The sequence below is a fragment of the Lontra canadensis genome, unplaced genomic scaffold (genome assembly GCF_010015895.1).
Source record: "Lontra canadensis isolate GAN:19392208 unplaced genomic scaffold, GSC_riverotter_1.0 scaffold132, whole genome shotgun sequence".
Lineage (NCBI taxonomy): Eukaryota > Metazoa > Chordata > Mammalia > Carnivora > Mustelidae > Lontra > Lontra canadensis.
Genome location: NW_022631126.1, coordinates 853705 through 921062, shown reverse-complemented (window position 1 = coordinate 921062; position 67358 = coordinate 853705). Strand labels below are relative to the sequence as shown.

The 67358-nt window shown below is 49.2% G+C and overlaps 2 protein-coding genes and 2 long non-coding RNA genes across 7 annotated transcripts in view; 3 read left to right on the top strand and 1 right to left on the bottom strand.

Annotated features, from left to right (window-relative positions):
• RNF40 (ring finger protein 40) overlaps positions 1 to 7443 on the top strand; it is an 11841-nt gene extending 4398 nt beyond the window's left edge. For both annotated transcript variants that reach the window (XM_032842548.1, XM_032842549.1), the window contains exons 10-20: positions 1 to 153; positions 347 to 482; positions 1359 to 1480; positions 1564 to 1991; positions 2078 to 2195; positions 2312 to 2461; positions 2629 to 2841; positions 2921 to 3046; positions 4068 to 4208; positions 4319 to 4420; positions 6166 to 7443. The exon at positions 1 to 153 is cut by the window's left edge and continues 27 nt beyond it. In XM_032842548.1, the coding sequence (XP_032698439.1) occupies positions 1 to 153; positions 347 to 482; positions 1359 to 1480; positions 1564 to 1991; positions 2078 to 2195; positions 2312 to 2461; positions 2629 to 2841; positions 2921 to 3046; positions 4068 to 4208; positions 4319 to 4420; positions 6166 to 6342 (1866 nt within the window). In that variant the 3' untranslated portion in view covers positions 6343 to 7443. The remainder of the gene's footprint in view (positions 154 to 346; positions 483 to 1358; positions 1481 to 1563; positions 1992 to 2077; positions 2196 to 2311; positions 2462 to 2628; positions 2842 to 2920; positions 3047 to 4067; positions 4209 to 4318; positions 4421 to 6165) is intronic.
• Positions 7444 to 12950: 5507 nt separating this feature from the next.
• On the bottom strand, positions 12951 to 19489 carry ZNF629 (zinc finger protein 629). Of its 2 annotated transcripts, none has more exons than XM_032842550.1 (3): positions 19304 to 19489; positions 16650 to 16757; positions 12951 to 16494 (listed from the first exon to the last, which is right to left on the bottom strand). In XM_032842550.1, exons 2-3 carry the CDS (start codon positions 16720 to 16722, stop codon positions 13961 to 13963), a joined length of 2607 nt encoding a protein of 868 aa, XP_032698441.1. In that variant the 5' UTR covers positions 16723 to 16757; positions 19304 to 19489; the 3' UTR covers positions 12951 to 13960. The 2 variants fall into 2 exon arrangements, with proteins under 2 accessions (XP_032698441.1, XP_032698442.1); XM_032842551.1 differs by having other exon boundaries at positions 12951 to 16513; positions 19304 to 19318.
• Positions 18003 to 24032, top strand: LOC116858021. Of its 2 annotated transcripts, none has more exons than XR_004380853.1 (3): positions 18003 to 18101; positions 18482 to 18589; positions 20218 to 20535. It is a non-coding gene; the product is annotated as an uncharacterized LOC116858021 (long non-coding RNA). The 2 variants fall into 2 exon arrangements; XR_004380854.1 differs by lacking the exon at positions 18003 to 18101 and adding an exon at positions 23940 to 24032 and having other exon boundaries at positions 18436 to 18589; positions 20218 to 20397.
• A 15811-nt stretch (positions 24033 to 39843) lies between these two features.
• LOC116858022 lies at positions 39844 to 51823 on the top strand. The gene is made up of 3 exons (XR_004380855.1): positions 39844 to 39939; positions 40644 to 40714; positions 51794 to 51823. It is a non-coding gene; the product is annotated as an uncharacterized LOC116858022 (long non-coding RNA).
• Positions 51824 to 67358: the final 15535 nt, after the last annotated feature.

Here is a 67358-nt window from a genome sequence, read left to right as displayed (position 1 = left end):
GTGGTGCGGGAAACGGGGGAGTACCGAATGCTGCAGGCCCAGTTCTCGCTGCTCTACAACGAGTCTCTGCAAGTGAAGACGCAGCTTGATGAGGCCCGGGGGCTGCTGCTGGCTACCAAGAATTCCCACCTGAGACATATTGAGCACATGGAGGTAGGGCCTTGGAGCAGACCTCAGGGTCAAGGTGTCGCTGGCCTTTGCAGCCACTGTGTGCTGCCAGGGGTCCCTTGGGAATAAGTTCGCCCCAAGCCACAGAGGCCTGAGGTGAGGGGTGGGGGGGGATGTGAGGAGAGGAGTTTGCTAGGGGGCGAAGGGTCGTGTGGGTCCTTAACGCTTCAACCTACAGAGCGATGAGCTGGGGCTGCAGAAGAAGCTGCGCACGGAGGTCATCCAGCTGGAGGACACGCTGGCCCAGGTACGCAAGGAGTATGAGATGCTGCGCATCGAGTTCGAACAGAACCTGGCGGCCAACGAGCAGGCGGGTATGTGGTGAGAACAGGGTGGCGGGGGGACCTTATCTGGGATTGCTCGTCCCTGGTGTGGGGTTGCCGCTTATCCAGATGCAAGGGGGTTAAACCCCTTCCTTTCGCAGAGCCTCCTCTCCCTGGCCAAAACGGGGCTCCTGCCACCTGACTCAAAGGCACGGTGAGGGTCACAACCAGGTGAGGTGGCTGACAGAGCAGGCACAGCCAGAACATGAGCTCTTGGCCCCGCCTGTGGTTCTCTGGCCTTACGGTGTCTCTCTCTCTCAGAGGTATTCGTTCATTTTATGAAGATTTCTGAACACGAGCTATGAGCCGGGCTCTTTTCCATGCTTTGGGATTATGTCCATGAACAAAACACAGACGATCCCTGGTACTGTGGAATAGTATTGTAGTGAAGGAAGACAACAAAGTAAAAAATAGACCTGCCTAACCAGATCTTAGATAGTGGCAAATATGTCCAGAAAAAGAAAGCAGGGAAGAAAGAAATTGTGGGGAGAAAGGGGTTGTGGTCTTGGATCTGGAGGCTAGAGAAGTGAAACTCACAAGGTGACATTTGTTTAAAAATACAAAGAAAGTGGACTAATTTACTTTGGTGAATATTAGTCGTATGTTCCTTTAAAGGAAATTTGGAAATACTAAAAAAAATCTACATTAACAGAAATAACCCAAGTAGGCAGTCTCATGTTAGTTTCGGGTGAGTTTCCTTTGAGGCTGGGTTATCACTTTGAGGTGATCATGCTCTATGTATAAGGCCTCAGTTTCCGTGTCGTCCGCAATGGGAGTGATGCCTGCGGCTCCTCTTCTTCCCCACTGAGGGCTTGGGCCCTTTGTGCAGAGGCCAGTCGAACTACTTCCTTCCCAACCCTCTCCTAGGGCCCATCAACCGGGAGATGCGCCACCTGATCAGCAGCCTCCAAAACCACAACCACCAGCTGAAGGGGGATGCCCAGCGGTACAAGCGGAAGCTGCGGGAAGTGCAGGCGGAGATTGGCAAGGTGAGAGGGGGCTGCCTGGGAAAACCCTTGGCTGGACCCGGGTGAGCACTGTCTCACCTCAGCCCTGTTCTCTGTCTTTGCAGCTCCGGGCCCAGGCCAGCGGCTCAACCCACTCCATCCCTAGCCTGGGCCACCCAGAGGACTCTAGCCTCAGTGCCCCAGCCCCAGGGAAAGAAGAGGGTGGGCCAGGCCCTGTCACTGCCCCCGACGGCAGAAAGGAGATGGCTTCAGTGCCTGGTGCCACCACCACTGCCTCCTCAGTGAAGAAGGAGGAGCTGGTCCCCTCTGAGGAGGATGCCCAGGCCCTAACTCCTGGGTCCCAGGGCTCCTCCTCTCGGGGCCGAGAACCTGAGCCCAGGCCCAAGCGGGAGCTTCGGGAGCGGGAAGGGCCTGGCCTGGGACCCCCATCTGTAGCCTCGGCTCTCTCAAGGGCTGATCGGGAGAAGGCCAAGGTGGAAGAGGCCAAGAGGAAGGAGTCAGAGCTCCTCAAAGGTCTCCGAGCAGAGCTCAAGTGAGCCCCTATTCTTGTTTCCCTCCCACCCCTATCAAAGTGGCCTCCAGCCCCAGTCACCAAGCCTTCCTCCTGTGGCTCCCCAGGAAGGCCCAAGAAAGCCAGAAGGAAATGAAGCTGCTGCTGGACATGTACAAGTCAGCACCCAAGGAACAGCGGGATAAGGTGCAGCTCATGGCAGCTGAACGCAAGGCCAAGGCTGAGGTGAGGACAGGTAGGGCTTGCGGGGCCTGCATAGAGGCTGCCCTGGGGAGTTCTGACCAGAGCAGAGCCCTAGGTCAGCAGCAGGCTATGGCCAGCGCTCACTCTGGTGGCTATAGGTTGATGAACTGCGGAACCGTATTCGGGAACTGGAGGAGAGGGACAGGCGGGAGAGCAAAAAAATCGCGGATGAGGACGCCCTGCGGCGCATTCGGCAGGCGGAGGAGCAGATCGAGCACCTGCAGCGCAAGCTGGGTGCTACCAAGCAGGTGAGAGCCCCTTGTGGTCCCCTTGCTTCTGAATGTTGGGATTCCCTTAACTCCTTGTTGAGTGCTTCCAGCAGATGGTCCGGGCCCACGCTGTTCAGCCCCGTTCTGCCATGGTTTCCTTGCGATCATCGCCCGTGTTCGGTGTCATCTTTGCCCGTTGGCCGCAGGAAGAGGAGGCTCTGCTGTCCGAGATGGATGTGACCGGCCAGGCTTTTGAAGACATGCAGGAGCAGAATGGGCGGCTGCTGCAGCAGCTTCGAGAGAAGGATGACGCCAACTTCAAGCTGATGTCGGAGCGGATCAAGGCCAACCAGATTCACAAGCTGCTGCGGGAGGAGAAGGACGAGCTGGGCGAGCAAGTTCTGGGGCTGAAGTCCCAGGTGAGGCTGCTTGGGGCTTGCAGGCTGGAGCCGAAGGGCCAGCGGCTCCCCAGCACTGAGCCAGCACCCCTGACCTCAGGTGGATGCCCAGCTGCTGACCGTGCAGAAGCTGGAGGAGAAAGAGCGGGCCTTGCAGGGCAGCCTTGGGGGCGTGGAGAAGGAGCTGACGCTGCGCAGCCAGGCCCTGGAGCTCAACAAGAGGAAGGTGAGGCTAGGCCCGAGGGGAGAAAGCAGCCTAAGATGGTGGCTCACAGCTGAAGCCTTGCTGTGCGTCCGCTCCCAGCCCAGCTCACGTCTTGACTGCTTACGGTGTTCCCATCCCTGTGCTGAGCCTTATCTCTGCCCAGTTGCGCTTTGGTCTCATAACAGTCGTGAGATGGTGTTTGTTATTATTTGCTTTTCTCAGCGAGGAAACTGAGGCTTAGGGCGGGCAGCTGACTTGCTCAAGAAAGAGTGGACCTGGAATTGGGCCCTGGATCTCCTTGGCTCCATAACCCACGTTTGAGCACTGCGTTGGTTAGCTGTAAAGTAGGCATGCTGGTCCTTGTCACAGAGTTGTATGAAACCTCAGGAGCATCTAGGTCATGGCAGAGGCTTAAGGTCAATACTGGTTTTCATTTTCTTTCCCTCACTGGGCTTTTTCTTCCCCATTTCATTCATTCATTAAAGCAGTCGTACTCACGCCCTTGCTATGAGCCCACGGCACTGAGTGCTGGGGAGAACCTGGAACCAGAGGGCCCTACCAGAGGTGGGAACCTCCGGTCTTGAGGGGCAGATAACCAGCCAATAATCCCACAGGTAAAATAGGCTATCGCTGATCCCAGTAAGTCTTGTGAAGGAAACTAAGGTGCTGTGAAAGAAAAATAGGGGCGCCTGACTCGGGAGCTGAATGTAAGCTGGGGCTTGAGGGGGCCACTTGGAAGAAGGATGTGTGCTGTGAGAGTTGAGGGGAGCAGAGAGAAGAGCCCCATGGAGGTTGAAGGATGGGCGTGCGTATTATGCAGGTGTGGAAGTGAGTGTGTCAGGAGCTGTGGAGAACAGGAGGAGGTGAAAGTGGGGAGGTCAGGAGGCAGGACTAATTCTAGTGAAGATACTGGACTTGATCCCAAAAGCAAGAGTCACTGGAACATTGGACACAGGCATCTGGAGCATGGCTCCACACACCTGACTCCCCAGGCTCAGGTGATCGGTGCCCCCCCCCCCCCCCCCCATTCCACCTCTCTCAGGCTGTGGAAGCAGCCCAGCTGGCCGAGGATTTGAAGGTGCAGCTGGAACACGTGCAGACACGGCTGCGAGAAATCCAGCCTTGCCTGGCGGAGAGCCGGGCTGCTCGTGAGAAGGAGAGCTTCAATCTCAAGAGGGCTCAGGTGTGTGCATGGGGCAGGGGCAGTGTGGCTCAGGGTCACTGATATGGCCTGGGGCTGGGTGGTTCAAGAGGAGAACCCTTGCACTTAAGCTAGTCCTCCTCCTGCTCCAGGAGGACATCTCACGGCTTCGGCGCAAGCTGGAGAAGCAGCGGAAGGTGGAGGTGTATGCGGACGCGGATGAAATCCTCCAGGAGGAAATCAAGGAGTACAAGGTACGGCTATGGGGCTGAGTTATGCCCCATCAACCCAGGAAATCGTAGATGGGAAGTTGGTGAGCGCTGTAGTGGATAGTCTGGGGGCCCCAGAAATAAGTAGCAAAAAGTGGGCAGCACCTTGGTTGTGGAGACTCGAACAACTGACCAGGTACTGTGTGTGCTTGTGCCAGGCACGGTGCACGGCTAGGCGTGGGAGGGCTGGGAGCTAGCCTTAGTGCCAGACCTCTTGAAACTGACCAAGAGGCGGCGGCCGAGTATTCTGAGTGATGAGCACTGTGATGGCAGAGGCCAGGGCGCATGGCAGGTCCGGGGGTTAGTAGGCTTCCTGGAATGAATGTCATCCAAGGAAAACCTGAGGTGTCAGATCCTGGAGGGTGTGGTGAGTCAGGCTGAGATGCTTGGCTTATCCTATAGGCCACATGGAGACATCAAAGGGTTTTAAGCCAGAGAGTGATGTGGTCTGATGTGCTGTTAGATTCAGCAGAGAGAAGGTGAAGACTAGAGGCAGAGAAGTCTGTTAAGCTGTTGGAGTCACTGAGGCAAAAAATGGACAGGGAGCTAGCCCGGGTGTTAGAGACAAGTAGAGGAGATCAGGAGGCAGAAGGGCTTGGACTCCGCGATGGATTGATGCACGGAGTGAGGAAGGGGGAGATACTGAGAGTGCTTGCATTCCTGATTTGAGAAACGAGGTGGGTGACAAGTGGCACATGATGGGATTAGGAAGACTGTGGAGAAGCAGGTTTTGGTGGACAGTGTGTCTCCAGGATGTTGAAAATGAGGTGCCTGTCGGAAGCTGCCTGGGAAGGCACTTGAAGCAGAAGGACTGTCTGGACGACAGGGGCTTGGGGGATCGTGAGTAGAGGCAGCGGTGGGAACTCCATCAACTGTGGTCCCCCAGGAAGGGTCTGTGGCAGGCTAAGAGACAGGCCATTCTTTGCCCTTAGGAGCTTCAAAGCTTCAGTGATAGAGGAAGAGAAGCCTCTGGTTTGGCCCTGAAGAAGCAGAGGCAGCTGGGGGACAGCCATGGGGAGGGAGAGGAAGGTTTCTCCAGATGAGAGGGCTTGCATGGGTGTGGTTTGAGAGCTAGGGAAGATGTGATGCTGGGGCAGTAGGCTGGGCTGGGATTTCAAGCAGGGTGAGCGGAGGAAGAATGTTGGGGAATGCTGAGTTGACGGAATTCCTGGACTTAGAGGTGAGATCTGGTGGTCGGTGGGAGGTTTCAGGATAGGAGAGGAGATTTGTAAAACCTTCGTAGAGAAGAGTGAGTCCGGGGACCCAGCCAGATCTCTGGATGGCACCAGGCGTGCGCTCAGTTAAGGGTAGAGACAGCAGATTTCTAGTGGCACTGCTCTGCTCAGCTGTGACTTAGCAGGTACAGATGAGGAGAAGGTAGACAGAAAGCTTCAGCTAAGACTGGGGTTTTGCCAGAGAAGGCCACAGGAGTGAGAGGTCCAGCCCCAGGGCAGAGGAGCCCAGGCTGAGCCTGTAGATTGTCAGCCTTGGGAGGGGACATGTTGTTCATGGGTACCAGTGAGCAGGGTAGAATCCAGACTCTGCTTTTGTCAAGTTTTGAGAGCTTGCTCAGTCCTTATCCAGAGAGCGCTCTGCCCCACCTCTTGGTTCTGGGGAGAGTTAGACGGAATCTGTATGTGGTGGGTGTGGCCTGGACCACCTCCTGCCCTCAGCTCGGGGTCTGGGTGCCATCAGGACTGGGCCCGAGCTGCTGCCTTTGCCCGGCCTAGGCGCGGCTGACCTGCCCCTGTTGTAACACCCGCAAGAAGGACGCGGTCCTTACCAAGTGCTTCCACGTCTTCTGCTTCGAGTGTGTGCGGGGCCGCTATGAGGCCCGCCAGAGGAAGTGCCCCAAGTGCAACGCAGCCTTCGGTGCCCATGACTTCCACCGCGTCTACATCAGCTGAACCCGCAACTCAGGGGACTTCGGAACACCCACGGACCCGGGGGCTGTGCCTCCAGTCCCTCCCTACCCCACGTTCAGTGGCCCCTACGCTCCATTCCAGACCCTGTGGGCCCAGCCCCTCTCCACCTCATTGGTTTGGGGGTCCCAGTGCATGCTGGTGGGAGTAAGATCTGTCACGTTTCGTTCTGTCTTCTCCCCCACAGTCAGAGATGTAGCCTGGGGCGCAGCTGCCCTGCAGGAGGGTCTGCTGTGAGCAGCTTGCGGAGCCTGGAGCACTCACCTGAGCTTCCTGGAAGCTGGCCCTAGCCCTTCTCCACAGGCTGACTCCTCGTCCGCTGTCTGCACGGGCGCATCCTAGTCCAAAGGGTGCGATCCCCCAGGCTGTGACCTCCTACCCAAGAGAATGTTCATTCACTACCTGCTTACCCACAAGTGAGGACCAAGGGTGGGCCACTTTCCCCAGCCCCTAAACTCTAGGGCCCAGGGAGACTTTCCACGCTTGGGTGGGCCTTCTCTCCTGTGGAGTCCCCTGGGCTTTTTGGTCTGGTTCTTATGCTAAGGGCCTAAGGAGGTACCCCCTGGGTGGGGGGCACTGTCCTCTTTTTTGGGGGAATTTTGGCTGCTGCGGTCACCTTGCCCTCATCTCAGGAGTGCTGAACCAAGATCATCAGTTTCTATTCTAATCAGCCTCCCCCACACCATCTCGGTTTCTTTTCCAAACCCACTTACCTGCCCCCATCCCATGCTTTCCAAGACTCCACTGGGTCCCCAGCCTGACCCTGCTTTCATCTTGATGGCCTTAACTGCAGTGGAGGCGGAATTTCCCAGGAGGGGAAGGGACAGACTAGTGGCTGGGCCAACTTCCAATCATTCCAGGTAGAGGAGCTTCATCTAACACCCTGTGACTGAGCCTGTCCCCATGATGCTCCCTGTGCTGCCTGCCCAAGCAAATGCCCATGGGATGTGAAGGCGGCAGGCAGGGGCCTGGAAGGTGGAGCTGCTGACCGGTGCAAGGGTCCATTCAGACCCGCAGGCCCTGCTCTAGAGATGTCTTGTACAGGCTGTTAATTGTTATGAATAAACGTCCAACCCTCAGCCTACACTCCGAGTAGCCAGGCTTCCTGCCCTAAATGTGGTCCCAGGTTTTAGCTGCTACACTTCTCCCATCGCTGCCCTGGCTGGCACGTGAACCCCCAAGGGCCTCCATAGAGACTTCACCCTTCCCACCCAGCATCTAGTTACATTTGGACCTAACTGCCGCCTCGGATCCCAGACTGTGCTCGCAGGAAGAGCATGTCTGCAGAGAGAAAGCGTCCATTCGTCCGGCCAGCCGGCTACTCCGATTCCCACCCTGTGGTGTTGACACTCCGCGAGGATCCTGGCGACCCTGCCGGAACCCCTCCGCACGAGCTCACCACGCCGCTCGCAGTCATTGGCTGCAGGGATGCTGGGAGCCTCGTGTTGGATCCCGGGAAATGTAGTCCTTTGTTAGCACATGGCAACAAGGCTTCTCCGTGGGGTGAGCTGGTTCCCGGGTTGTGCCTGCCGGGCCTGGACCCAGTCTGCGAGCTGTCCCTTCCCGCCGGCTTCACCACCCCCCTCCCTCGCGAGCGGACAGATTAGAGCAGCGCAGCGGGTGACTTCCTTCATTGCAATTTGTGCCGGCCGCTGTCCGCGTTCTCGGGAACCGCGTGTGGATGGGTGTTTGTGGGTTCAGCTATCTGTCGGGTCCGCGGGTGGATCCTTCACTGCAGCCGTCTGGGGGCTCATGCCAGGGCCGGTACTGACGGAGCTAGGGGCCGGAGTCGGGCGCATGGTTGTGGTGGCTGCCGCTGGCTTGGCAGCAGTGGCGCCTTCGCGCGGCCCCGCGGCCCTTTCGGCGGTCGCTCCTTTGCGGGGGCCCGCGGCCTTGTCCGCCTTCGGGCTCCACCTGGCGTCCGGGATTTCGGCGGGGTTGCGGCGGCTGGACCAGGTCGGAGTAGAGGCGGAGACGCGGGCTACGGTGACTTCCGGCGCTGGGCTGGCCGCGGTGGGCATGCTCACCGAGACCCGGGCCGCGGCCGGGGATGGCATCGGGCCGTTGAGGAAGTGTCCACCGCCCAAGCGCAGCACACGTCAGGCTGGGGAAAACGCGGCATATTGCATCATAGAGACGCGGGCCGGCTCTGAGAGGAGGGCTGCGCCCCCCCCCCCCAGCGGGTCAGGGTCAGCCAGCCCCCCGTGAGCACTATCTTTCTCGGGAGTCTTCTCCACACGTGCTCTTGCAGTAAATATTAGTAACTGCACATCACCTCCCCAAATATCTGTTAGGTGTCCGGATTCAGAGAAGTAAAAACTCATGTCTAGTCTGGTAGGCATCAAACCACTTTCTCAAGCTGAAGGGCAGAGAATAAAGATGCCAGAATTTCTGGGAGGCTCTGCCTTAGGGGCTGATCAGGTCCCTTCACTCAGGAGGTCAGATCCCTGATAACCTCCAGTAACCCCAAGTGGCCTCAGTGGCTGTGTGATACCCTGGGCCCCTAGGATGGGCAGGCCAAAGTTCCACCTTAGCAAGCCTCATGGTGAATGTACCTGTTTTAGCTAGAACTAGAGCTACTACTGTATGATTGGCTGCACAATCCAGTGGAGTATCTGACATTGCCCACTCTCTTTGAAACTTCCTTGGACCGTGGTGCTACACTCTCCTGATTGTTCTCATACTATCTTCTGCTGGCCCTGCTCCTCCAACCCTAAGCTACACCCTCTCCTTTTTTTTTTTTTTTTTTTCACTACTTTCCCTGTGTCTTTATCCATGGCTTTGGCTACAGCTAAGCTGCTAAGATCCAGTTCTCCCTAGATGGGAGAACCAGTTCTCCTTCCTGAGTTCCAGACCTACAAAACCACCACCATGGTGGGGAGGGCGGAGGGCAAGGTCGTCACTCTCCTCCAGATGGTGCCCTACCACCAAGTTCCTCAGACAAGATGCACCACACTCTGGCTTCTGTTCTCTGCCTTACCTCAGTCTCTACTGGTCTATGTGCTACCGCCTAGCTAGTGTAATGTTCTGTACTTTCTATCCCCAACCCCACCCCTGGCCCTTGCCCTTTGCCTCAGGTCACTTCCTCCAGCCAGTTTCCTGACCCTCTGCTGTGGCAGGCACCATGTCTGGGTCCACAGCCTTTTCTGCTAAGTCTCTGAACCAATCACTGTGCTCCAATGCCTGTTGTTTCCCTGAAGTCCCCTCACTTGACTGAAGATTCCTGCGCTGGGACCAGGATGGCGAACACAGAATGCAGGATAACCTTCCCTGCTCACCTCCCTGTGAAAGGCAAGTCCCTTCTCCCTTACTTACTACCCCACTTCCTGCTTTCCCGATAGGGAAGGGGAAGGAGAGACAGCAAGACTGCTCTGGAGGTCTAGGTCAGAGAGGTGCAGAGAAAGTGGAGAGAAAGCTTCCTGGCTGGGGCATGAGGCTCCCTGCAGGCTGGGGCAGAGGTGGGCTACAGGTTAAAGCAAGTGTGGATCTCAGGTGGCTGTTCAGGGGCCATGGCCCGGCCTAGGCCCAGGAGATGGCAGCTGAGGCAAGCCTGGCATTGAGGATTCAGCGAGAGCAGCCCCTCCTGGCCAGACAGTGTGGAGCCCAGGCCAGGCCCAGGCAGGTCCCATGCTGGGGGAGGACAGGTTTGGCTGGGTACGGAGCCTGCTCCCGGCCGTTCTGGTTTCCCTTACTGCCTTCCTGTGGATCTTGGGCAAGTGGTGCCCTTCTCTGAGCCTCTCCACACAGTGAGGGCTTGTGGGCTACCTCCTGGGGGGAGATCTCCACCAGTGCCTCCTCAGGGTCTAGGAGGCTCTGTTCCAGAGGTAGGCTGACTGGGCCCCAGACGGACCAGGGGAGGTGCCACCGGCTTTTGGAACTAGATCTTTGGAGCTTTTCCTTGTGACGGGAGAGGCCTCCCTGGGGCCGCATGGCTGGACCAGAGCCAGTTAGTGCCCGAATCACCAGGCAGCCGCCCAACGGTCATTTTGCTGGTGGCAAAAGCCAGGCACCAACAAGAGCTGCTTGGCTCTGCCACCATCTCAGCGTGTTTCTCTCTAGGACGGGGATTTTAATGATCCATAAAGCCTCTGGCTTCTACCTGTGAGCAATGTTTGGGAATTTGAGGGCATCTGCAAGAATGGGCCCAGCTGAGCTTTTGAGCAGACACACAGACCCTGGCTCTGGGAGAGGATAAAGCTCCTTCAGCTTGCTCCAGGCTTGAAAGACAAGACAGAAAACACCTGGGAAATCTTATTCCCTTTATTCTCTTCAACTAATCAACATGACCACCGGTGACACAACACTGTTATTGACACACAACACTCAAAAGTGGGGCCTCTCTTCACTCCACGGGGACAAGTCAGGTTGAGTGGGGCTTCCCTAATAGGGGCAAAGGAGTCTGGGGGCTGCTCACCTCTGGAGCAGGTGTCATGGAATCTCCCCTCTTGGCTGTGACTGTTTCAAGTGTCCTCACCATTCAGGATCCATGCCCAGTTCTGTTGAGTTCCCACATGACCTCCACAGCCATAGAGGTTCAAGTTGCACCCTAAGCTCAGATCAGTGTCTACTCTCCCCTCTGCTTTCGCCAGTGACCCTGTGACCTGTCTGTTGGGCTCCTCCCCCAGGGCACTTCTGAAGCCTGAAGCCACGCCTGGAGCCGGACAAGAGGGTTTGGCTATGCTGCACCTTTTGGACTAAGTTCTGGTGGGCATGTGCCACGACCGTCCGCTGGGCCTTTGCCTCATCTGGCCAGAGAGACTCTGGACACTGCCACCTCCCCAGGCCAGCTCCCTGCTTAGTTCCTCCCAAGATGCAGCTCGCTCTGGGAGGGAAGCACCTGGGTAAAGAAGTTTGGGGAAGTGGGCAAGAGAGAACAGGTCACGCCCCAAAGGTCTCTGATTCTGCCCCTTTCCTGCTACAAAACCCCGGACCCCAACTAGTCATGCCCACGTCATCCATTCAGTACCGGAGCCAAGACCGCTGGCCCTCACCCATCCCTACACATGCAAGTGTCCTACTATGTATGCTACACCCTAGTCCTCAACAGGCTGACGGCTGGCCTTCGACCACACTGACCATCTCCCCTGCTACCACCCCAGACTGGCCCTGGAGCCCCACAGCCTACTCTCCAGGACTCTTCCGAAGAAGACAGAGTCCTCAGACCTGTTTCTAGGAGGGGAGCTGTTTCTAGCTTTACAAGGGCTTTGTCTCTACAACTGGTTTCTTTCTACTACCGTCTTCGAACAAATCTGCTTTGACTTGGAGGACTGTCTCCTCTTCTTTAGTCTCACAGGGACACCCCCTCTGCTGATGCTTCTGTCAGTAGAGATTCGGCGGGCAGATTCCTTCTCCCCTCTCAGTAGTGCTTTCTGACCTGGCACTTGGGTGGGCTGGGGCTTTATGCAGATGGTGACAAGTGTCTCCCCACAATTATCCAAGGCCTGCCTCTCCCTTCTCCCCAGCAGGCCTGGGTTTTTCCTCCTACAGTGTTCTAGATTTTGATCCTTTGAATTTAAGGTCATCTCTTCGGGCGGGCAGGAGAGATGAAGGATGAAGTGCTTTCACCTTTCAGGCTTTTAGGTCATGGGATTAGAGGTCTCTTCCACAGCTCTGAGGAATGCAGGTCGCCCTCTCCAGGGAAAGGCCCCCTCACCTAGCATCTCAGTTCTCTGAGTCGAGGACCACAACGCACAGCTGGTGCCAGCGTGGGGCCCATGGGCACTTCCTTTGGACCCAGCACTGGACGGAGTCCTCTCCTTTAAGGGTCTCCTGGGTTAGAGGGTGGTTCTTGTTACAGGTGTCGTGAGAGTTTCCACTCGACCATTTCCTAGGGCAGCAGTCTCTGTATCCCCCCAACCCCTGCCACCACACACACACACCCAGTTATGTTAGCGGGCTGGGCTGGGTTAATGAAAGAGCATTACTGCGTGTGTGTGAGGACGGGAGATGGGCCTGGCAGGGGAGCGGGTTTCTCATCCTTCCATTTCCCTCTGGAGGTTTCTGGCTAAGGAGGAGAGGAACCCAGGAGGGTGGGATCTGTCCCCTTCCAAGGCCACGATCGGACTGGGTCATCACCACCTCAGAGCGCTCCAAGTACCAGGGTGAGGAAGGTGGTCAGGCTTCCGGATGCTCTTCAGGGACCCGTGGCCCCATCTGTGGGGTGTCTGGATGCCCACCACTATGTGCCGGCTGGCTCATCCCACCAGCAGCCTGGCTAACAGCTCAGATGGAAGAGTGAGGCTTAAAAAAGCAGGTTGCCAGCTAATCCAAGCGCTCTGTTCTGTCGACTCGCTGTCCCTCGTGGCCACAGAGAACTGACACGTGGCTCTTTTGACTCGGAGAAGAGAAGTCTAAGGAGGATTTAACCACACACAAGCCTTGAGTCTCTGAAGGGCTTTATTCTTTGGAGGTCGACTAGCAGCGGGTTCCCCTCTCCACTGAGGACAGAATTCGAGGATGCGAGCTGCCACGGCAGCGAGTCTGGTGGCAGTTAGATGGCAGGAGACAGCTCCTGACGGCGAGACCTGAGAATGGGTAGGCGGGACCCTCCATCTGGGGAGGCCTCTTGGAGTCGAAGTCCCCTGTCCTGGGGGAACAGCCCTGGTGGCTGGAGCTGGGATCTGCTTGCACTTGCAGCTTAACAAGCTCCCGGAAACGGGGAGCACTGGGCAGCCCCGAGTTTGCTGGCCTCCATCCGGACACCACTTCACCTTGGCTTGCTTTCCTCAAAGCACCCTAACAGAAATCCCTCCCTGCCCCCTATTGTGGTGGTTTCCCAGTGTTCTTTGAAGTTCCTATGCACCCCAAACTTAAGCCTTTAAAAAGGCTTGACATCACTTTTTTTTTTCCTTCCCCATTTTTGGGTTCTTCCTCCTAAGGAATTCCGTGGGCCTCTTCCTCTAACAGGCAATCACCTAAGATCGGCCTCATCCCCTGAGGAAGCCCCAGGGCAGGGAGCTGAACTTTCTCCTCCTAGTTCCCTGGGTTGTTTCTTCTCTGTGGGCCTGGGGGCTCCTCCTCCCTTGTTTTTCACCTCCCCCCACACTAGTCCCCAGCTGAGCATTTTCCTCAGTGTCACTGTCCAAGGCTTCTGGGAGAGAGGCCCCCTCCGAACTCCAGGGGGAGGGAACACTGCGGGACAAGTTCATGGGAGGCTCTGCTACACCTTCTGAGGGTCACTCCTTTCAAGTCAATGCCACTGGATTCCCTGCACTTCCCCGACCCTATAGTTTCACAAGGATTTTGATACAGTTTTATAGGGTTGTCTAGAGACATATTGGGACCTCTTCCTACAATTAATAGGGCTTTTATCCACTATGGTTTATAGGGTTTTTCTGCTACAGACTTAAAGGGCTTTTTTTTTTTTTCCTACATATTTATAGGGTTTCTAACCCACAGTTTTTCTCTACTGCCTTATTAAGTGGTTCCCACCAACATTTTTATAGGGTTTCTCGTCACTGATGTAAAAGAACTATTTTTACCCCGGGTTCTTTATCCTCCGCTTCTCTACAACCTGATAGGGTTTTCCTCCTTTCCCCCACCCTCTCTGGGGAGAGCCAGTGTTCCTCTCAGGAGAGAGAGGCCCTTGGTCTCCAGACCCATTTCACAAGGTGACCCCAGGGTGGCAGCTCCGATGGAGGAGGAGGGCTGCGACTTCCGTGAAGCTGTCTCCACACTCAGGGCACAAATAGGGCTTTTCTTCCAAGAGGGTCTTGGGGTTTTCCCCGTCCCCATGGTGGCCACTCCCCGTGGGGGTGGGGGCCTCTGCCGCACCTTCCTGGACCGTGGACAGGGTGGCTGACTCTGGAGGGGGATCCTCAGGTGTGGGGGGCTTTTCTTGGGTGTGGGTCTCCTGGTGCCGGGTGAGCGCCAGGCGATCAAGAAAGGAGGCCCCACAGTCTGAGCAGCTGTAGGGCCTGGCCCCCAGGGGGCTCCTGAGGTGCTCCAGGAGGACAGAAGAGCTCTTCCCCAGCTCCGGACTCTTCTGGGATTTCCCACCTGCGTGGACTTTCTGGTGCAGCAACAGCTCAGAGCTGAGGCCAAAGCTCTTTTTGCATTCAGGGCATTTAAAGGGCTTTCCACTTAGAAAGGGGCTGGGCCCGGCCCCTTCCCCTAGACCAATCCTATAATCAGGGAAGAGAAAGGGCTTTTCATTGCCGTGGGTGAGCTGATGCTGGAGGAGCACGGCCCGATCCAGAAAACTTTCTCCACAGTGGGAACAAATGTAGGACTTGGAAGAGAGCAGGCCCAGCCTTTGGCTGAAGCTCTCCTGCCCCTCGGGCATTTTAAAGGGCTGTCCGGGGGGTTCAGCTCGGCCCTCCGCAGCTCCTGGGTAGGAATTGCCTCCGAAGGGGAGCCTGGGGGGTCGGAACTGAGGCGCCTTGGGGGCTGGGTGTGCGATGAGGCCATCCGAGTTTTTGTAGGGGTTTTCTCCGATGTGGATCCGCTGATGCTGCATGAAGATGCCCTCGTCGTTGAAGCCCTTTCCGCAGACAAGACACTTGTGTGGTTTGGCTCCTGGGGGCGGTGTCAGCAGGGCGGGGTCGCCCAGCCCCAGCAGGCTGTCGCCCTGAGCTCTGCGCGCCGGGGTCTTGCCCCTCTCGTGGACCACCCGATGCTGCTCCAGCTCGTGCGCCTCCAGGAAGGCCTTCCCGCAGTCGGAGCACACGAACAGGTTCTCATCCATGTGCGTGCGCACGTGGGTGATGAGGTTGGAGCTCTGGCTGAAGCTCTTGCCGCACTCGGGGCACTTGTAGGGCTTCTCGCCCGTGTGCGTGCGCCGGTGCTGGATAAGGTGGGAGCTGCGGATGAAGCTCTTGCCGCAGTCGGAGCACTTATAGGGCTTCTCGCCCGTGTGGATGCGCTGGTGGCGGATAAGGGTGGAGCTCATGATGAAGCTCTTGCCGCAGTCCGCGCAGATGTAGGGCCGCTCGCCGCGGTGGATCCGCTGGTGGTTGATGAGGTTGGAGCTGACGCTGAAGCTCTTGCCGCACTCGGGGCACTTGTAGGGCCGCTCGCCCGTGTGCGTGCGCTGGTGCCGCAGCAGCGTGGCGCTCAGCGTGAAGGTCTTGCCGCACACGGGGCACTTGAACGGGTCCTCGCGCAGGTGGGTCCGCTGGTGCTTGATGAGGGTGGAGCTGTGGCCGAAGCTCTTGCCGCACTCTAGGCACTCGTAGGGCTTCTCGCCGGTGTGCGTGCGCTGGTGCTGGGTCAGCTCCGAGCTCTGGATGAAGCTCTTGCCGCACTCGGTGCAGCGGTACGGCTTCTCGCCGGCGTGGATCTTCTGGTGTTTGAGGAGGTTATGGTTCTGGCCGAAGCGCTTGCCACACTCGGGGCACTTGTAGGGCTTCTCGCCCGTGTGCGTGGCCTGGTGCTGGATGAGGTCCGAGCTGCGGTAGAAGGCGCGCCGGCACTCGCCGCACTTGTACGGCTTCTCGCCCGTGTGCGAGCGCTGGTGCTTGATGAGGTTGGTGCTCTGGGTGAAGGCCTTCTCGCACTCCGTGCACTTGTAGGGCTTCTCGCCCGTGTGCGTGCGCTGGTGCTGCACCAGGTTGGAGCTCCAGCTGAAGCACTTGCCGCAGTCCGGGCACTTGTAGGGCTTCTCGCCCGTGTGTGTGCGCTGGTGCTGCACCAGGTGCGAGCTCTGCGTGAAGCTCTTGCCGCACTCGGAGCAGGTGTTGGGCCGCTCGCCCGTGTGGATGCGCTGGTGCCGCAGCAGCTTGGACCACTGGCTGAAGCTCTTGCCGCACTCGTTGCAGATGTAGGGCTTCTCGGCCCCAGAAGGGCGGCCCTGCACCAGCTCCCGGAGGCTGGGCTCATTGGCTGGGACCACCGGGGGGCTGTTCCACGTGGTCAGCGTCCCCCACTGCCAGCTGGCCTCACAGGCCTTGGTCCAGTCCGAGGGCGTAGGGACTACCTCAGGGGCGGGGGGATCCAGAGCCGTCTGCTGGTCCAAGGGGTTGGGGTGACCCAGTGGGGCTGGGGAGTCCTGAGGGACTGTTGGATCCTGGGAAGGTCTCTCTGGGGGCATCTCTGATGGGTCCTTGAATTCTGGACTCTGAGCTGGATCTCCCAAGATGATCTCCTCCCCAGAACTTTCCTGCTGAGGGTTCTCCTCTTCGTTCCCACTCTCAGCACCTACAGAGAGAAAGGGAGTCTCCAGCCCCCATTTCCTTTCAGAACACAGGGCCGGGTCTCTCTTCCCTCCCCTGGGTGTCCCCCAGAGTCTGGGCCCCTCCCTGAACCAGGGCCGCTGTCTTGTCAGGCCTGCAGTCCCTTCTTGTGCCCCTCACCTCTGTGAGCATCGCTGGGGCTCTGTTCAGGACCCTGCAGATCGGGGCCCCACAGTGCCGTCTCAGGCTCCATCCCAGAGCTCAGGACTGCCCAGTGTTCCAGGCACCCTGGGGGAGGGGGATAGGGGAGAAGAGAGGATCACACGATCAGAGCTGATCTGCAAGTTTCTTTACTTCCCAAGCCCGACTCCTTCACCTGCTGGCCCCAGGCCGCGTTCCTCCTTGGGTGAACTTCAGTTTCCCATCTCCCCATTTTTCCGGGCGTCTGTTCTCACAGCGGCCCCCCTACCCCTGCAGGCCCGATTCCTGCTCCAGATCTTAAGATCACAACTAAGCCGGTAGATGAATTTAAGTGTGTAATTAAAAGCTCATCAGTCATAACCCTCTGAACCCAGACTGGGGGCTAGAGAAGTATCTGACACCCACGGGGGAAGGAGGCTCTCACCCCACCCCTCTGATGCCCAGAGGCTGGGAAACCTGTTATTTTGCTAATCAGAGGAAGCTCATTATGACTCTAATTTTCCTCCTTAATGGGGCTGCTAATTGGGACCAATAAACTTTCCTTATGAGCCCAGAGAACTTACAGTGCCTGGAACACTTGAAGAGTTAAAAAAAAAAAAAGAAAGAAAGAAAGAAAGAAAAGCAAGCAAGCAAACAAGCAGGAAAGCAATCAGATTTCCCTGAGGGGATGGGGCCCTCCAAAAGGACTGGGGCACTTTCCCGTTATCCAAGCACATAAAGTTCAAGCCAGAGGTGGGGGGGGCGGTCTGAACCCATGGGGGACTTCTGCAGAGATGACCTTGAGAGGGAAATGAAAAGGAAAGGGGAGAAGGGGAAAATGTGTGGGGGCTGCCCAGTCGCTGCCCAGGTGTGTGTCCTGTCCTTATCTCTCCCGATCCTCCCCACAGGCCCGTGAGGGGACGAGGGGACGGAGGAGTCAGTCTGTCCATTTTACAGATCAGGAAATCAACACTCAGGGAGATTTCTCCAAGGTCACAGGCTGGGAAGTGACAGAGCTCAAACCAGAAATGCAAGGTTCTGGGTCTGGCTCGCCCCAGCCTCTGGGAGGGAGATGACCTTGGGAGTCACGTGAAACTCATAAATGTGGACTGCTGGCAGGAGACTGGTGATGAGGAAAGCTCAGACAGAACCTGTGGGCCATGATACGGAGAAATTCCCAGGACCATCCGCTTTCCTTGGCTTGTCGGATTCGGTGACTATGCCTGACAGTCTGCGCCGATGACCTCAAAACAGTACTCCCTGCTGAAGGCCCGCCCCCATTAACACCCCTTCTTCTGTTTCATTTGTTCTGTTTTGTTGTGGCTGTACCCTGTGCCTAGGACAGTGCCTGACACCTAAGAGGTGCCTTAGACATTTTGTTGAATGAATGAAGGTGAATGAGGGAGATGCCCCTCGTTCCTGGAAAACCTGTCTGGTCTAATGCCTTTAAAGGTCAGTTTGCAAAGGGGTTGGCGCCAAAGGAGCAGGAGTTCAGAGTGGCCTCCTGGTAAAACTTCACAGCTAGCTATCCCTCCAAAAAGGGTGACGGGATTCCAGCTTGAGGGAGTAGGTCCTCAGGAGCTAAATTCTAGGCTCCCACAATGTTTAGAGCCTAAACAGAGTCCCTGGGGGAGGGTCCTGGCTTCCAGAGGCTGTGTGGGAGGGGCACAGTGCCTAGGGGGGCAGTGGTGCAGAAGACAGGGCCAGCACTCAAGAGGAGGCAGCTGGGAGGCAACCAAAGTGTAGCAGGAGCGAGTTGCACCCTGCCAAACAGCGGTAGGGGAGACAGGAGTTGGATTTTGGGAAGTAAATTAATGTCTTCATTTCTGCAGCTCCTTAGGCCATGAAATGTCCCTTCCCCCATCTGTAAGTGTCTTTGGAGCGATGGGAGCAGGGGCCTCCGCCTATTCAGAACAGGCCCGCTGGGCTTCCTAGGACAGGTAAGACCTCATGTACCTTGATTGTCCCAAGAAATTCAAGCTCAGCGGTCCCGAGCAGAAGGGAAGGGGTTAAAGCCAAGGCCGCCATGCAGTAGGAAAGTAGTTAGACGGAGGGAGGCAAGAAGTGCTGGGAGCCCACCCAGGCACAGGCCGCGGGGCACCGGCCTTGGACCTCGGGCGGCCCCACCGCGGAGGGAAGGTGGGAGGGAAGGACAGGAGGAGGAGGCTGCCTCGCAGAGAGGGGTGGAGAGCGGCCCAGGGTGACCCTGACATGGAGGCAGCTGCGGGAATGCAGCCGCCCCGGCCCCGGCCCCCCCTCCCCCACGCCCGCACCAACGCAGACCCTGGACTTGTGCTCGCGTGGGTCCCCGCGACCCTCTTCCGGCTCCCGGGCCGGAGCCCCGCATCCTAGCCTCCCCCGCCCGCCGGGCCCCCAGGATTGCGGCGCTCCACGGCGCCCTGGCCCCGCCGGCGGCCCCATTCCTTCTTCCCAGAATGCTCACGCCCTCCCTCCCCTCCCCCACAGCCAGACCCTCGCGCTCTTCCCAGAATCCTCGGCCCCTCGCGGCCCCTGCCCGGCCCCCACCCCACCCGCGCCCGGGGCGGGGAGGGGGCGCAGGCCCGCGCGCCCCCGCCTCGCGCGCCCCATTGTTCCCGGCGGCCGTCCCGGGCCCTCCGGGCCATCCCCCAGGAACCCAGGCGTCCCCAACTCACGGCTCTGGAGTCTGGGGAAGGCCGGAAGGCAGAATCCAGCCCCAGGGGACTTAACCCCTTGAATGCCCTGCCTCGGGGGGGCAGGCTGGACGCCGAGGACTCTGGGGTCCTTCTCAAGGGGTGATCCCAGGCTGAGGACCCGGGGACCAGTTCAGGGTGACTGGGACGGAGCAGGAAGTGACCCCAGCTTCCCGGGCCCCTCTAGCCTGGAGTCAGAGCATCAGCTCTATGGGATTTAACCCTTTGCCTCCCGCAGCCTGGGGAAAAAAAAAAAAGGACGGGGAACGGGGGAGGTGGCTGAGACGCCCCTCTCTCGGTCTACAGCGGGAGCGGGTCCTCAGGGGGAAGCCCAGATGCCAGTGAGGGGTCTCTGGATTGCTGGCTACTCTCCATCTGAAGGGGGTTCTGCTGGCCACTGTCGGCAACCCGGAGCTTGGATTTGGTGGCTGCTTGTCCCCTGGGGCCTGCCTTTGTTGGGACTCAGACTCAGGGATGGGGTTCAGATGCCTGGGTTGTGGGGTGGGAGCGTGGACTGGCTGGGCAGATGCCAAGAGGGAACATCCTACAGACTGAAAATGGCATAAATGAAATAAGTCATGACAGCAGGAGTCTGGGCTGAGGGGACCCTGGCAGCCAGGAGGGATTTGCAGTATGCTTCTTGCCCAGTTGGCTCTCCTCTGAGCTGCCATGGTGGCAGGAGGAAATTCAGTTGTGTGTGTTTGTGTGTGTGTGTGTGGGGGGGTGTCACTGACCAGCGAGGGCCCTTTCCCAGCCGCTCAGGGGGTACCCAGCTCATAGCAGGAGAAATGAGAACACTGGTGGCTTCCCAAGGCCCAGGTTACCTGGACTCCCAATTCTTACACCCTTTATCTCATTCCTCCTCACCACAATTCGTGATTATCCCCGTTTTACAGGAGAGGAAACTGAGCTGTGGGAAGTGAGGCAACGTGCTTAAGGCCACGGTCGTCATTATTTCCATCGCACATTTGTCTCTTGAAGCCTGGACGCTGCGGGGAGAACAGTGGTGGAGAGACCCCAGAGCTGAACAAGAATCAGGCTTTCTACCCTCAAGAACTCAAGAAGTTTGACAGTGTGTAAGTGATAGACAACAGGAGATTCCCAGGAGAAGGTGAACAGGGTTATTTGTCCGGGGATGTGGAGGAGTGAGCGCAGGAACAAACTGTGTGTCAGAAATTATTCAAGAGGATGCAGCCCCTCTGGGCCTACATCTGGGGTGCAGAGAGTGTGGGCACCAGGAGAAGTGCCCCCCATTCCTGGGCCCTGCCCCTGCTCAGATCTCTGTGCTATCTCCTTCACCCACCTTCCCAGCCAGGTGCATCCCTGTCTTACCTCTCGCTCCCATCACCTTTGACACCTCTCTCCCACCTCAGGGCCTTTGCCCCTCCTGGTCTCCCTTTCTCTGCTGTTTCTCACAGCACACTATTGCCTCCTCCCTGCAAAAGCCTGACGTGGCCTGGGGGCAACAAGTCTAGAGAGGGGTTGGGGGTGGGGGTTGGAAACTGCATCCTGGAGGCTCTCAGAAGGGTTTAATTTGGCCTACACCCTGTTCCGTGGTGGGGGTGGGGTGTGTGTGCACACGTGTGTTTAGCCAGATTAATCGGCACCTTTAAAAATCAGTCCATTTCGGGATGCGTGGGTGGCTCAGTTGGTTAAGCCTTTGGGTTCAGGTCATGATCCCAAAGTCCTGGGATTGAGTCCCACATCGGGCTCCTTGCTCAGTGGGGAGCCTGGTTCAATCTGCCTCTGCCGGCCACTTTGCCTGCTTGTGCGCTCTCTCTCTCTCTCTCACTCTGACAAATAAATAAAATCTTAAAAAAAAAAATCAGTCCATTTCACATACAGATCCAAATTTCCCGCTTCTTTGGAAAATCCAAAGATGTGGCAGCAAGGCCCAAATTTTCACATGGCAGCCTCTGGTTGGGCAGTAGCTTCCTTCATTACAAGGCCACTGGCTTTCCAGTTTGCCAGTCTCTGTCACTCTCTTGTGTCTCCAACCCGGAGGCTGAGAAGTGGTTTCAGTGTATCTGTGATCACTCACTGTTGGTGTTCCAGCACCCGCTTGATGGGAGTTCTGGTTCTGTACCCCTTGGTGTGTCCCCCAGATCAGAGTAACAAGTGTGAGGAAGATGTCTTCTGAGGAGTTCCGTTTATTGTGCATTTACTATGTGCCACTACTCACTCCAAGGGCTCCGCGGACCTTGATAACAACTCGCAAAACCAATATTATCATCCCGAGGGTAGGGTAAGTCCCTTGTACACGACTAAGTAGTGACGGAACTGGGTTCACATCCAGACACACTGCCTTTAGAGCCACACGGCTTCTAACCACAACTCTCAGAATGGCTCACATGTGTCTGGGGGCAGCCCCTGAGCCACTCAGGGGCGCCATCCTCTCCCCCAACTTGCTCCAGGAGCTGGAGAGAGGAACGGGCAAGGGTGGAGTGCCCCTGCTCAGACCGGGCCATTCTGATGGCAGGTGACTGCGTGCTGTCCGTTGCCCACAGTCAGCTGGCACAGTGGCCAGAAAGGAGACCCTCCTGGAAAGATGACTGTTCCCCCACTCCTTGCCTTTCATGGATGGCCCACTGCCAGGCTCTTCTTGGCTGCCACTCAGCAGCCTTCCACGTGGCCCCTTAACGCAGGCCCCCATGTCCCGAGACCCAGGTCGTGTGAGGGCTGTGAGGTCCTGGAAATGGGCCCTGATCTGTCCCTGCTCTGTCCTCACTGCTCAGGGTGGTGTTGGGCATCTAACTTGGGGATCTGGCTTCTTCTTTGGAAAGGGGATGGGCCTTGGTTCCCAAAGGGATGGGAGGGTAAAATGAGATGATACGAGAATTCAGAGCAGACCAGCTCTAGAAATGGCTGCCTCATTTTTTTTGCATCAGAGTGCACAGTCCTCAGCCTGGTGGGCAGGCGAGCCAGGAGCCTGGAAAGTGTGTCCTGAGAGACACAGGGAGTGTATAACTTGGGAGGACCTGAAGCGGTGACCCGAGACTCCAACCCTCTCCTCTGTAGGGGACGCTCTCAGGCAGGATGTGAGAGCTGAGAAGGTGCAGCCTGAGAAGGGTGGGGAGGGCTGCTTCCTCCCCACCCCTCTCCCGAGGACAGCTGCCCACCCGCAGGCAGGGGGCCTCCAGCCAGTGCCGGCAGGACAAGCTGGGCCCGCTTCCCTGGGGCTGTGCCTGCCCACAGGATGTATTAGGGGCTGCCTTGTAGGAATGTGGTCCTCAAGTGTGGAATAAGAGCAGAGTCCCAGGACTGGGAGATCCCTTCTGCCTCTAAGAGTCCAGGAGCAGTCACTCCTCTGCTCAAGAACCTGCAGTAGCTCCCTAAGACTTCTCACATCGAGTCCTACCCTCCTGCTGCCTCCTAACCACCATGTCCCTAAGGCTCAGAGCCACATGCTTCCTTTACATTCTCTTCCTCGAACATTTCCTGCTCCATGTGGTCAGTTCTAGAAATCCTTCCATGTCAGTGGCTTAGCCTTGTCCCTGTCCTCGAGGCCTTGTTCCTTCTGTCCATTTGCCTGACACACCTGTGCGTGTCACGGTTGTCTGGGTTTACCAGCTCCATTTCTCTCCTTGATACCCAGTCATTCTCCCCAAGGCCTGAAGGGCCCTCCTCTGCACCCCGTTTGTCAGCAGGTCCTCAGGCCTATGGCACCTCAGCCGAGTCGGCCCACCTCTTCCGTCACCCTGCCCCAGGCCACTGGCACACCCTGGTGATCATACCTGAATGACCAGGGTGACTTTCTGACAGGTTCTCTGGCCTCTAGCCCCCTTGGCTTCTTCCCACCTGTCCGGTCCCCCAGGATTCTTCCAAAAAGGAGCAGTGTGTTCACGCTCAGAACACCTCCTCTGACCTCATCATCAGTAGGGAAATTTTGTTTGTTTGTTTGTTTGTTTGTTTTAATTTTTGAAAATTAAGAATTTTTATATATTTTTATTTTGACAATAACTTTGATTAAGCTATAGAAAGCCACGGGGCACCTGGGTGGCTCAGTGAATTAAGCGTTTGTCTTCGGCTCAGGTCATGATCCCAGGGTCCTGGGGTCTATCCCCACATCACATCATTGGGCTCCTTGCTCAGCAGGAAGTCTGCTTCTCCCTCTGCCTGCTACTCTCCCTGCTTGTGCTCTCTATCAAGTAAATTAATAAAATTTAAAAAAAAGAAAGCTGCATATATAATTGGGTAAATACAATAAATTTATATATTAAATAATTGTAGGCATGTATAATTTAAATGAAAATAAAAGTAAATATGGGATGCCTGGCTGGCTCAGTTGGTACAGCACATGACTTGATCTCAGGGTCATGAGTTTAAACCCCATGTTGGTCATGCAATCTACTTTAAAAAATAAATAAATAAGGATGTCTGGGTGGCTCAGTGGGTTAAGCCTCTGCCTTCAGCTCAGGTCATGATCTCAGGGTCCTGGGATTGAGCCCCATATCGGGCTCTCTGCTCTGCAGGGAGCCTGCCTCCCCCCCTCCCCCGCCTGCCTCTCTGCCTACTTGTGATCTCTGTCTGTCAAACAAATAAATAAAATATTTAAAAAATAAAAAAAAATAGAAAACATGAAAGTAAATAAAATATACATATACTGTTTTGTTACCAGGTATTTGCATAAAGGCGTGAACCAAAATAGCTCCAGTCATCACGATTCTGGGCCTCAGTCACCTTACCTGTAGAACAACCCATCAGATCAGATGTTCTCAACAGTAAGGGTCTGGCCATATGGAAAGCTTGTCTACATAGTTGATGTTTTGGGGAGGGTAAAGTGCCTGGAAAGGACAGTGACTTCTGGGGAGAAAAAAGACTGAGGATCTGTGGTAAGAGGAAGACTTAACTTGGGATTCTTTGGTTCTGTTTGATGCTTTCCAATTTGTAAATTGGAAATTTCCAATTTCTACTTTTTAAACGGTAAATATTTAGAATATAAGGTTGGAGTGGAGAGTGTGGGTTAAAACAACACGTTGATCTCCTTTTCGGGTTTGTCCTGATCCAAGTCACATTAAATCATATGCAGCTGATTTCCTACTCACATGTGACACGTAGAGTAACCTTCGAGAGAGGTCCCCGTTCCCCTGGAACAGATGCTTGACTGTGCCCTAAGCACGGGAAAGGAGATTGAAGACAGATGGAAGAGAGGATTATATTGTCACACACGGTTACGATACTTAAAAAAAAAAAAAAAAATCAGTAAGCTCCTGGAGACTTGAAGCCTGATTCCACTGTCACCACACTCCCAAGGACCCTAGACTTGTGGGTGGAGAAGTGACGTGTAAATGCCAGGGAAGCGGGCCTGTCTGAAACCAGCCTTTCTGCCTCTTTCCTCAGTGTCCCCCAAGGTGATCCCCATTGTCACATAGTGCCACAGGCTCCACGCCCACTGGGTCCCCCAACCCAGGACTGTCTGTCTTGCTCCTCGGGCCTTTCACCAAGCACGGCTCCCTTCGCCTCCTCTAGAATGCTTCCCTGTCTCCTCTCCACACAGCCAAGTCCTGTCTTCAGGGTCCTGTTCAGAGGCCAGCCAACCTTAAGTCTCGACCCTGACACTCAGCCCCACTGAGCAAGTGCTTTAGAACCTATACTTTCGGGGCTCCTGGGTGGCTCAGTGGGTTAAAGCCTCTGCCTTTGGCTCAGGTCATGATCTGGGGTCCTGGGATTGAGCCCCGCATTGGGCTCTGCTTAGCAGGGAGGCTGCTTCCCTCTCTCTCTTTCTCTGCCTGCCTCTCTGCCTACTTATGATCTCTGTCTGTCAAATAAATAAATAAAATCTTAAAAAATAAAAAAAAGAACCTATACTTTAATTCACATTTCAGACACTTGTGTCTCTTGATATGAGGTGGTTATCCTCACCCTTCCTTTACTCCTGGGGGTACAGGACTTCAGACAGGTAACATGTTCAGATCACAGAACAACCCTGAGAACCTGGGGTCTATGAGCCTTGGATTTGCTGACTGCGGGTCGGAGGCTTCCCTCCTTCAAAATTCCACTAAATCCTACCTGTCCTTCCCAGATGACATTGTCTCCTAGAGAACTGCCCTCCTCTTTTGTCACAATCTGACTGCAGGGATTCCTATGTTTTACTCGCCATCTTGGCCACATCGGGGTACCCTCTCTAGTGTTATTTGATATTTTTTCCTCAGCGCGGGTTTCTTCATGAAATAAAACATATCTGAGACAGAAACTCAATGTCAGTGTGATACATAGAAAATTGCTTGTTCCTGGGGCACTCGGCTGGCTCATTCGGAAGAGCATCCAACTCTTGATCTCAGGGTTGTGAATTTGTTAGGTGTAGGGAGTACTTAAATAGGTTAAGACTTAAAAAAAAAAGAAAGAAAATTGCTAATTATAAGTGTAAAAATAAATACAAGGCAAAAGTAACTCCAAGTGATTCAAAGACCTAACACTACAAAACTTTTAGAAGAAAACTTAGGGGTAAATCTTCATGACCTTGAATTTGGCAATGGTTTCTTAAATATGATACCAAAAATACAAGCAGCAAAAGAAAAAAAGTAGGTAAATTGGACTTCATCAAATTTAAAAAATATTGTACATCAAAGGAAACTGTCAAGAAAGTGAAGACGACCACAGAATGGGAGAAGAAACTTCAGCCAACTATGTATCTGATAAGGAACTAGTATCCAGCATATATAAAGAACCACAGGGGCACATGGGTGACTCAAGTTACGTAAGTGTCCAACTCTTGACTTCAGCCCAGGTCATGATCTTAGTGTCATGAGATCAAACCCCATGTCGGGCTCCCCACTTAGCATGGAGCCTGCTTAAGATTCTCCCTCTCCCTCTGCCTTAACCACTCTTAAAAAAAAAGTCACTGTAACAACACAACAATAAACACAACCCAATTAAAACATGGGCAAAGGACTTGGACATTTATCCAGTGACGATCTATAGATGGCCAACAACACATGAAAAGATGCTCAACATCATTGGCCATGAGGGATATGCAGATCAAAACCCCAGTGAGATCCCACTTCGAACCCACAGGGACAGTTACAATAATAATACTTTCTAAAAACCCAAGAGTAACCAGTGTTGATGAGGATGTGGAGAGCTCGCAACCCTCACGCGCTGCTGATGGGAATGGAAAATGCTGCGGCCACTGTGGAAAACAATTTGGTGGTTCCTCAAAAAGCTAAACAGAGGACCACCCATGACCCAGCAATTCCAGGTCTGCATGCAAGAGAAATGAAAACATATGTCCACACAAAAACTTGTTCACAGATGCTCATACCAGCATTCTTCATAATAGCCCAAAAGTGGAAACAGCTCAGATGTCCATCAAGGAATGAAGAGATAAACAAAACGTGGTGTGTATCCATATAACGGAATATCATTAAGCCATAAAGAGGAATAGATGGCTGATAGGTGCTACAATGTGGATGAGCCTTGAAAACATTGTTTTGGGTTTTTTTTTAAAGATTTTATTTATTTATTAGAGGGAGCGAACACAAGCAGGGGCGGGGAGGGGAGAGGGAGAGGGAGAGGGAGAAGCAGACTCCCTGCTGAGCAGGGAACCCAACGAGGGGCCCGATCCCAGGACCCTGAGATCATGATCTGAGTCGAAGGCAGGCACTTAACCGACTGAGCCACCCAGGCACCCCTGAACTTGAAAACACTATTTTATTAAGTGCAAGGAACTAGATGTGTGGGGTTTCATATTTTATGATTCTGTTTATACGAAGTATCCGGAACAGGTGAATCCAGAGAGACACAAAGCAGATGAATGGTTGCTAGGGGTAGGGGGCGGGATGCGGGGAGGAATGGGGAGTGGCAGCTTATTGGGTACAAGACTTCTGTTGTGGTGATGAGAGTGTTCTGGAACTAGACAGGGGTGATGGCTGCACATCATTGTAAATGTACTACATATCACTGAATTGTAGACTTCAAAATGGTTGAAGTTATTGTTATGTGAATTTTACAATAAAAACTTCAATCAAGGGCGCCTGGGTGGTTCAGTGGGTTAAGCGTCTGTCGCCTTCAGCACAGGTCAAGATCCCAGGGGGCCTGGATTCTAGCCCCCTCATAGGAGTCCTTGCTCAGGGGGGAGTCTGCTTCTCTCTCTGCCCCTCCCTGCCCTGCTCGTGCTCAATCTCTCTCTCTCAAATAAAATCTTTTAAAAAAATTCAACAACAAAATTCAACCAATATTGAATTATGCTAATAAGTGCCATTGTATATTGTTGCGCAATAAGGGTCTAAAGGGCTCGTTTTGTGTGTATGTGAGAAGGAGTGACAGAGACAGAGGCACAGCGAGCGTGCAGTGGTGATAAAGTCCTCTGCACCAACCTGAGACTCTCCCCTGAGTGCCCTCAAAGGGTTCTCCTGGGAAGGGGAACAGAAAGGACCGCCCTGCTCCCGGTGCCATCTCAGCACACTGGCAAAGACCTTGACATCATTCACCAGGATGCCACCTTGCCTCCCCATCTGGGCTCTGGTGCAGGTTATATCCTATGCAAAGGCATCGGCCATGGGGACCAATATGATGACACTTCAGTTGAGGCTTAATCCCCCAGCCAAAGCCCACGGGTCAGGGGCTGCCTGCCCAGAAAAGGGATCTTTCTGCAATTTGTCTACCCCAAGGGGGCACCTTCCTCGTAAATTGCTAAAATTCCTGTGGAGACTTCCTCAGTTGTGAGACACCTGGAAAGCCGCCACCAAAGTCAGACTTTGTTTCAGTTCTTGTTTCTATTACATTCAGTTGTGAGACCTTGTTCTAATTCCTGGACCTTCTCTGATTCTCCATTTCCTCATCTGCAAAATAGGAAAACAACCCTTCCAGAGTGTGAGAACTGAATGCGGTGTGAGCTCACACTGACCCTTGGTTTTTTTCCCCCTGTAGTTAGCTTCAGCTTTTATCTTTGGCTTAAATACATTTTTTTTTTTACACTAGAAAAATAGTATAACCATACCAATGAAAATATAAAAAAATAAAATCATGCATTTTACATCTGCTCCTAGTTCAACTATTTTTGCCTTTCATTGTATTTCCTTCCTGAATTTTTCTCAAAACTTTTTTTTTTTTTTAACCTTAGTTATATGTTTTTGGTGCTTCATCGTCTTCACGGCCATAATTTTACAGGCTGTCTGCAGAATTCTTTCTACCTACACCATATTTTGCTGAGTCATTTCCCTGTTCCTGAATATCTACACTGCCTCCGTTTTTGTTCTTATAAATAAAACTTCGGTGAACATCTCTGAGAGTATATGTCACCTCAATTTTGATTGTTTTCTTAAAAGACAGTTCCAGAAATAGAAATATTGGGTCAGATCTAGGAGCATTTCCCTGGCTTTGGTGATGTGTTACCTTGTAATTAGTTGTGCCTCTAAGTGCATGATAGTCGGTCTCTGTCTGTCTTGTCTAAAGGATGTGAGGAAAGATTTGATTACATGCCTTGCTGAAATCCATCTAAACGAAATCTAGAAAATTTCCTTGGTCTGTGAACCTAGTAAGAAAACTTGCAACCATAGAAAATAATTCCTACTTCATAGGGTGGATGTGAGTATTAAAGGTATCATGGCATGACCGTTCAGATCAGGGCCCCGTGTGAGTGAGCCCTTGACCGGTCAGTCCTTATTCTTGTTTTATCCTTATAAAGGATGTGAGAGTATCCTGGGACTGCAGCTCTCTGTGGCCTTCTAGGGATCACTGCTTTCCTTACCAAGCTTGTAGGGTTTGATTCTTGTAAGGTTATCATCCCTTGACTAATGGTTTCTCTCTTTCTTTCTCTCTCTCTTTCTTTCTTTTTTTAAATAAGGATTTATTAATTTGAGAGAGAAAGAGCAAGCACGAGCAGGGGGAGAAGGAAAGGGGCAGAGGGAGAAGCAGAGGCAAAGGGAGAAGCAGAGGCAGAGGGAGAAGCAGACTCCTCCCTGAGCAGGGAGCTCCATGTGGGACTCGATCCCTGAACTCCAGGATCATGACCAGAGTCAAAGGCTTAACCAACGGAGCCAGTCAAGCGCCCCTTGACAAATGGCTTCTGTTTGCTAAGAGGTTTTGTTTTGCTTTGTTCATTTCCAAATATATGTCCAGAAAGAGAAGTATGAAGTCAAAGATGTGCAGCCTTTCTCTAGCATGTATGATATTATAGATATTAAAAAGATATTAGATATTAAAAAAGACACCTTTAAGAGCGAGGCTGGCAGTTGGGCTTGTTTATTTATACCTTGCTTGGTTTCAAAAAGGACCCAAGGCATTTACAGAGCCACATATTCTACAACATCTAGGAAGACCCACAGCTGTTCAGCACTGGCCATTATCACTGATAACAGCAGCAGTAGTAAAGTGTTATTAACAAGACCATAAAAAACCCAACCAAACCCAAAACAGAAAAGGCAAAGGTGAAACATAGGGGGACATGATAACATGAATCCAGGGTTGATACCCAAAACAATTGCTAAAAGTGAGGCACCCTTTGGTGAACTTTCTAGAGGCCTGGGCAGATATTGGTTATGTAATTCATGTGAGACATGGGAGAAAGTTCTGTGAGTCCTCATCAAAATGACATTTCGGGACTCTTGGGTGGCTCAGCTGGTTAGGCATCTGGCTTTGGCTTAGGTCATGATCCCAACATCCTGGGATCGAGGCCCCTATCAGGTTTTCTGCCTGCCTTCCCCTTGCTTGTGCTCACAGTCTCTCTCTGATTAAAAAAAAAAAAAAAAGACATTTCGTGATGCGGAGGACACGTCTTCAACCCTACCCCCTAGTTCTGAATCTGGTCCAACACAGAGACAGATGGGCACGCAACGCCCCAGTGCTGTGGGAGATGGCCCATGCCTGTGCTAGGTTTGCGAGTTCAGCGGGTCTGCTTTGAAAGCCATTGTTACAAATCACACATCCCAGGCTTAAGCAATCCTAATAAGGGTTTAGCTACATGTATCTTTCAGGTCTGGGGTTTGGTAGATACACAGTAGCTCTAGCTTGCCAGTTCCAAGAGCCATCACCAAGAATGGAAGAGAGTGGCCCTGGAAATACACACGGGCAAGAAGATGGCTTTGTTTCACGTTGTTAGAGGGATAATATAGGGAGCTTTTGTTGTTTGGTGTTTCACCCTTGAGATCTGACTACTAGGTTTGGAGCAAGCCTGCTTTTTACAGGGGCAATCAAGCTGTGCCTACTTCTAGCTGTTCTGTCTCCAGGTCACCTTCCTTTTTCTCAGGGGTCTAGAGCCTGTAACCCCAGAGGGCTTGGATTTGACCTTCTTCCTTCCATTTTAATTAATATTTTTTGTGCCAAGCAATTGACATGAGTTATTTTAGTTTTACCATAACTCCGGCAGGTGGGTATTGGTGCCCCTGCTTTATGCTGACAAAATAGAAGTTCAGAGATATAGCAAGTACCTTGCCCAAGGTCGCCCTGCTAGTATGAGCTGTGATTCGTTGCCTTCCTGTAGGACTCAGGACCCTTATTCCTCCCTGCACCAAGCCATCTTGCAAATCACCTGTTTGATGCTCTGATTTAGGATCCCAATTGAGATAAGCATCAAGCTTTCTGGCCTTTGGCTTGTGTTATTAATATCTTTCCCTTGTTTGGAAAACTGGGACTTCAATTTGTCTGTCTCTAGATTTTGGTATCTCTCCTCCAGTGAGTCAGGTGGCTTGGAGCACTCACTGGCAATTTTTCTCTTTTTACTTCTCCAAGTCAGATCAGGAGGTGAGGATTGATTCAAAACCACACGATGCTTTTTTAAAATTTTTTTTACCTCCACTGTCGGGTTTCAATTTCCTCTTACCAGAGTTTGTTATAAAAGAAATCTCATAATGCAAATAAAAACCATGAAATACAAGTTTTAACCTAAGAGGTTTGCAAATATAATTTGCTTATAGACTACATGGAATCAGGAACTCTCAAACATCATTAGTAAGAGCATACATCTGCACTGCCTCTTTGGGGGAAGGAAAATTTGGCAACACTGGTCGAAATTCAACATGTGCACACCCTTTGACCCAGAAACTCCACTTCGAGGTCCTACAGGCACGGGGGCACCTGCGCACTAAGCTATTCGGCAAAGTGTTGCTTCTACAGCAAAAGACTGAACGTAACCTACAAGTCCACTAACAAGGAAGTCGATTAAATACATTACGGCATATCCATATAACAGGATACTCAGCGGCTGTGAAAAAAAGGAAGCAGATACGCACACACTGACATGAGACAGTCTCCACAATATGTTTGTACGTGAAAGGAGGGGAAAAGCAAGGGACCACAGTGTGCATTATCGTATTTGTGTAAATATATATTTACTCAGTGTCTTTCTCTCGCTCTCTCTCTTTTTTTAAAATTTTATTTATTTATTTATTTATTTATTTGATAGAGATCACAAGTAGGCAGCGAGGCAGGCAGAGAAAGAGGGGAAAGCAGGTTCCCATATGGTGCTTGATCCTACAACCCTAGGATCTACGACCCTAGGATCATGACCCGAGCGGAAGGCAGAGGCTTTAACCCACTGAGCCACCCAGGCGCCCCCTCTCGCTCTCTTTTTAAAAAGATTTTATTTATCTATTTGACAGAATGACAGCAAAAGCAGGAACACAAGCAGGGGGAGTGCGAGAGGGAAAGCAGGCTTCCTGCAGAGTAGGGAGCCCAATGAGGGGCTCGATCCCAGGACCCTGAGATCATGACCTGAGCCAAAGGCAGACACTCAACCTACCCAGGTGCCCAGTGTCTTTCTCTCTTTGGATGTCTGCAACTTACTTCTTTTGAGGGTCACAAGATCCTTGTCTTTAAGCAAGTATAGCGTCCATGCTGGGCCAGCATTGCTCATTACTGTGTGTTAGCCTGGTGTAGGAATTGGGTACCTTTGCCCAGGACTGACGGGACATTCCTGTCTGACAGTCCTATTGGTTTTGAAGCTTCAGGTCAGAATTCCCAGAAAAGGTTCCTAAAATCAGTGCTGCGGGGGCCTGGGTGGCTCATTTGGTTTAGCATCTGTCTGCCATTGGCTCAGGTCATGATCCTAGGTCCTAGGATGGATCCCCACATCAGGCTCCCCTGCTCAGCGGGGAGCCGGCTTCTCCCTCTCCCTCTGTCCCTGCCCCTCCTACTTGCACACAGGCACTCTCTCTCTCTCTCAAATAAACTCTTAAAAATCAAATCCAATCAAATCAGTGCTGCCCCGTGGAGGAGAAGAAAAGCATACCCTCCGGGGTTAGAGGACCTTGAGTCCAAATCCCACGCCGACATCCACTCATTTCCTAACCCCATCCATGAAATGGGAATCGTAGTATTGCCTTCACGGAATTGGCCTGAGGCTGTAGAGATAGGTGTGTCAGGAACCCAGCGCAAAGACGGCCCTCAAGAGACAGCAGCTCTTACTAGCCTGTCTGTCACGCTCTTCATTGTCCTGTCACAAAACGGACCCTCGAACACCTGTCCTTTTTCAAAAGGTAGCAGTAAAAATCGTGACAATGACGACTAGCATTTCCCGAGCACTTATTAGGCGACACGCCCTCTTCTAAATCCTTCACATGTTCACCGAATCCTTACAGCAAGCCTTTGAGGTAAACACCGTGATTTTTACAGATCGGAAGGCCGAGGCTCAGAGAGGTTCAAGAACCTGCCCGAGGCGGCTCCGCGGCTTAGCTGAGCGGGCGCACGAACCCAGCGAGCTGGGCGCTGTCCTCTTGATATGGGCACGAGGGTCACCGAACCGTCGCCCAGGGAGGACACAAGACAAGTCAGCCCTCCGCAGGGACAAGAGGACGACCCCCACCCCCTCCTCCGCCACTCCCCCTCCAGCGGCGGCTCGGGCCCGCTGGGGCCGAAGGGGTTATTCCCACTGAGACGCGGGCGCCCGCAGCGGCTAGAGAGGCCCTGCCGGCGGCGGGAGCCGCGCGCACTTCCGGCTGCGGCCGGACTGCGGGCGCCCCACGGGCGGGATCGGGGCGCCGGGCGCTTGGCGGCGGCCTCGGGGCGCACAGGACGGGGCGGGGCTCCAGGAGCTCCTGCGCCCGGAGCTCCAGAGAGCGAGCCCCGCGCGCGGGGCAGGGGCGCACCCGGCCGTGCGGCAGGAGGTGTCTCCGATCGTGGCAGCCGGGGGGCCCCTGGCCTGTCCCCGCGGGCCGGTCCGCGGGGGCGCGCGGCGGGCCGGCGGTGCTCCCCTGAGGGACCTCGAGCCTTCCAGAGCCCGGGCTCAGCGAGCGCCCGCTCCTTTCGCCTGCTCCCAGGTGCCCCCTCACTCCCCGAAGCCGCCGCTTTTGTAGTCGGGCTGGTCGGAGACGCTCGGCGGAGCGAGGAGCGGAGCCGGAGCGCGCGGCGCAGGCTGGGCCCTGGCGCCGCTGACCCGTCGGGATGCGGGCCGGCTTCTGGGACCTCTCAGTAGGCCTCCACCCGACGTGGCCGGCCCTTGCCTTTCTTCCCTTTCGGGCGAGAGACGTGGGTCACGGTGGAACCTCGCTTCTCTTTTCTCCCGCCGCTCCCCGCGACTCCCCTCGTCCTCTCCGGACCTTTTTCCACTTCATCTTACTCTTGTCCGCTCCGTCTTTCCGTTCCCACTGCCACCATCTTTCGATCGCATTGTCACAAACCTTCCTTACTGCGGTGACCTTCAAACCTGACTGCTTCCCCGCTGGCTCGTATGCCACTGTACACCCCACCGGTCCCCAGACTCTTGCCTCGAGCCACACCCTTGTTCAAAAAGCGCTTTTGGCCCCAAACTGAAGCTATGAGCTCAAGTCAAAAGTCTTTAGCACGGCGTTCAAGGCCCCTTAAAAATTTAGCTTCGGCCCATCTTCTAACCTGATCTGTCTCTCGGTGCCCTGTGTTAGAGACTGGTAGCTACAGTTCCAAAGTGTGTTTCAGCTGGTGGGCAATTTCTTTCAAAAATGTGAGTTGATACTTACTTTAAAAGTGGGAGATTTCATCTTAAAAACAGTTAACCAAATTTCTAGCTTTTGATGCATCAGTAGAGCTGGAAACAGTTCACTCATGTTCTTCCACTAAACTGGTTCAAACAGAGTTGGCACCCCCCCTTAGCAGGACTGCACCCCCTGATTCATTCTCCACTCCCAAGCCCTCCCTGTCTGAGCCTGAGGAACAGCAGCTATGCTTGTGCTGATGTTTTTCCTGTAAGGGAAGCAGGTTTTGGTTCCTGTGTCTCTATGACAAGGGCACAGATGGAAGGTAAGCCAAGAGGCATTCAGGTGTAAAGACACCAGAGTAAGCACCCAGCCTCCATGCCCGTCCTATCCTTTCCTGGACCCTATAGCCGTTTGAATTTTCCACTCAGGCCCTAAAGGAACCCTCATAGATTAATGGCCTCCCAGATTCTCGAATGAACCTGAGGACGGCATCTTTGTACCATCTTTTCCAGTGAGTAACCTCTATTCTGCAAGGTCCTTGACTTGATCTACCATGTGAAACCTTCCCTAACGACCAGACATCTAACCAACTTCCATCCACCCATCCACCCACCCATCCACCCATCCATCCATCCATCTCGACAGCATTTGTGGAGGCCAGGCTTGGGTTAGATGGGTTAGGACCAAACCAACCACCATCATTTCTCCCTCCTGGGGATTTTTGCGACTGTGACTCAGTATCTTATATGATGTCGTACACATGGTATGTGATCGATAAATACTTATCAACTGGGTAAGTGGCATAGTCATGCCCATTTTATCCCCCTAGTTCAGTTGTAAGATTCCAGAGGGAGGGGTCTGAATCAGATCCATCTTGGCACTGTCCCAGTGACTGACACACTGCCTGGCACATAGAATCCGAGGAAACATGTGCCCTAAGGAGGGGCCCCAGACAGGCTATAGATCCCGAGTTTCAGTCCAGTCCTGTGGCTGGAGACGGCACCCCCACCACTCTCCCCCAATCCTGAGTGATGCAGAGGAACAGAGAGGCAGCCCCAAGAGAATGGAGAACAGAAGCCTTACTCAGTACTGAGAGCCAGGAACACTGCACAGACCCCTCGACCTGGAGGCTCTGCTCAGGACTCAGCTGAAGCCATGTCTAGGACCCAGCTGTATCCGTGTGACCTTGTGCGTGAAACCCAGCCTGATTCTGATTCTGAATTCCAAGCTCTAGAATAACAACAATGGTTCACATGCACTGAGGCACTCTCTGAGCCAAGCACTGGCAAGGGCTTCATCCCCGTGGCCTCCTTCCAGCCCTACAATGTTGGAGTCAAGACTCTGAGTATCTCTTCTTTGCTGATGTCAAGGCTGAAGTTCCATGCCTTGCCTGAGGCCACGTAGTAATGCGCTGAGCCAGGAGTTCAAGTCCATATGGGCTGAATCCAGCGCTCCTGTGCTTAGCTCTGTGCTCCTTGCGGATATCCGAGGCTATACCTAATACCACTGAACTGGACCCTGGACAATATTAAGGGGGCAAATGTTACATTATGTGTACTTCAATTCCATTTTTTAAGAGCAAAACAAAAACAAAACTCAGGCTGAAGAGGGATTTGGGGCAGGGCCCAGGGACTCAGCATTCCAATTCTTAGGGTTCTGGGTAACGCATCAAATGGTAGAGCTGAAGCAAACGCCAAACCCAGTTCCCCATTCTCTAACTTTCTCTCACATCCTTAAGTCCTTACTTAAATAATTGAAAAGTGCACTTTTAGAATTAATATATATCTTCAAAACTCTTTATTTTTTTTTAAAAGATTGTATTCACTTATTTGACAGAGGTCACAAGTAGGCAGAGATGCAGGCAGAGAGAGAGAGAAGGGGAAGCAGGCTCGCCACTGAGCAGAGAGCCTGATGTGGGGCTTGATCCCAGGACCCTGAGATCATAACCTGAGCTGAAGGCAGAGGTCCAACCCACTGAGCCACCCAGGTCCCCCCTTCAAAACTGCTTAAAAGTCCAAAGTGACAACCGGATTTAAAAAAAAATCAAACTGACAATGTAGCTTTACACTCTTGAGGAATAAGCCTGTATTCACAAGGAGAAGGTCAAGGAGAGAAATTCCGCCCCCCCCCAAAAGCAAAAATTAATCAAACACCTACTGCATGCCAGGGACTGACACATGCTTTCATATTTTATCTCACCGAATCCTTACAACTATGAAAGTATTTTCCTATCGTGCAGAAGAAGGAAGTGAAGCTTTAGAATGTTACGTAATTTTGCAAACGTTAAACTGATTCTGAGAGCTGGAGTTGGATCAGAAACCAGTCCCGGTAGTCAGAAAGGTGACTGGAGGGGTATGCGACTCCTGATCTTAGAGTTGTGGGTTTGAGCCCCACATGGGGTGTAGAGAGCACTTAAAAAAATAAAATAAAAAATAAAAATAAAATAAAAAAATAAAAAAAAGAAAAAAAGAAAAAGAAAAAAACGTGGCTGGTGTTCATCCTCTCTGCTGTCTCTATATCGATGATCCAGTTTTTTTTTTAAGATTTTATTTATTTGACAGAGATCATAAGTAGGCAGAGAGGCAGGCAGGGGTGGGGAAAGCAGGCTCCCCACTGAGCAGGGAGCCCGATATGGGGCTCCATCCCAGGACCCTGAGATCACGACCTGAGCTGAAGGCAGAGGCTTTAACCCCCTGAGCCACCCAAGCGTCCCGATGATCCAGTTTGGTTTTTTTTTTAAACTCTTAACTTATGAGTAATGAGTTACAAGTTCATCATGCTAGTCCCTCACAATTCAGATGTCATCTGGACCTCTCTCCTTGAACTCTAGAGGGGTGTGTGTGTGTGTGTATGTGTGTGTACTTGCCCACACTTTAAGATGGGTCCAAATGAGGAAAAAAAGGCTTCTTTCTGTCCCTTGCCTCAGAGCTATGAAGCTGTCAGATTTACAATATACACTCTTGAGACCTTCTCAGCGTGTTGTAGTTCATTCTTTCATTTATCTACTCATTCATTTATCTACTCTGGGCTCTTCCAGACACTGCAGATACACTTGTGAACAAAACAGCTAAAAATTAAAACCCAAACCCCCAAATCCCTGTCCTTACAGAGATTAAATTCTAAGGAAGGCAGACAACTAAGACGAAGGAAAAAACAGGGGCGCCTGGGTGGCTCAGTGGGTTAAGTCTCTGCCTTCGGCTCAGGTCATGATTCCAGTGGGATGTGACGGGCTCTCTGCTCAGCAGGGAGCCTGCTTCCCCCTCTCTCTCTGCCTGCCTCTCTGCCTGCTTGTGATCTCAAATAAATAAATAAAATCTTAAAAAAAAAAGAAGGAAAAACAAAGTGAGCTAGGGAGTGTGGAGGACAGGGAAGGTGCTGAAGTGTTAGATGGGGAGACCGAGGGGACTTCTCTAGATTGTGGAACAGCCCAACACATGGTGCTCCCTCCAAGAGCTCCTCCAGAAGAAAGACAGCCCAGATGAGGATAAAAGCTACTCACACACTGCCATCTCTGAAGTAGCCCAGGAGGGGGAAAAAATCACAAAAGATCAATGTTGATTTCTTTTCCTCCTCAACATTCCCTTTCTTTCTGATTTTTCTCTATCTCACTTCTTCAATATCATGTGAGGCTCTATTCTGCCATGTGTATCCTTCCCCACCCACCGCCCACCTTTTTCAAAGATTTTTAGTCATCTCTCCACCCAGTGTGGGGCTTGAACTCACAACCTCAGGATTGAGAGCGATGCACTCCACCGGCTGAGCCAGCCAGTTGCCCCAGGTACAGCACAGCCCCTGTTACTGCTTTCTGGTAGGTCTCTCTTGCTCTCAACTTCATTGAGATAGAATTCACATATTGTGCACTTACTTAAAGTGCAATGCACAATCCAGGGATTTTCAGTCTGTTCACAGAATTGTGCAACCGTCACCAAAATTTTAGTACATTTTCCTCATTCCTGGGATAAACTTCATATCTATTAGGAGTCACTTCTTGTTTCCCCTCAATCCTAACACACACACACACGTACTTTGGGCAACCACTAATGTACTTTCCATCTCTATAAGATTTGCCTCATCTGGGCATTTTATATACATGTGACACCTGGGTTTTGGCTTTAGTTGGCTTTTTTTTTTTTTTTTTTTTGGAAGATGGGTGGATGATCACTGAAGAGTACTACAGAGGGGTGTTTGGGAACATCAGAAGTTGAGAAGCTCTTCTGGGGAGGTAAGGATGACAGAAAGAAAAAGCAGAAGAGGGAAATAACTTGTTTCTGTTTTATTTTTTATTGCTCTGTTTCTGCTTTGAAGGTCACCCTAAATGTAGGCAGGATACAAATCTTAAGTAAACGAAAGTGGGAAGTTTCTAATTCAATTAAAAAGTTTTATTTTATTTTTTAAAAGATTTTATTTATGTATTCAACAGAAGAGACACGGTGAGAGAGGGAACAGAAGCAAGGGGAGTGGGAGGAGAAGAGAAACAGGTTTCCTGCTGAGCAGGGAGCCCATTGCAGGGCTTGATCCCAGGACTCTGGGATCATGGAAGGCAGGCACTTAATGACTGAGCCACCAGGCACCCCAACTTGAAAAGATTTAAAGTTACCAACTAAATTGCTTTTATTTCTGTGGAAATTTCTCTACCTGCTTTTACATGTTTATGCTTTCTGTTAGCCAACACTGTGTGTAAAGGGACTGATCATGCAGTGAAGCCAGAAAACCTGGGTTCTTCCTATTAGCGGCCGGACCTAGCTACTCTCATAGTTTTCTCCTCTGTAAAGTGAGGGGATTAAAGTATAGAGGATTATTCCATTCTCCTTTCCAGCAACACCTCCTGAGCTGCAGGCTCTCACTCCCCTGTTAACAGTCCCTATTTTATTTTTAGATGCCATTCTAGACTTTTCCCTCATTCCTGGAACACTTACAAAGAAACTTCACACGTGTTATCAGGGCAGCCTCATAACTAGGAAGGACGAAAAGGGACCTTAGAGGACATCAAGTCCTATCCCCTTCGCAGTGAGATGAGGGAACAAGCCTACTAATAGGGTGTGTCTTGGTCAAGGCCACACAGCAAGTGAGTCCCAGAGCTGCGGCCAGTTCTGGGTTTCCCGATGTCTATTCGTTTACACTTGAGGAAGCCAAAGCCCCCAGAAGCCCAGGGACTTCCGTGAAGAAAAGGATCTGTCTGACGGGGCTGGCTCCTTGGAGATCCTCTATTGAATCCAATCCCTCTTTTAAGCGCGACTTGGGCGAGATGCCGGCCCTGGGCCGAGGTTTCTAGAAATTTCCTGGCCCTGGATCCAGGTCCAGGCTGGCACCGCCGCGTGAATGAATAACCGGGGACCCTACAGGGTCCCGGGGGCTGAAGCACATCTCCCCGCGACGGCCCGGGGCGATTACCCGAAGAAGTGCGCCTGTGTCCGGGGCTCTGAGGGTTCCTCGCTAGGCTGGAGCTTCGGCACCTGGCCCCAGACTGCTAACCGCTGGGGGCGTGGCGAGAGCCCGGTTGGGGGCGTGGCCCGGCAGTGGCGAGCCAATTCCAAGACGAACCGTGATAGAGGAGGGAAGTTCTCTTCCACACCCCACCCATTTTCTCTCCGCCCGGGTAAAGCCCCGCGGTGACCTAGGCAACCGCCCCAGCGTACCGCCCACCAGCTAAATTTGCTACGCCCCGCCCCTCTTGGCACAAACTTTCGGAAAGCGAAGTCCTTTAAGCCGCAGAAAGGACGGAGATTTTGACTGGTTGGCTGAATGAATGACCCTGGCGCTGGGGGAAGGGGAATCTCGTCCAGGTTGGACAAGGTGAGCCCGGGACGCACACTTTGCAGAAGCTGAGCAGAGTAAGGGCTTTGGTGAGCTGAAAATTCAGTGTTTCCAGTTCAAAGTAGCTGCCCTTCTAGGTGCGAGTGAAGGTAGTGGGCGTCCAAGATCCCCTGGGTCCCACGACCTGATATGGTTAGTCATACTTCTTAGTTGTAGTATTGCGAGGAATACAGGCATTCAAATTTTATATTAAAAAAATAAAGTTTACGTTTGACATTTTTTAAGCCACTGTGATAGACACTTTCCTTAGTTCTTGGGCTCAGTGAACAAAACAGATTTCTGCCTTCTTGTAGCTTCTATTCTTAGACAAGGGAGATAATACATTATGTAGAAGATGGGACAAGGCTATGGGGGGGAAGTACAGCACAGTACAGAAAAATACAGCACAGTAGACCCCTCTGTAGGGGTGTGTGTCTATGTGAGTGTGTGTGTGTGTGTGTGTGTGTGTGACAATATGTTCCAAGACCCCCAGTGGATGCCTGAAACCCCAGATAGTACTGAACCTTACTTATACTGTGTTTTTTTTCCTATACATACATACATACCTATGATAAAGTTTAATTTATAAATTAGGCATAGTAAGAGACTAACAACAACAATAATAAAAAGAGCAATTATAACAATATACTGTAGTAAAAGTTCTGTGAATGTGGTCTCTCTCTCTCTGTCTCAAAATATCTTAGTGTCCTGTCCTCACCCTTCTTCTTGTGATAATGTGAGATGATCAAGAGCTTACACGATGAGAGGAAGCAAGGTGAATGAGGTGGGCATTGCAGTGTAGGCTACTACTGACCTTCGGAAGAATTCTCTGTTTCCAAACTGTGGTTGACCCTGTGTAATGGAAACTGCGGAAAGTGAAACCATGGCTAAGGGGGCACTAAGGTAGAGCAAGGTCAAGGGAGCAGGTTTGGCCAGATTACACACAAATGAGAAAGTGAGAATTGAAGGAGGAAAGATGGTTAGCTAATGGGCTGTCTGGTGGAAGAGCATGCCAGGCGGAAGGAACAGCTGGCTGGTGTTACTGAAGAACAGCAAGGAGAAGTGTGTGTGTGTGGCAGGGGGAGCACTGTGAGTGAGGGGAGAGTGCTGGAAGCAACTGGGAGAGAGAGAGTGCAGATTTTGTCTGCTTCTTGTATGCTTGGCCTTTACTCCGAAATAGGGAGCCATTGCAGTGTTTTGAGCAGAAGGGTGACATCATCTGACATATTTTAAAATAACCATTCTGGCTGCTGGGTTGTGAACTAACCAGAGGGACAAGGACAGAAGCAGGCATGCCTGCTAGAAGGTTATTGCAAGAATGCATGCCACAGCGTGTAGGAGATGATGGTAGCTTGAACTAGAGTGGTGGTGATGCATGTGGTGAAAGATGGTCAGATTCTGGGTATATTTTGAAGGTAGAGCCCCCAGGATTTCTCAAAAGGTTGGAAATGGGTTATGAGATAAAGACACGAATTAAGAGTCACTCTGAGATTTTTAACCTGAGCAACTAAAAGAGGAGTTTCCATCAGCTGAGGTAGGAAGGCTGGGATGGAGCAGCCTTGTGGTCTTGGGAAAATAAATGTTTGCAATGCTTACTAGGACAGTCTTTTTTATTTTAAGATTTTAAAAAATATATATTTTTAAGTAATCTCTACACCCAGTGTGGGGCTCAAACTCAAAACCCTGAGATCAAGGTTTGCATGCTCCGCCCACTGTGCCAGCCAGGTGCCCCACAAGGAGTTTTTTTTCTTTCTTTCTTTCTTTCTTTCTTTCTTTCTTTCTTTCTTCTTTCTTTCTTTCTTTCTTTCTTTCTTTCTTTCTTTCTTTCTTTCTTTTTTTTTTAAGATTTTATTCATTTATTTGACAGAGAGATGGAGACATTGAGAGAAGGAATACAAGGAGGGGGAGTGGGAGAGGGAGAAACAGGCCTCCTGCTGAGCAGGGAGCCCTAGGCAGCCCAGTGCCAGTACCCTGGGATCATGACCTGAGCTAAGACAGACACCCAATGACTGAGCCACCCAGGCACCCCAAGGAGAATATTTTAATCAGAGAAGCATGGATGTAACCAGATTACAGAACAGGGTTTGGTAACTTAGTCAAGGGTCAGGAAGTCTTCCTTTCACCTCTGTAAGGGGCGAGAGTTACCCCAGTGAATCTCTAATGAGTGATAGGTTCCTATTAGAATCACTGGGAAAATCTTTTCAATCGAAGCCATGGAGAGGGGCGCCTGGATGACTCAAGCTGCTTAAGTGTCTGACTCTTGATTTCTGCGCAGGTCATGATATCAGGGTGGTGAGAACGAGTTCCGTGTCAGGCTCTGCGCAGAGCCTGGAGCCTGCTTAAGATTTTTTCTCTCCCGGGGTCACCTGGGTGGCTCAGTGGGTTAAAGCCTCTGCCTTAGGCTCGGCTCCGGTCATGATCTCAGGGCTCTCTGCTCAGCGGGGAGCCTGCTTCCCTTCCTCTCTCTCTGCCTGCCTCTCTGCCTACTTGTGATCTCTGTCTGTCAAATGAATAAATAAAATCTTAAAAAAAAAAAAGATTTTCTTTCTCCGGAAAAAATGAAATTAGAAGAAACCAGAGAGGGAGACAAACCGTAAGAGACTCTTAATCTCAGGAAACAAACTGAGGATTGCTGGAGTGGAGGGGGGTGGGATGGATGGGGTGGTTTGGTGATGGACATTGGGGACTGTATGTGCTGTGGTGAGCACTGTGCACTGTGTAAGACTGAGGATTCACAGGGGCTCCTGGGTGGCTCAGTGGGTTAAAGCCTCTGCCTTCAGCTCAGGTCATGATCCCAGGGTCCTGGGATGGAGCCCCGCATCGGCATCATCGGCATCATCGGGCTCTCTGCTCAGCAGGGAGCCTGCTTCCTCCTCTCTCTCTGCCTGCCTCTCTGCCTACTTGTGATCACTGCCTGTCAAATAAATAAATAAATAAATAAATAAATAAATAAATAAATCTAAAAAAAAAAAAAGTACTGAAGAACAGGGAGGTCTGGGTGGCTCAGTCCGTTAAGCATCTGCCTTTGGCTCAGGTCAGGATCTCAGGGTCCTGGGATGGAGCTCCAAGTCAGGTTCCCTGCTCAGTGGGGAGCCTGCTTCTCCCTCTCCCTCTGCATCTCCCCTGCTTACATTCTCTCTCTGTCAAATAAGTAAATAAAATCCTTTTCTGAAAGTACTGAAGAACAAAGAGGAACTACCAGTCGAAAATCTAGATGAAAATGTGAGCCCAGAGAGGAACCCGAGTACTGAAACACCCTTCACCCTGAAAACATTTGCTAAACTAGGTCAACTTGAGCAGGCATTTCAGAACAGAAATCCAAACCCATCCTAGTGATTAAGAAGAGATGCCCCCTGCTGGATTCAAAACTGAGTCAACCAAGAGTAACCTAACCCAGGCGCTTTGCCCTAGGGGATTACAAGTAAGTACCTAGGTGCTGAGCAGAAGAGAAGAAAGAAACTATTTCTGAGTTGTGATGAAAAGCCAGGCCTGGAGTGGATATGTAGCTTCAAATTACATCATTTGTGTGGTCAAAAAAGAGAAAAATACTCAAGCTGTATATTTAAAGTGACTGCAGATTGGCAGTGTTCAGGTAACTAGTGGAAGCTAATTCCTTCAAATAAGTTTTCGAAGAGAATATACAGTCAGAAATATCCCAGCACACAGAGAAATGACAGAAAGCAGAAGCCAACATTTGTAAATATATCATATATTGGAATTATTAAACCAAGACTATAATCTCTGATTATTGTTATGTTTGTTTGTTTATGTTTATTTAAGTAATCTCTACACCCAATGTGGGACTTGAGCTCACAACCCCAAGATCAAGAGCTACATGCTCTACTCACTGAGCTGGTCAGGTGCCCCTGAATATTATGTTTAAAAAAAATAAGACATAAACTTGAAAAATAATTGCAAAAAGCAGGAAACACCACCACTACCACTACCAAATGACCTAACAGATTTGAAAAAAAAACAAATAGAATAGAAATACAATACAAATAGCCAAATATAGTAACCAAAATTAAAAACTCGGTAGAAGGAAACTTCCTTTTTTTTTTTTTTTTAAAGATTTTATTTATTTATTTGTGTGTGTGTGAGAGAGAGAGAGAGAGCCTGAGGGGGGCAGGGTCAGTGGGAGAAGCAGACTCCTCAGTGAAGAGGGAGCCCGATGCGGGACTCAATCCCAGGACTCCAGGATCAGGACATGAGCCGAAAGCAGTTGTCCAACCAACTGAGCCACCCAGGAGCCCAGAAGGGAACTTCCTCATCTCACAAAATATATGTAGAAAAAAAATCTACAGGGGTGCCTGTTTCGCTCAGTCATTTAAGCATTTGACTCTTGAACTCTGCTCAGGTCATGATCTCAGGGTCATGAGATCATGCCCAGTGCCAGTTGGCTTAAGATTTTCCCTCTCCCTCTCCCTCTGCCCCTCCCTTGTTCCTTTTCTCTCTCTCTCTCTCTCTTTCATACACACACGCGCACACACACACACACACACTCTTTCTCTCTCTCAGAAAAAAATAATTTTTTGAAAAAAGATCTACTCCCAAAATCATACTTAAAGGTGATATTATATACTTTCTTTTTTTTAAAAGATTTTATTTATTTATTTGACAGAGGGAGAGATCACAAGCAGGCAGAGAGGCAGGCAGAGAGAGAGGGGGAAGCAGGCTTCCTGCAGAGCAGAGAGCCCTATGCAGGGCTCCATCCCAGGACCCTGGGATCATGACCTGAGCCGAAGGCAGCGGCCTAACCCACTGAGCCACCCAGGTGCCCCTATTGTATACTTTCAATCTAAGATTGTGGACAAGCCAAAGATGACCTCTTTCACCACATTTATTTGACATATTCCTGGAGGTACTGGCCAGTGCAATAAGTCAAGGAAAAGGAAAGGTGTAAGTATCAGAAGAGAAGTAAACTGTCTCCATTTGCAGGTGACATTAACAAGGAAACTTGTGAAACAACTACTAGAACTGATAAATGAATTTAGCTCTGTCTAGGAAACATGGTCAAAATTCAAAAATCAGTTTTCGTTTTTTAAGTTGTAATTTTTGTATAACATTAACAACATTTGGAAAATAAATTTTTTTAAGATTTTATTTCTTTTTTATTTTTATTTTTTCTCCTTTTAAAGATTCTATCCATTCATTTGACAGACAGAGATCACAAGTAGGCAGAGAGGCAGGCAGAGAGAGAGAGAGGAAAGCAGGCTCCCCACGAGCAGGGAGCGGGACACGGGACTCGATCCCAGGACCCTGAGATCATGACCTGAGCTGAAGGCAGAGGCTTAACCCACTGAGCCACCCAGGAACCCTGGAAAATAAAATTTAAAGAATTTCCCTTCTCACCTCTCTTACACAAGAAAATAATGGAAGTTCTAACTCATGCAATAGGGCAAGAAAATAAAACAAAGGGCTTGCAGATTGTAATGGAAGAAATGAAAGGTCGCCTACTTGCAGATAACATGATCTTTTACAGAGTAAATATTGAGGATTCTACCAACAAATTCCTAGATCTAATCAGTGAATTCACCAAGGTCTCAGAATACAACAACACTAAAAAAAAATTAATTGTGGGACACCTGGGTGGCTCAATCAGTTAAACATCTGCCTTCAGCTCAGGTCAAGATCCCAGGGTCTTAGGATCAAGCCCCTCATCGGGCTCCCTGCTCAGCAGGAAGCCTTTTTCCCCCTTTCCCACTCCCCCTGCTTGTGTTCCCTTTCTCTCTGTCAAATAAATAAATAAAATCTTTTAAAAAAATTTTTTGGTCATATATAACATAAAATTTGCCTTTTAATCTATTTTTAAATGTACAATTCAGTGACATTAATTGCCTCACAATGTTGTGCAACCATCACCACTATCTATTTCAAAAGTGTTTTCATCACTCCAGACAGAAACCCTGTAACCATTGGGCAATAACTGCTTGTTTCTCTCTCCTCTCAGCACCTGGTAACTCCTAATCTACTTTCCATCTCTGTGAATTTGCCTATTCTAGATACCTCATATAAGTGGAATCACACAATATCTGTTCTCTAGCATCTGACTTATTTCACTTAGCAGAATGTTTTCCAGGTTTACCTGTGTTGAAGTGTGTATTAGAACTTCATTCCTTTATATGGCTGGAAACTATTCCATTGAGTGTGTACACCACATTTTGTTTATTCATTTATCTGTTGATGGACATTTGGTTTATTTCCACCTTTTGGCTACTGTGAGTAATGGTGCCATGAACATTGGCATGCAAGTATCTGCTTGAATCCTTGCTTTCAGGTTGCTTGGAAGGAAGAAATAGTTGAATCTACGGTAACTTTATGTTTATCCTTTTAAGGAACTACCAGACTGTTTTCTATAGCTGAAAGTAGGGTAAAATCTCCAACTGTTACTACCATAAATCTATTTCTCCCTTCAATTTTGTCAATGTTTGCTTCATATGTTTAGAGAGTCTCTTGTTAGATGTGTGTATGTTTACAATTATTATGTCTTCTTGTATTGAATCTTTTATCAACATATAATGTCCTTCTTTGTCTCTTGTTATTTTTTCTAAAGACTTGACAGAGAGAGATACAGCGAGAGAGGGGACACAAGCAGGGGGAGCGGGAGAGGGAGAAGCAGGATCCCCGCGGAGCAGGGAACCCGATGTGGGGCTCGATCCCAGGACTCCGGGACTATGACCTGAGCTGAAGGCAGATGCTTAATGACTGAGCCACCCGGGCGCCCTTCTTATTATCTTTTTTTTTTTTAAAGGACTTATTTATTTATTTGACAGAGAGAGAGAGAGCGAGAGAGAGCGAGCACAAGCAAGGGGAGCTGCAGGCAGAGGGAGAGGGAGAAGCAGGCTCCCCACTGAGCAGGGAGCCAGATTTTGGAGCTTGATCCCAAGACCCTGGGACCATGACCCCAGCCAAAGGCAGATGCTTAACCGACAGCCATCACAGTGCCCCTAAATAAATCTTAAAAAAAAAAAAAAACTATTAAAAAAAAAAAAAGAGTCAGAGGCTCAACTGACTGAGCCACTCAGGCACCCCTCAACCTCTTTATGTTCTTATATCTAAAGTGGCTCTCTTGGGGCACCTGGATGGCTCAGTGGGTTAAGTGTCTGCCTTCTCTGCTTAGGTCATGATCCCAGGACCTGGTGTTGGGCTCCCTGCTCAGCAGGGAGTCTGCTTCTCCCTCTGCCTCCCCTTCTCCCTCTGCTCCCCAACTCATGCTCTTGCTCTCTCTCAAATGAATAAAAATTTTTTTTAAAAGGTGGATCTGTTGTAGACAGCATACAGATAGATCCTGTTGTTTTCATTGTTAAAGATTTTATTTTATTTTTATTTTTATTTTTTTAAAGATTTCATTTATTTATTTGACAGAGAGAGATCACAAGCAGGCAGAGAGGCAGGCAGAGACAGAGGAGGAAGCAGGCTCCCTGCCGAGCAGAGAATCTGATGTGGGACTTGATCCCAGGACCCTGAGATCGTGACCTGAGCCAAAGGCAGAGGCTTAAACCGCTGAGCCACCCAGGCACCCAAAGATTTTATTTTTAAGTAATCTCTACACTCAGTATAGGGCTTGAATTTACAACCTTGTGATCAAGAATCGCATGCTCCAATGACTGAGCCAACCAGGCACACTTGTTTTGTTTTTTTTTTTTAAATTAAATCTACCCATTGCTATATTTTAATAGAAGGGGAGGATTTAACCTGTTTAGATTTAATGTGATTGTTGAGAAGGAATAATTTATTTCTGCCATTTAGCTATTTATGTGTGTCTTATGTGTTTTTTGTTCTTCTGTTCTTCCCTTACCATTTTTTTTATTCAGTTGATTTTTTTATGTGTACCATTTTGATTCCCTTCATGTATATTTTATTATTATTATTATTTTTAGTGGTTGCCATAGGGTTACAACTACCATCTTAAACTTGTAACAATCTTGTTTGAAAAATACCAACTTAGTTTCAATACTATACAGACATTTTCCTCAAACATATCTCTGTTCTTGCCTTTTATACTGTTATTGTCACAGTTTACATCTTTATACATATATACCCATCAAAATAGATCTATAATTATTGTTTTATGCATTTCCCTTTTAAATCATACAAGAAAAAGAGAGAAGTTACCAACCAAACAAAAAATACAATAATACTGGCTTTTATATTTATCTATGAAATTAGTTTTACTAGTATTAAACTTTAATTTTTTTCTTATGATTTTGAGTCATGGTGTTTTTTCATTACAGCCTGAAGAACTCCCTTTAGAATTTATTTCTTTTTCTTTATTTTCTTTCTTTCTTTATTTATTTGACAGAGAGAGACAGTGAGAGAGGGAACACAAGCAGGGGGAGCAGGAGAGAGAGAACCAGTCTTCCTACAGAGCAGGGAGCCCAGTGTGGGGTTCTATCCGAGGACCCTGGGATCATGACCTGAGTCGAAGGCAGACGCTTAACTAATGAACCGCCCAGGTGCCCCTCCCTTTAGCATTTCTTACAGGGCAAGTCTACAAATAATGAGCTCCCTCAGTTTTCATTTATCCAGAAATGTCTTAATTTCTCCTTCATTCTTGAAGGATAATTTTTCCAGGTATTGAATTTTTGGTTGACAGTTTATTTTGTGACAGAATTGAAGGAAGGAGTAAGCAATTCAACAATAATAGTCGGAGTCTTCAATACCCCAGTATCAATAATAGATAGAGGTACTAGATAGAAGATTAACAAGGAAATAGACGATCTGTCTAGTAGCATTCTATTTGCATGGAATAGACAGACAGAACTTTGTAGAACCCTCCATACAACAGCAGAATACATGTTTTTCTCAAGTGCGTATGGAATGTTGTACAAGAGAGAACATACGTTAGGTCACACAATGCGTCTCAAGGCACCTGAGTGACTCAGTTGGTTGAGGGTCCAGCTCTTCCACTGCGATCAGGTCATGATCTCAGGGTCTTGGGATAGAACCCTGCATCAGGCTCCACACTCACCTGGGAGTCTGATCCAGGATTCTCTCCCTCTTCCTCTGCTCCTCCCCCTGTTCATGTTCTCTCTCTCTCAAAGAAATAAATATTATTAAATTTAAATAATAAATTTAAATATTTAAATTTTAAATATTTTTTTTGAGAAAGAGAGTACGACTGGGGTGAGGGGCAGAGGAAGAAGCAGGAAGCTGAGCAGGAAGCCTGACATGGGGCTCAATCCTGGGACTCTGGAATCATGACCTGAGCTGAAGGTGGACACTTAATTGACTGAGCCACCCTCAGGGGGACTGAGCGCCCCTAAAATAAGTAAATCTTTTCTTTTTAAAGTCTCAGTAAATTTTAAAAATTTGTTTATTTATTTATTTTTGGTCTCAGTAAATTTAAAAAGACTGAATCAAACAACTTTTTTTGAGGTATAATTGATGTAGAACATTATATTAGTTTTAGTGTACAGTGTAATGATTTGGTGTTTGTATACACTGTGAAATGAATCACACAACTTTGACAAAAATGGAATGATATTAGAAATCGGTAACAGGAGGAAATTTGAGAAATTCACAAATATGTGGAAATTAAGGAACATATTCGTACATAGCCAATGGATCAAAGAATAAATTACAATGAAAATTAGAAGACATTTTGCAATGAATGAAGATGAAAATGTTACATACAAAATATATAAGACGCAGCTAACACAGTGCTTAGAGGGAAATTTCCAGTAGAAGTGCCTACATTTACATCCAATTTATCTTCTTTTGTTAGTCATGATTTTAGTATCATATCTAAAACTTTATTGCCAAATTCAAGGTCATGAAAGATTTACCACTCTATTTTCTTCTAGGAGTTTTGCTTTAGCTCTTTTATTTAGATCATTGATTCATTATGAGTTAATTTTTATATGTGATATAGGTATGGGTCCAGCTTTATCCTTTTGCATGTGGATATCCAGTTGCCCTAGCACCATTTCCTTCCACATTGAGTGATTTGGCACCCTTACAAAAATCAAATGATCACAGATGTAAGGCTTTGTTTCTGGACTCTCACTTCTTTTTTTTTTTTTTTAAAGATTTTTATTTATTCATTTATTTGACTGACAGAGATCACAAGTAGACAGAGAGGCAGGCAAAGAGAGAGGGGGAAGCAGGCTCCCTGCTGAGCAGAGAGCCCAATGTGGGGCTCGATCCTAGGACCCTGAGATCATAACATGATCCAAAGGCAGAGGCTTAACCCACCGAGCCACCCAGGTGCCCCTGGACTCTCATTTCTATCCCATTGATCTATTTGTCTATTTTTATGCAAGTACCATACTGTTTTGATTACTGTCGTATTGCAATAAGTTCTAAAATTGGGAGGTATGGGGGTGCCTGGGTGGCTCAGTGGGTTAAAGCCTCTGCCTTTGGCTCAGGTCATGATCCCAGGGTCCTGGAATTGAGCCCTGCATTGGGCTCCCTGCTCAGCGGGGAGCCTGCTTCCTCCTCTCTCTCTGTTTACTTGTGATCTCTGTCTGTCAGATGAATAAATAAAATCTTTAAAAAAAATTAAAAATAAAATTGGGAGGTATGAATCTTCCAACTTCGTTCTCCTTTTTCAAAATTGTTTTGGCTCTCCAGGACCCCTTGAATTCCATATAAATAAAGGATTGGCTCTTCCATTTTTGCAAAAAAAAAACCAGCCGTTGGCATTTTATAGGGACTGCAACTGAATCTGTAGATCACTTTGGGTAGCATTGTCATCTTAACAATATTAAGTCTTTTAATCCATAAACAAAGGGTGTCCTTCCACTAATTTGGGTCTTCTTTAATTTCTTTCAGTAATGTTTTGCAATTTTTAGTGTATAGTTCTTTCATCTCCTTAGTTTAATTTATTCCTAGGTATTTTATTCCTTTTAATGCTACTGTAAGTGGAAGTTTCCTTTTAGATTGTTCATAGCTGATATGTAGAAACACAGCTAAATTTTTTGGTGTTAATCTTGTACTCTGCAACCTTGCTGAATTTGTTTATTAGCTCTAGTGGTTTTTGGTGGAATCTTTGGGATTTATTTTTTATGTATAGGACCATGCCATCTGTGAATAGACATAATTCTACTTCTTTTCCAGCTTGTATGCTTTTTCTTTCTTTTCCTTGCCTAATTGCTCTGTCTAGAATTTCGAGTAACAGTGGTGAAAGTGAGCATCCCTGTCTTGTCCTTTATCTTAGAGGGGAAACTTTCAGAGTTTCACCACCATGTTACTTGTGGGTTTTTCATAACTGCACTTCATGATTTTGAAAAAGATCCCTTGAGAGAGAGAGAGAGAGAAGAAGTGGGTGAGGAGAGGGGGAGAGGGAGAGGGAAAGAGAATCTTAAGCAAGCTCCACACTTAGTGCAGAGCTCAATTTGGGGCTTGATCTCATCACCCTGAGATCATGATTTTTTAAAAATATTTAATTTATTTATTTGACAGAGAGATCACAAGTAGGCAGAGAAGCAGGCAGAGAGAGAGGAAGAGAAGCAGGCTCCCTGCTGAGCAGAGAGCCCGATGTGGGGCTCGATCCCAGGATCCTGGGATCATGACCTGAGCCGAAGGCAGAGGCTTTAACCCACTGAGCCACCCAGGCGCCCCTGAGATCATGATTTGAGCTGAAATCAAGAGTCAGACACTTAACTGACCAAGCCACTGAGGCGCTCCTGCCCAAATACTTTTAATATGCTATTACATTTGGTTTCCTAGTATTTCGTTGAGGATTTTTATATCGGTGTTCATAGTGTTGGTCTGTAATTTTCTTTTCTTGTGTTGTTTTGGTCTGAGTTTGGTATCATGGCCTCATGCGTTAGGGAGTATTGCCTCCTCTTCTGATTTTTGAGAGAGTTTGAGAAGAATTGATGTTAATTTTTTTTTTTAATTTCGCTAGACTGTGGTACCTGGGTGGCTCAGTCGATTAAGCATCTGCCTTCGACTCCTGGTCATGATCTCGGGATCCTGGGATCAAGCCCCACATTTTACTCCCTGCTCAGTGCAGAGTCTCCTTCTTCCTCTCCCTCTGCTCCCCCTCCCCCCATCATGTTCGCTCTCTCCCGTAAATAAATAAATAGATAAATAAATAAATCTTTTTAAAAAATTGAGTTGGTAGACTGAGTAAAGCAGATTGCCCTACCTAGTAAGGGTAGACATCACTTCTCCTATTGAAGACCTGAATAGAATAAAAGGCTGAGTGGGAAAGAGTTCTCTCTGCCTGACTGTCTTTGAGCTGGGGCATTGGTCTTCTCCTCCCTTTGTTCTTAGACTCAGACTGAAACTTATACCATTGGCTCCTGGGTTGGGACGTTTCAGCTTCTGTAATTGCAAGAGCCAATTCCTTGTAACAAATCTCTTCCTAATATATACTGGTTTTGTTTCTCTGGGGAATTCTAGTACTGAGCCCTTTTTAAGTACCCAATTCACTGGCCATAAATACATTTTCATGTTGTACAATCATCACCACTACTCATTTTGAGAACTTTTTCATGATTCTAAACAGAAATTCTGTCCTCATTAAACAACCATCCCCTATTCTTGTTCTCACCATTCCTTGGTAACCTCTATTCTTTTTTGTCTTTGTAAATTTCCCTGTTCTAGGGACCTCATATCAGTGGAATCATGCAGTATGTGTCTTTTTGTGACTGGCTCATTTCTTAGCATAATGTCTTCTAAGTGTCCCACTTAGCATAATGTCCTCAGGGTGCATCCATGCTATTGCCTGTGAATTTCCTTCCTTTTAAAGGTTGAATAATGTTGGGTGCCTGGGTGGCTCAGTTTGTTAAGCGACTGCCTTTGGCTCAGATCATGATCCTGGAGTCCTGGGATCGGGTCCCGCATGGCGCTCCCTGTTCGGCGGGGAGTCTGCTTCTCCCTCTAACCCTCTCCCCTCTCCTGCGCGCTCTCTCTCTCTCAAGTAAATTAAAAAAAAAATCTTAAAAAAAAAGTCTGAATAATTTTCCTTTGTGTGTGTGTGTGTGTATCTCGCAGTTTATCAATTTGTCTGCTGATGGACATTTGAGTTGTTTCTGCCTTTAGCTGGTGGGAATAGTGCTGCTGTGAGCGTGGGTGAACAAGGAAGCCATGCCTTTTTAAGTTCTGCTCTTTTCATCAAGGAATTATGTGGTGGGCATCAGCTTTTTTTCCTGTCTAGTACCCCTCCCTTCTGCCACAGCCCCTCCTTCACCAAAAATAGAAGAGAATCTATAGTCAGGAATCACCCCAATTGTGCTAAATATCTCCTTTGCCCCAGCTGTGGCCATGGGGTCCCAAACAGAACAAAGCAGGGCAGAGCTGAGGAAACTGAGGAAGGGACCCTGTTTGCAGCCTTCCTACCAGCTGTTTGGAAACACCGCTGTCAGGGAATAAAGCTCACTTGAGTCATCAAGAGAGTTGGGGAGAGAATGACTTGATTTCAGGTGCTTCTGTGGCCCAGGTGTACTCCTTTCCTTCTTGGGATCACTTGGGAGACTCTGGCATCCTTCTGACCTTCTTGTCCAAGCTACCACCTTTGGATTTATGTCTCTTGCAACCAAAAGGACATAAACACACACACACACAAATGACGTGCTCAGTCCATATCAGAATTCCTCCTGTCAGGAAGGAGCGAAGCAGCTTGTCTTAGGTCAGATTCTCCCAAAAGCTTAACCCAGGTAAGTGATTTATCAAAGAAGAGTTCTCAGAAAAAAACATTAAGGGAATGAAGTAGACAGGTGAGCACAGTAAACATGGGAAGAAGACTAGCCAGTGTGGGGGCATCTCAGGGTCCCTACCTCACACCCCTCAGCTCTGTCCTGCTTTGTTCATTTTGGGATCAAATGGCCACAACTGGGGCAAAAGAGATATTTAGCACAATTGGGGTGATTCCTGACTACAGATTCTCTTCTATTCCTGGTGAAGGAGGGCATCTCTGCAGAATTTATCCTGCTCCAGGCAAAAGAGCTGGGCTTTAGTGCTGACTCACCCATCACTGACTCTAAGCACCCCCAGAGCAGGGAGGGTGTGAAGATATCAAATTTCCCATGGATAAACACCTCCAGTGCCCAAGAATGAACCTCTGAAGGTTGCAGGTGTGAGCCATTGGCAGGGAAACATGCAGAATCCCAGCTTGCAGTGCTGGTAAAAGGGACCTGAGGATCTGAGGTGGAGGACACAGTGTTTGAAATGACAGCCGGGGACAGCTGGGGCCGCTCCTTCTTCCTGGCATCCCACATGCCCCACCCGCCAGTGAAAGGCTGGAGGATGCCATTAATACTCACATGTCCACACACAGGTTGACACAGTGATCCCACCACCAAAACTAATATGTGTCAATCTGTGTTTGCATGCTGGAAAGCTCTCAGCTCCCCCCACCCTCCGTTTTCCACGGTGACTTCTAATGTTCTACATGGGGCATTCTGTTTACCAAATGTGTACTGGCTAGAGAAAAAGAAAGGGGTTCTTCAAGGCCTTTTCTGCCTCCACAGCAGACGCTTCGAATGCCAGCAGCGATCAGCCAGGCGATATAACAACGATCATGGTAGTGAATTCTAGCTTTACTGAACACTTCCCATGTACAAAGCTTTGCATTCATCTCATGTAATCCCTTATACAAGGGAGATACCAGTATTCTCTCTATTTTCTGGATAAGGAGTCTAAGTGAATAAATGATGGAGCTGGGGTTTAAATCCAGGCTGTCTCCACAATGTAATTAATTTCTCATATGTTAAATAACAAAGATCCATGAAAGAAGATATTGAGTAATGAATACTAGGAGAACCATGAGAAACAGTTTTATTGGAAATATTCTAACACATCTTCTGAACAAGTAATCAAAAAAATAAAGACACAGAAGATATGACCCTACAAAATTTTTTCAACCTGAAAACAAATAGTGTACCTTCTATTCAAGTTCCATGGACAGTGACAAAATTCAACAAATAGTAAGCTACAGAGAATATTTTGGTAAATTTTGAAAAGTGGAAATTCTAAAAGTCAGTCTCTGATCAAATGCAATACAGCTAACAGTAATATAAAACACTCCACTTAGAAATGGAAAAACATGAATAGCCTACCAAATTACTCTTAGGACAAGAAGTAAATCAAGAGTAAAAAAACAAACTATTTAGAAAATAATTTTTAAAATAAGATACAGTAAAATCTATCTGCAGAGGTAAAATTAACAGCACTAAATGCTTTTTAGGGTCAAAAAGAGAAAAATAAAATGAATGAGTGGACCACAAAAGTTGAGATTTTGGAAAAGAGCACAAAAATAGCCCCCCCTTAAAAAAAATCGGAGAAAGGAAGTACTTGAAATAAAAAACAAAAAAACAAAGAAAAAACAACAACAACAACAACAAAAACACCCAGAAGCTTAAGAGTAGGAGGGATGTGCCTTCCAGCCTGTGGACATAGAGGTATGTCCCGGAGCTCTGCTTGAACTTGGTCCTCTGACAGGTGTCCTCAATCCCCCCCCCTTCTCACTGCGCATGCTCTGGTGTGCTCCTTTACCGCTGAGGCTTCCGTTCCCCCCGCTAGAGTCTCCACATCAGCACCGTATCTTGTATACAATGAGCCTGCCTTTGGCATCTTCGCGTGCTTTACAATAAATTCTCTCCACTTGGGGTTCCCGTTCTATTAGACTTGAGGTCTTTACAACAGGAACTATGTTCTGATCGTCATTGTATCCACAGGGCCTGGGAGACGTGAGTCCTGAATAAACGTTTGCTGAATGAAGGAACGAGTGGATGGGCTCGAAGCACTGATTCCTGAGTTGCATTTGGTCCCGGGCTTGCTTCTATCCCTCCCTGCCCAGCCACAGGCTCCAAGCCAATGTCCTGAGGCCTGGAAATGAATTATTCCAACAGTAAGAAAATGAACAAAAAGTAGCTGCCTAATGGGATTTGTACATAACCAACAACGACTGTGTGGGCAATGATTTTTTTCCCCCTTAGTTTTCTTTTCTGCTTGGATAATCAACTATTTCCTTTGTGAAATGGAAAATAATCCTCTCTGCCCTTAAGGCCTGGTTCAAATGCCACCTTCAAATGCCACCTTCTCCTGGTTCAAATGGAACCTTCCCTCATTTCCCACTAGTAACACTCTTGCCTTTCCCGGGCTCCCAGAACATCTGACCCTCCCTCTTGGTGTCTAGATATTCTGCCTTTGCTTATTTGTGTCTCCGATGGGCTTGTCGACATCCTCTAGACAGAACTGAGGGTCCCCTGCACAGCACCACCCTGGTTAAGTGAAGGGTGCTCCAGGATGTTCATTCAGACTCAACCCATTTTCCTCAGCACGTGCAGGAGTGCAGAGGGGACAACAGACTTTGGATGAGTGATTACCTGGCTGGCAGAGACCACGCGGAACTTAAAGTATGTGAGGGCAGAGGCTCACAGTGGCCAGACTCCCACAAACCTCAGGGATCAGCTCGTGCACACTCCTACCTATGATGCACCTGGCTGAGAAAAGATCCCAGAAGCAAGCTGTGCATCCCCAGCTAAATCGAGGAAGGGCGATGGGGGCTGCTGTCATTACCGGGGGCTGATACGTGCAGCTGAGGCAGATGTGTTGATCATCTTTTTTGTGCCCAGGTGAATAAGGAGAGGGCATCCCAGACGGATTCATCTGAGCAATCTCCAGTGACAAGAGGATAGATTTATTTTAAAAAGAAGCATAGCATTAGCCACTGCCGTGACTCTCCAAATCATCCTTACTTGGCTGTCAGAACAATCTTTCTCAAACTCAGATCAGAACCTCCCCTACTCAGAACCCATCAGTGGTCCCTGGAGCCCTCAGGATTTGGCCTGACATTGCAGGTTCCACAGGGCCTGGCCCCCCATCTCTCCATTGCCATCTGCTGCCACACACACCCATGCCCCCAAACAGCGACTGACCTTAGAATTCCCAGTCTGCCCCCCTTCACTACGTATTCTCCCCTTACAGCATTTCATCCAGGACCACGGTCTCAAAAATCATTAATATGTGACATCTCCTAAAATGTCTTCTGGTCTGAACTTCTCTCCAGAACAAAATAGATCTAATCACTACTTGACATCTTCACTTGGATGTCAAAGACATCTCAAATTCAGCTGTCTAAAATACCCATCCCACCTGACCCCCTTACTCTGTGTGTCTTCCCCAGGTCTGTAAATATCTCCACCATTCCTCCAACTACTTTGGCCAATCCCTCTCTGACTGCTCGCACATTCCCTGAATCATGAGTTCCTGCTGACTGTATCGCTAAATTTTCTTGAACACCCAAATTAATTCCTTGGTCTAAGACACATCGCCCACCTGGACTACACAAGAGCCACCTGTCAGGTCTCCCTGCTTCCTCCTCTGTTCTCCGCACAATGCATTCACACAAGAGTCTAAAACACGCAAAGCGAACCCTGCCAGTCCACCAAAGCTGGGATAGAATCCAGGCTTCTAGTTTTAAGGGGCTCCCACTGGCCGAATCTGGGGTAATTTGAGCACCAAGATAATGAAGGTTAATAACCAAAATTATTGGAAAATAGCAGAAACCGAAAAGTCCCTGCTAATAAAATAAATGTATAAATAAATAGGCAGAAGAATGTCAAGGGCAGAGAGAGCTGAAGTCATTTTCTAACCCTCCTGACACTGATTTGCTTCAGGCAAGATGCCTTGCTGAATGTTAAATCTCATCTATTTAGTAAGCTCTGGAAGAGGATATCTGCATGGTTGGAACTATCTCCATGACTGCTTATCAGTGACAAGAGAAAAACAATAACTATAGATTAATAGGACAATATTTAAATCACCAAGGTGGAGGAGATAGACAATGTGTGCCTTTTGTTGTCTCACCGGGAAAGAGAAAATAATGTTTATGTCATCTTCCAGCAGGAAGCGTGATGAAGAAACAGAGGACAAACCCCAAAATGAAATACTCTCTTAACAGGGAAAACCGAATTTTTCCATCATGTCAATGTCATAAAAGACAAAGCCAACTATTCCAGATTAAAGGAGACTACAGAGAAATGACAGTGGAATGCTTCACTTCACTTCTAGACTGGATCCTGGACTAGAGGGAAAATGCTATGCAAAGAACATTATTGAGGTAATTGACAAAATGGGTGGTAAATGAGATACTGTGTTGCATTAATGTTAAATTTAGTGAAGTGGATAAGGGTTCTTACATACACTGTAACTGTTTAGGCATAAAAGAGTGTGATGTGTGCAACTTATTCTCCAGTAGTCCAGAATAAGTTACCTGTAACACTTCATATAGAGAAAGAATTAACTTTCTTAATTTTAACAGGTGAATTCAGGATGGAGGGCAGACAAATGTCCATTATACTATTCACTTTTCCTTAACTTTGAAATTATTTCCAAATAAAAAGTTAAACCAAAAAATTCCAGGCTCCTTACCATGGCCCACGAGGTACATGCCACCACCCCCCAGCCAGCCTGTGCCATCTTATCCTGACTTGTCATCATAGGCAGCATACTCAGCTCCATTGATATGGCTGCCTTCTGGGTTCCCAAACATACCAAGTTCTTGCCCACCTCTGGGACTTCATGCACACACCTACTATTGCCTCTGTATGGAATTTTCTTCCCCCAACTCAAGTATTCAGGGATATAGTAATTATCATTTCTCAAAATGGCCTTCGACCCCCCACTCCAACCTAATACAGACCAAGTATATTCTTTCATAGCTCCCTGAACTTTTCCTTCATGATACTTATCACAGTTTGTAAGAATTCTTATTTGGGGAGGATTCCTCATGCCCATCTTCTCTAGTAGCCTGAAAGCTCCCAAAAGCCAAGGACCCCATCTGTTTCAGCTACTGGACCTAGCACACTGCTGGGCACTTAGGACACAGCAGATTAAATGATGTCTTCAACCCTCCAAGTTCACCCCCAAATTGTTGGCAGCTGTCAGAGAACACACCCTACAGTCCACGTCTAGCTGCAGGAACGGATTCATGAGGTTGCATCTACATGGGCTTCTTGGATTCCCTATCGCTAACCCCAGTACTTGAAACTAAGAGGCCATGGTAAGGAAGAAGGGAAACTCCGGGGGAGACTTATGCTAAGGGAGGGATGATGAATTCAGCTGAGAGCATGGAAACTCCAAGGGGGATGTCGAGGAGGCAGTTGGCTGGACTGGGCTGGTTCTCAGAGGGGCAGTTTGGATCGGAGAGGTGGCCGACAGCCCAAGCTGTGGGCAACAGGAGGATCTCTCATGGACCTGTCTGTGCAAAAGAAAGAGAAAAGAGTCCAAGGAATGGGGCCCGGAGGAGCCAGACTTAAGGGCTACGCAGAGAAAAATGTCTCTGGAGGCAAATAAACAGTGTCTGGGAAAGGAGGAGTGTTATCAGGGGAGAGAGAGAGAGAAAGAGAGAAAGAGATGTCACAGAAGACAAGAGAGGAAGACAGTTAGGCGCTGAACTCCATACATTTGTGTTTCCTTTTTCCTTGTTCGAGCTCAGAATCTGGCCTCTCATGAGTGGAGGTGGCCTGGTGGGGACTAAGGGCTTGGACTCTCATTTCAAGACAAGACGAATCTTGACTCAACCACGGTTAGGCTATATGACCTTGGGCCATGGACTTAACTTTCCCAGACTCCAAGCCCCTGTCTTCAGAATGGGAGTAAGGCTACTATTCACTTTCCCAGGCTGCCGTGAGGATTCAGAAGCTCATCTCTGGAAAGCCCTTTGATCCGTGTTTGGTCTACAGTCTAGGGATGAATAAGCATCACAGGTCATGCACAGCAGGGACAAGATGCACTGCTTCTGGCTAACAGAATTGTTTCTGAGGTTTAGCCAATGAGGGGCTTCAGACAACAGTCAAAGAGCCCCCTTGCCACCTTCTAGGCCATGTCCCCTTCCCCTGATCCAATCCCTATTAAACAGACCTACAGTGGGCAGGCTCCATTTAACACAGTCCTTTCTCTAAAGCCTCTTTCTGAAAATCATCTGTGCCCCCCACCCCCCAAATGTGCCCCAAGTTTGCCCACTTAGTTGCAACTAAACCCTGTTTTTCGGGTAACCATGGGGACACCTCTTCCTCAACACAACTACCTTCCGTGGATCTCAGGAAGTATCCCCAGGTCTCTGACTTGGAGATCGCTCTAGTGTGAGCCAGTAGCTTCTGACCATCCCATCTCTGAAGGAAAGAGAAGAGTGTGGACACCTCTTCACAGCTTAGAAAGCAACTCCACACCATAACCTCCCTTTCATCCTCACAACGGCCCCGTGAGGTAGATACAGCAGGTAATAACTACTCTGGTCCACATTTATCAAGCTTTTACACTGTTACCATGCTCTGTGTGAAGCATTTTCATACATGATCTCATTTAAACTCACCCAGATCCTATGAAGTGGGCTCAGCTTTTCCATTTTACAGAGGAGAAAAATGGGGTCAGAGTGGTGAGAAGTTGCCCCAAATCAAAGAGGTAGTGAGTAACGGATTCAAACCTCAGACCACACTTTTAACCCTTCTACAATATCGCCTCACAAAACAAGTATATTATTTCCGGGCACTAGCTTATCCATTAAATGGACGCTCGGAGAGGTAAAGTGACTTGCCCAAAGTCTCACACCCAGGAACTGGCAGAGCTGAGATCCACAATTGGATCTTCTGGCTCTGAAGCCCCTGAAACCAGGAAGCATCAGTGACTGGGTCTGATGAGGTACTAGGTAATTATTTCTGTAGCAGCCTTGCCTTGGCAATCCTGTTCAGCCCAGAATAGTATTTCTAAACCGGAAGTCCTTCCTGACATTTTTCTGGGAAATTTATGTTTTTCTGAATCCCAGGACCCCATCAGTCAAGAGACTGGGAAAATAGGAAAAGTGTTATAATTCTCTTGTGAGAATTCATGCTTAACAATAAACATAGAGGCATTCCTGGTATGAAGGAATCACTGACATCAAGTAGAAAGCATGAGAAGGAAATGCTGAGATAATGGAGTCCAAGACTAAGGTAGACATGTTGGGAACTTGGGTCAGGAGGAGAGAAGTGGGGGTGCCTGTCTGGCTCTGTCAGAGGAGTGTGTGACTCTTGAGCTCAGCTTTGTGAGTTCGAGCTCCACAGTGGGTGTAGAGATTACTTAAATAAATAAATATTTGTTAAAAAAAAAAAAAAGAAGAAGTGGGCACAGTCTAATCATTCTTTTTCATAGCTGTTGCCATATCACAAGTGGATCTGTGGCCCTATCTGTTATAAACAGTCATTTTCACAGACGGAATATTAATCTGTTTACATGCATCATATATCTTGTACAAAACCTATGAGTGATATTCCAAGAATCAAATTTTGGAAATAAACTAGTCCTCCAATGAGCAATTTCAACACACAATGCTGTGTGGTACAGTTATCTTGTTGAAGATTTAAACATTTCGTTATTCATATGTTACCAATAATATTCTCTAGTATTTTTTTGTGTTTTTTTTTAAATATTTGCTATAGCCTACAGTTCTTTGTAACTACTCTTATTTATTTAAAAAATACAGAACGTTATGAAAAATACAGACTAGTATGAATGATTTCAGGAATTCCCAAGAATTCCAGTTTTTCATTTCCAAATCCCGAAGATGAGTATCTGTTGGGAAATTGGATACCCAGCCCAGAGGAACTGGATGGACTTCCTGAGCAGCCCAGTGGGATGGCAAACTATGGAGAGGCCATCTTTCCTGGCTTCCAGGAAGTTTCTGCATAGGAGCAGGTCCTGGAGTAGAGCTTCCTTGGCCAACAGCCCTCTAAAGGCAGAGGTCTGAGAAGAGGTTACTTCAGGGATCCATGGGCTGAGCCTGAAGCATTGGTGTTAATGTGAAACATCTGAAGGCTCAAATTTTATCGCAATCTCATTCCAGAGATTATCTGCTCATTTTAGTACACAAAGTGTTATGTAATTACCATGAGAAAAATGGATTAAATGGATGCCGGGTCAAGCTGCGCCTTTAACTCTTGTAGGAACAGAGGCACTGCAGCAGGGGGGCTGTGGAATCAGGAAGGCAGACCTGGGACTGGATGCTGGTTCTGCTACCTACTGTCTGTGTGACGTTGGGCAGGTCCCTTAACCTCTCTGAGACCTAGTTTCTCCATCTGTAAAACGCTGATAATGAGAAGACCAGTGTCACTGGGATGCTGTGAGGATTAAATGAGATCGTCGCTGTAAATCACAATGCCTGGCACAGAGTAAACTCTCAATAAACGGGAGACGTTATTTCCTAAAATGACAGGCCCAGCAGTGGACTTGGGAAGGAAGAGCTTGGCAAAACCCCTTGGAACCACTCAGAGGGCTCATGTGCCCACCCCCTCCCCCACCCCGGCCTTGTTCAGGCTGGGACTTTCCAGGTCTCTGGGCTCTGCCAGATGCCCCAGGCCCTCCCTACTAGCCCAGGACGCCTTCCGGGTCCCCTGGCGGGGCCACGCTGGGAGGCAGGTAGGAGCCAGGGCAGAAAGGCTTCTGTCCCACGTGGGTTCCCAGGGGACTGGCGAGGTTGGCACCGGGCAGAAGCTCTTGAAGCACGTCCTCTGGTGCTTGAGGTAACCCAGCCCCCTGCAGGGCATCCTTGGGCCTGCCGTGAGTGGGGGTGGGGTGGAGGAGAGGCGGAGGGAGGTGGGGCTTGGGGCGGGAGATGGGGGTTCGGTGACGTGGGGGAGGGGGTGGCAGGGTCTCCGCGCGTACGTGGGCCTCGCGGGGTCTGGGGGCGACGCGGCCGCAGGGCTAGCTGGCGGGGCGTCGCGGGAGGCTGGAGGCCGGCGGACGCAGGGCTGGGCGCGCTGGTGCGGGAGGAGGTGGGCGCCCACCCCGCACTCCAGTGCGGCCGGAGCCTCTGGCGGCGAAGCGTCCTCGGGCGCTGGGTGTGGTCCGAGTTGTGCCCAAGCCCTTTGCACACTTGGGGGTGCCCGTGGGCCCGCTCACTGTACGAGGGTCTGTGGCGAGCAAGATGGGCGCTGTGACCTTAGGTTCGAGGCAGACGAGGGCGGCTCGCCCCCGAAGTTCCTGCGGTAGCTGTAGGGCTGGGAGGCTCTTTTCCACCCTCGGGGCACGGGTGGGTGGCTGGATCTCGGGGCGGCCAAGAGAGACCCGAGGGCCTCGCCTTGCCTGGGGAGCCGGCTCACCTCCCCTTCCCCTGGGGAATCGTCCTGGGTGCCCTCGGGGCCTTGCTTCCTCCTCCGGGAGCTCTGGCGTCGGGCAGCACCGCCGAACACGGCCGGGCGTTTGTCCGGAGACCCCTTCTAGGCAGGAGCCTCCGGAGGGGCTCTGTCTTCAGACCTTTCTCGTGGAGGGCTCTTCTGGTCATCCGCACTCCCGAATCCTGCCGGAGGAAGAGAAGAATCTGGGTCGTGTTTTCTCCTCCCTCCACCCAAGACTAGGAAAACCCTGTCTTGGGAATCTTAAATGGGGCAACTTGGTGGAGAATCTGGGCAAACGGACAGAGGTCAGTGTTTCCCGCAGCAGGTGGAGGCTGAGGCATGGCTTCACCAGGACTTGGTTCCTGAAATCGGACAGAGCTGGGCAGCCCTGCACTTAGCTGCAGTGTGATTTCAGGCAAGTTACTAACTTCCTGCAGTCTCAGTTCCTTCAGGTGTGCGGTGGGATAACGGTGAAGGCAGCCGCAAAGGGCTGTCCGTGTGATCGGGGGTCCACAGACCCGCAGGACGGTGCGGCAGAGCAGCGCTGTTACATCGGAAAGATCAAATATAAACTCGTACCTTAAACAATTTTTTTTTCCAAGTCTGTCGCTACTAGGTGAGGTCCAGTACCCAACTATTGTGTATACCCCTAGTGCCCAGAAATTGGTGTCTTATATTATTTACCATTAAAATAACCAGGAGTCCTTGGAGGGTAGCTGATTCCATTTCTTAAACAAGAAAAATCCACAAGCATCCTGTTGATGCCAGAAAACAAGGGTATTTTCAAGGATGTTGGGGCAGTGTTACAAAAAATATCCTAATTAAACGGGCTACCATTTTCAAAGTTATGTTATGATTTGAGCGCCCTAAAACCTTGCAACAATCATGAGGCGTAAGTGAAATGTCCGGGGAAGGCCATGAGTCCGTAAACGACTCCAAAGTAGAAAGTTAATATAAAATTTTCAAAAAGGTCATTGTAAGACAAGTACACTCCCCTACGGGTACTAGAGGTTCTCCTACAGGGAGTTGTACTGGAAAGGTGATGAGGGGGCACCTGGGTGGCTCAGTGAGTTAAAGCCTCTGCGGGTTAGAGCCTCTGCCTTGGGCTCAGGTCATGACCCTGGGATCCTGGGATCCTGGGATCAAGCCCCGAGTCAGGCTCTCTGCTCGGCAGGGAGCCTGCCTCCCCTCTCTCTCTGCCTGCCTCTCTGCCTACTTGTGATCTCTGTCTATCAAATAAATAAATAAATCTTTTTAAAAAAAGAAAGGTGATAAGAATAGATATGTATCATTTTGATGATTTTTATGAATAGAGTGTAAATATTTGGATATTTTGTTTTGTCTCTTATTCCTCTACTTCTATTTATAAGGTGGAAATATGAACTCATTTCTCTCTGTGCAAGGAGGGAACTGTGAGCCCACTGACCCTGGGTAAAGCAGGATGACCATGACCCAACAGCACTGATAGATACACACGGTAGCCAGGTAGGAGGAAATGTTAGCACTCTTCTAGTGGTGATGATCCTGTTTGTCCTGATGAGAACTGGCTTCACCATACTTATTACCGCATCTCCTAAGAAAATGGTTTTTAGGCTGAGGAAATTAAAAAAACACTCGGCTACAAAAATAAATAAAATAAAATAAAATAATAAAATAAAATAACCCAGTTACAGGTCCCATCACAAAAGATCCCCAGATTCTATAATAAGGGATTCATACTCAGGATAAAGAACTCTCACAATTTATCATAAATGTCAACAAACCGATTGAAAAACAGGCGAAGGAATTGAACAGCCATTTCTCCAAAGAACACCAGAAATGGCTAACAAGCACATGAAAAGACCCTCATCACCACAACATATTAGGAAAAGGCAAATCAAACAACGAGAAAACCACAAAACCACAAAAAACGCACTCATTTGGATATCTACTATTAAAAAAAAAAGCACCCAGAAAAATAACAAATGTTGATGAAGATATGGAGAAATTGAAACCCTTGTGCACAGTTGGCTGAAATGTAAAACGGTGCAGCTGCTATGGAAAACAGTGTGACGGGCCCTCAAAAAAGAGCTGGAAAGGAGCGCTTGGGTGGCTCAGTTAGTTAAGCGGCTGCCTTCGGCTCAGGTCATGATCTCAGGGTCCTGGGATCGAGCCCCACATTGGGCTCTCTGCTCAACAGGGGGTCTGCTTCTCCCTCTCTCTCTCTGCCCCCCCATGCTCTCTCTTTCTCAAATAAATAGAAGATTAAAAAAAAAAAGAGCTGACAATTTCACTACTGAGTATATATCAAAAAAAATGGAAAGCAGAGTCATAAAGAGATATTTGAACACCCGTGTTCACAGAGGCCTTATTCACAATAGTCAAGGGATGGAAGCAACCCAAGCGTCCACTGATGGCTGAGTGGATGAACAAAAGGTGGGGTGTTATATACAATGGGATATTACCCAGCCTTAAAAAGGAAAGAAATTCTGACCCAGGCTGCAACATGGATGGACCATGAGGACATTATGTTAAGTGAAATAAGCCAAAAAAAAAACAAAACAAGTACTGTAAGATTCCTCTTATAGGAGTTCCCTAGAGTGGTCAAATTCAGAGTCAGAAAGTGGGATGGTGGTGGCCAGGGGCTGGGGGCAAGGGGGAAGGAGGAGTTAGCATTCGATGTTCACAGTTTCAGTTTTATAAGATGAAAAGGAGTCTGGAGATGGGTGGTGGTGATGATTGTACAAGAAAATGAAGGTACTTAAGGCTACAGAACTGTCCACTTAAAAATGGCTAACATGGGGGTGTCTGGGGGCTTAGCTGGTTAAGTGACTGCCTTTGGCTCAGGTCATGATCCTGGAGTCCTGGGATCGAGTCCTGCATCGGGCAGGGAGTCCGATTCTCCCTCTGACACTTCCCTTTCTCATACTCTCTCTCTCTCAAATAAATAAATAAAATCTTAAAAAATGGTTAACATCGTTAACATGATAAATTTCATTATGTGTATCTTAACAAAAAAAAAAAAAAAAAAGATGTCCAGATTCTAATGGGCAGCCAGGTTTGAGATCCTCTGTCAGGGGAAGGGCACAAAAGGGTATATGTGAAACTTTCATGACCTTAACAATTATGTTAATAATGGGTTTTACTAGTGCCAACAGACCAGATCAATGCATCATAATGAAGGGACAAGAGCTTAGTTATTGGCGACCATACAAAAATTGAATGTACCATCTCTGAGGAAGACACCAAGGTTCAAAAATTAATATCTGTATATAAATCAGTTACATGTATTAGTTCTTACTTGTATTTTGATTTAAACAAGCTGAAAAACATTTAGTTGACATTTATGGAACATTTATTCAAATTGAAAATTCAAATACACTGGATATTCAATATTAAGGGATGATTATTAAAAAAATTTAGTTGTGGGGCGCCTGGGTGGCTCAGTGGGTTAAAGCCTCTGCCTTCGGCTCAGGTCATGATCCCAGGGTCCTGGGATCGAGCCCCATATTGGGCTCTCTGCTCAGCAGGGAGCCTGCTTCCTCCTCTCTCTCTCTACCTGCCTCTCTGCCTACTTGTGATCTCTGTCTGTCAAATAAATAAATAAACAAAATCTTTAAAAAAAAATTTAGTTGTGATAATGGCACTACAGTTTAAAATCCTTAATCTGGGGGTGCCTGAATGGCTGTCATAGAGAATGTAATGGTTGATCTTGGGGTTGTGAGTTCAAGCCCCGTGTTAGTGTATGGATTACTTTAAAAAATCTTTACAAAAAATAAAATAAATAAAATCCTTAATTTTTTTGAGTATCATGCCTTAACAGTTCAGATGACATTCTATCATGTGTGAGATTTGCTTCAAAATATTAAGGGAGGAGAATCAGTAGTCATGAGTTTAAACTGTTCAAGTTGAGTAGTGGGTTCATGGAGAGTCTATAAACTGTATTTATTTTTTTATTTGTTTGACATTTTCCATAATGAGTTTTTCTTTAAAGCATACAAAAGAAAGAGAGAAAGAGAAAGAGAAAAAGAAGGAAGGAATATATGAGAAAGACAAAAAGAAAGAAAGAAATTCAAAAGCTCCCCAAGGTCACAAGTAAACTTTATATAAACGGGTACTGGGGCTAGTGACCCTCAGTTTTGAATCCTCAGAGCTGTGACATGATCCCTTGTCTCTGGCCAGAACCCGCAACCTGCTGATTCTGTTTCCTTTTTCCTTCGGGTTTGGTAGGATTACAAAAACTCTAGGGGGTGCCTGGGTGGCTCAGTCTGTTAAGTGACTGCCTTGGTCTCAGGTCCTGGTCTCAGGGTCCTGTCAGCGTGCTGCTCAGTGGGGAGTCTGCTTCTCCCTCTCTCTCTGCTGCTGCTCGCCCTGCTTGTATGCTCGCTCCCTCTC

Excerpts from the sequence above, each read along its gene's own strand:
- ZNF629 (XM_032842550.1), bottom strand. The coding sequence starts at position 16,722 with ATGGAGCCTGAGACGGCACTGTGGGGCCCCGATCTGCAGGGTCCTGAA. Across the intron at positions 16,495-16,649 it reads CCCCAGCGATGCTCACAGAG|GTGCTGAGAGTGGGAACGAA; the intron begins GTGAGGGGCACA and ends TTCTCTCTGTAG.